Genomic DNA, 72,089 nt, shown 5'->3' with positions numbered 1-72,089 from the left:
CAGTATTTTTTTCAGGTCAGTTTTGGCTTACGGTGTAGAATAGCGTTGTCGTGTGTGTGTTGTATATATATATAGAAGAAGTTATTTTATAGCCAGCTACAGGGTAGTAGTTATATATATATATATATATATATATATATATGTGTGTGTGTGTGTGTGTGTGTGATTGAGACCATTTAACTCCGTTTAAACACCGTCTAAACGTTAAACAAAGGGTGACCGATCGTTTACCTTTTAGCAGTTAAGGATAACACTAAGTAAAAGCAGTGTAAAATCTACGGAACGAGGCTACCATATATACGTACGTGCATGCCAATAAAATCTAGAAGAGGCGAACAATGCGGTTAGCACCTAGCCGACGGTAGTAGAACTTGAGGTGCTATGCGTCCTGGTGGAGTCACGTTGTTACGTGGTACGGCGGCTCTAATCATATTGGAGTCGGAATCTTGGCGTGTCCACACTTTTTGGTGTACATACATATATACACGACGCGTGAAACACGTACAGCTAGCGCGAGCTGTGGATGCATATGCATGTGATGTGAGCTGCTGGTGCAGCGAGCAACTGTATGTACAGGTAGTACAATAATGAAGGAAAGCGATCGAGGGCTCAGGGTTAGCATCCGGTTGAGTGAGAACGATCGACTTACTAGGTCGTCGTACAGTACGTACGTAGCATCGTCGCGTAGCACCAGGCCGCGACCGGGCGTACGTGAATCATGCGTGATACACGAGATCGAGTAACCACCTCAGCTCGTGCCATGCTTGGTCACGGACTCACGGTGCGCACGCGTTGCATTCGTCGTCTCATCGTCTGTGCCCGAGCCGGACTGCCCGGCGCCCCGGCCCGTGTGCGCACGCGTTGCATGCGCGTGTGTACGATTTTTGGTCGGTCTCTACCGCCGGTGTTGGCTGCTGCGAGATCGAGTCCATGGCCTGCCCGATGTGCGCTGTCGGTTCTGGATGTGCGTGCGGCAAGACCTACGTACGGTCTACAACGCATGCATGCATGGCATGCGTTCAACTGGCCACACAAAGCTCCCAGTTTGTTTTCTCCGGCCTTGTGCATGCAGCTAGGTGTACCTAGCTACTCCTACTACCTCAAGGATCGCCCGTGAGCTCGTAGGAGCAGTACTGGAGTATGCATTTTTCGTGCCACAGATCGGGCTGTCGCGCGCGTGCCTCCCCGACCCGGCCAGCATTTGCCCAACCACGCTTCTCGAAAGCATTGTTGACCACTGGTAGAGAAATGAGCTGTATTTCCGGTTTTCAACCCCCTTTAATTCTAGTTTTGGAATTGGAAGCACAAATCCGGGACTAAAGGGTCCCTCCGTTAGTCCTAATTTCGCGTCCGGGACTAAATGTCCACCTTTAGTCCCGGTTGGTAATATCAATCGGGACTAAAAAGGCCTCCCGGCCTGGCCACGTGGGTCGTCCCTTTAGTTCCGGTTGATAATACCAACCGGGACTAAAGGTTTTTTTTTCTTTTCTTTTTTTGTTTCTATTTTCAATTGGTGATTCGTTTTGGTTTTCGAATACGCATTCTACGCTGCTAATAATATATGTATTCTACACGTTTATAATGTTTGAACATTTTATACAAACTAAAATATGAAACTAACGTATATATTACATGCATATATATATATATTGTACATAATTTTATGTACATATAATATGTATATATATGTATATATATATATATATATATATTACAAATAAAGCTTGCATTGTATATTCTATCATATCCTTGGGATAACAAATTCACTCCATCTGGTTTGGCTTCGATGTTTCGTTGACGTCATTGTAGAACTTGTCGGCGGGGTTGAGGACCTGGTCATTAAGAAATTCTGCTATGGTCTCTTGAATTGCTTTCAGTTGGTCACGTTGTATGACTTTTTCCTTCAACCATAGAGTCTTCAATAAAAGTTAAAGGAAAAGTATTAATATATATATGTGTGTTGGTCACGTGATTACTTATATATATGAGCAATAAAAGAAATTGTAAATATATGAATATATTTATATAACGTACTTTGACGTTCTCTTCAGGAGTTCTTTTTGAGTACGCTATGATGAACTCGCAAACATAGTATCCGCAGTAGTTGTTCCCCTCTTCTTGCCTCAGAATCCACTTTTACGAGAAAAAAGATCCGGTGAATTGAAAGCATGCATGGTGTTAATTGAATTATATATATATATATATATATATATATATATATATATATATAAATATAGCTGGTACTTACTTTGTGTGCGATTACATCCAGTGGCGCTTTGCAATATTTCATGTAGTGTTCCTCAATGAAAATTTTCCAAACACTGCGCCCAATAAAATAAAAAATTAATTTGGCCTTTAATAATTGTTACAGTTAAGAGATCGGGGTATATATAGTTGCTAGAGAGACCAAATTACCCTTGGGTAATATCTATCATGTCTTGGTACTCTGTTTGCTCTTTTCCTAACGAGTCTAAGATGCGCAACCGACTATTGGCCATATCGATGACCATCAATATCCAGTGATTGCTGCATATGTTTTTATACACAAATATGATCGATATTAACTAGAGTCAACATATGTATATGTGGGAGATATCTTAGCTAGTAAGCAAATAATTGAACAAATGTCCATATGATCGACATTAATTATTTAACACTCACTTGAAGTTGTAGGGGAATAGTATGTCCTTGTTTTGTTGGTTCACTAAGAATCTCATGAGATTTTTCTCGAGTCTAGCTTTCCATCCAAGCGGCGAGGGATCAGGGTGTTTGAATACGACATTTGGATCAACGAAACCAACATCGTTATCCTGTCTCTTTCTGAGTTCTGTCATCTCATATCTGCATATATAAAAATATAGTGTGAGGATATATAATTTATATATATATATACATGTAGCTTTATATATATACACTTTAATAGTAGAAAATAATCACACTTACAGACAATAGCAGCTAATGAGACTTTTATCGAGAGAGTCCAGGTAGCATAGTTGGTGTAATTCTCCAAACTCGACATATATAACGGCATCACCACGGAAGTAATGTTGGTTTCTAATTCTGATAGAAACAAAGTTCTCTCCCCGTTTACACGCCACCATGTACCACTTGTTTAGCAGGTACATTTGCGTACCCAGTTCACCTAAGGCCTCAGGGTTGTATAGACTCTTTCCATGTTCAAATTTCTTCCAAGGATCCACTTTTGGAGCAGATGGTCCTTCAGCGAGCACTTGGGTAAGGTCCAAACCTGTATCCTCGTAAAACCAAACCAGTTCCTCAAAATCGATGTCCAATAAGTCTAAGTTTGAACCATATTCATTATGAATGACAAGAGGGGGGACTGATTGTTGCGATTGTTGTCCGAGTTGTGCAACACCTTTTTCTGCTCTAGTCTTTTTCTGCGCTGCCTCAAATGACTTGGTGAGAGAGCGGTCGTAGTCCGATTTTGGCTGGGTCTTTTGAGATTCCCGCTTTTCTGGTCCACCTTCTTTCTAAGAAGATCTGGAGCTAGGTAGAAGTACGATTTCTCCGGGTTCTCCTTCGCTTGTCGTTGCTTTCTTACATTTTCAAAGAAACTTTTCACATCTTTTTGTACTTCAGCCTTTAATTCCTTTTCACTTTTATCGTAAGACAGTTTTCGGGGAATAAATGGATTAGAGGAGGCTTTCTTCTTTGCCGGTTGGTGGGCCAATGGCTTCGTTTGCGGGGCGGACCTCTTAGGAGTTAGAGACCTCCTTGGAGGCGTTGGAGACCTTCTCGAAGGTGGCGGCGGTGGAGACCTCCTTGGCGGTGGCGGCGTTGCATAATCATTGCCCAGAGCACTATGATGATCTGGAGATTGAATAATTGGACTTAGGTTGGTGGAGGCCCTACTGTGTGATTACAAAAAAGAATAATTATATAAGAAATTGTTATTATTAATCATGCATGTCAATAGAAAATTTGTGAAAAAATTATTTCGTTCACTTTTGTCCGCACCTATTGTCTGGCAGTTGAGGAGGCAGCGGTGGACTAGAGACCCCAGGAATAATGATGTAGCGCTTGCGCCATAGTATGAATGTCTTCTCTGCTTCTCCTAGAGTCTTCTCCCCATCACCTCCTGGAATGTCAAGAGGCAGATTACTAAAACCTTTGTTAACTCTATCCACTAAGACGCTAACATATCCAGGTGGTATTATTGCCCCATGGATTCTTGGTGTCTTGGTAGGATCTAGAGGAGAAAAAACACCGAGAGCCACCATGATTGTGGCATTCTCTTTTGGAATATGTAGCTCACATGATGTAAACGGTGCAGTGATGTCATCCACGGGGAAACGTAGCATTGCGTCATCTTGATTTGGCAACTTCGTGGAAGCGCAACTGCTTTTCAACTGATCAGGGGGGCTAATAATGTTGATTCCTAGATCTGATGCCTGCCTTTGGGCACTCATTGCTATTTGCACTTGCTTTCTGATTTCGTCATGCATTCTAGCTTGCATGTCTTTTTCACGCTCCTATGCTTGAAGCAATGCCTCCCATGACTCACGAACCAATTCCTCCAATCTACTGATCCACGCTGCATCCTCATCCTTCCTTCTCTACCGTCTTCTGTAGGTATCTCTGTCATCAGGGAAACCATGCTCCCAAGAAATGTTCTGTCCTAAACCTCTCGTTCGGCCACGGTGTTCAGTGGTTCCGAGGGCATACGTCAGTTCATCCTTCTCTCTATTGGACCTGAACGCACCAATAGCTTTAGCTTGTAGAGCATAAGATAATCTTTGTGTTGCTCTTTCGAGTTTTGTGCCATGAACCAGCTTCTCGGTCTCTAGGTCCAGTCTTCCCCCATGAACGAAAAACCAATTCTTCGCGCGTTTGGGCCAATTGAGTGATTCTAGTGTGATACCCTTGGCAAGAATGTCCGCTTCCATTTTCACCCACTTGGGAATGGTAGTCACGTAGCCACCTGATCCCATGCCATAGTGGTATACCTTCTATCGGGCATTTTCTTTGTTCCTTCTCACCCGTTCCTCACCCTCTTCTGATGTCTTGTACTGTACAAAATCATTCCAGTAGGGCCTCAACTTCGCGAGTGGGCCGCTGTATTGAAATTGGGTGTTAGGTTCTTCTTGACGTATTTCATGTATAGGGATTTCTTCCAAGTCTGGAATTGTGTGGCCATCTTCTTCATAGCCCACTTTTGAACTAGTTCCTTCAATTTATCATCGTTGATAGCATCATAATCATCCGCTTGCAACGTGAAATGTTGAAGGATATCATCCCAAATTAAATTCTTATCAAGATCAAAGACAAAACTAACATGAGGCTCATTGATCTTTTGCTTCCATTCACAGGCACTGATCGGAAGTCTGTCCCTTACAAGGCACCTATAGTGTTGCACGAATTTCCTTGCATGTGGACCAAGTGGTTCGCCTGTCTTGATATTGAATTCCGATATTATGTAGCGCCCCTCCAATGGCTTTTTTGGGCCTCGAATTTTTTTGCTTTTCGCCGTTGTGGTCGTCAATCTAGAGGGTTGCGTATAAAAAAAGAATAAATAAATATCATGTGTACACATAATAGATGATAGATGTTCAAATATATATATAAATATATATACCTCGCCAGTATTTTCTTGCACAATATTTTCTTGGTTATCTTCAAGAGCCAGGTATTGACTCCCGTCATCTACATCCTGCTAGTCACCATCGGCAAATTGAGTGCCGGTGTCGATAATATCCATCATTTCTTCATCCATGTTGTCTCTCGGGGCAGCCATCTAACTTTTACTCCACTAGATATATCTATAAAAAAATAAAAACTATATCTATAAAATGGACTCCTGCAGGACGTGCCACCTCGAGGATAGTAACATTTGTAGTTGACATTTGTAGGTCTGAAGTTATCAAATATTCATCAAATTCTAGCTCAAAAACATGTTTAAATAAGTAACCATCCGTACTAGTTGACCTTGCTTACGTGATCATCTTAGCGAGCATTTCTCCACCGGATGGCACCGTACTTGGCCACGGAAGAGCTCTATTTCTATGAGGAAGGGAACACGGTCTTCCACGACTGTTGCCGCTCTCCCTCGTAGAATCAAAGCTCCTCCTTGACGTCCGTTACCGCTCGGCAGAGAACATGCTACCCGAGATGAACACGGTCTACAAGTTCAACTAGTTCATCAATCCATGTTTCTGCACGGCCTAAAATCTTAGGACATCAATCCATCTTTAGTATGGATTATTTGAACCCACCTCTTACTAATAGGTGGTTGGATAATTGGCTTATGTATGAGCTATTAGGACCTATTAGTATCTCTTCACCAACTTCTCTGCTCTAGTAGAAGACCTCCAACCAGAGCCCCCAAATCCTTTTAATAGACACTGACAATTGAGGTCCACCTATCATCCCTACCAACTTATCTATGCAGGAGAGCATCGCGGCCGCTTGCGGGAAAGAAATAGCGTCACGGGGAAGAGGTCTTCATAGCCCGTAGCGTTGCGGGAAGAGTGTGTCGTGGCCGTGGAGAAGCAGGGCATCGCGGCTGCTTGCAAGGTAGAAGTAGCGCCGTGGGGAAGCGCTCATCGCGGCCACGGGGAAGAAATAGCGCCGTAGGGAAAAGGGTGTCCTGGCCGCGTGGGGAAGGAGCGTGTCGCGGCCATCGCGCTCGCCGGCCAGCCCCTTGCTCTGTTGTGTCAGATCAGAGGAGGAGATCCGGACGCACGATGAGAGAGGGCCATGGCAAGATCCACGTCGGGGCAGGCCACTGGATCTAGGGCGAAGGAGGTGGCGTTGCGATAGGAGGTGTTCGGTGGCCTCTTCCTCACTGGATCTGGGTGAGGCTCGGTGGAAACATCAGGGATTGAAGGGCGTGGAGAGGGAAGAGAGCGGGCGTGGGATCCAGAACAACGGCAAACTACTGGATGGGGGATAGGGTGGATGCCTGTAGGATTGAGGGACGAGGGGGCTGGTTCGCGGTGAAACATGCACTAACAATTTTGTGCTCGCTATGCTACTGACATACTCTAAGTTTGATGGCTCTTGATTGTTATCTTCTACACTCGACCTATTTGAATACCAAGAGCACACCAAACCGGGCATATTGCAAATTGGAACTTTCGTTCGATGGGCCCGAGCGCCAAGTCTCAAAAATCGCTGCTCTGCGTCATGCACGGCAAGACACGAGGGCACGGTGCGCGCTTGCGGCAAGGTGAAGGCATGAACCAAACACGCCCGAAGTCCTCCAGAGCTGTACTCCATGGCCGCCTCGTTCCCCTACTCCCTCGCCGTTGGTCTGAGCACACACATACACAAATAAAATCTACAAATAAGCACACACTCATACACACACCGTTGCTGACGAGGACAATGAGGGTGGAGGACGACGAGGATGGCCGGAGGTGATCTCTCGACGATGAGGATGCGACGGGGATGACGACGAGCACTCTGACAAAGGGGACGACGACAAGTGCTCCAGTGAAGGGGACGACGAGCGCAAGACAAGGTGTGTGAGCGTGTGGAACCGAGGAGAGGCGCGAGCCGGGCCACTGGCGGAGATGGCGAGAGATGGCGCATGGAGGCGGCTGGAGGCTATGGGGAGCGGCGACGGTGCGATGGCTCTCAGGCGAAGAATGAAGACGATGGATGGAAGAAGAAGACAAGGCAATATATATTAGGCCGATCTTTAGTCCTGGGTGAAGCCATGGCCCGGGCTAAAGGACCTTTAGTCCCGGGTGATGGTAAGAACCGGGACTAAAGCTCTAACCTTTTAGTCCCGGGTGCATCCATGACCCGGGACTAAAGGTATTTTTTTGGCGGGCCGTGAAAACGTAGGCCACCTTTAGTCCCGGGTGGTTGATCGACCCATGAGTAAAGGTGGGCTGCAGTTGTCTTCCTGCCGGTTCTAGAAGTTTTTTCTTTTTTATATATTTCTTTTATATAAATATGCAGACAGTTATTAATTGCCTAATAAATAAAATATCATCCAAAAAATTATAATAAAAATTCCTAGACTTGGTTTTGCATTATTATACACAACAAAAATTTGTAACCTATACTCTTTTGTTTTACTGTATAAATATTTAACATAGTGTAAATAATAATTACAATTTGCACCATGCAAAAATATACTACTTGATTAAAATCATTAAAACTATTACTTTTTGATAGGAAATAAGTTTTCACATCTTATTAACGTTGATTATTTGGTTTTTTCATCACACATTCTCCACAAGAAATCCACCGTCAAGTAGAAAATTCATTTAAACCATAGAAAATACGAAAATACGACAAAAAAATATGAAGTCACAATTATTACATAATAGGTCTAATACATCACTATATATATCAAGCGGGCACAGTAGTGAACTTCTTCTTAACGTATATCCCTTGGTTATGATCGAGCCATAACCATAGAGTGTCCTTATCATTTAGCTGGATGCTTGGGTCTTTGTTCACTATGAAGGGTGGAATTCGGTCATCATTTTCATAATCTTCTGATATGTCTGACTTGTCTTCAATTCTGACGATATTTCTTTTCCCTAAAAGAACTATGTGGCGCTTTGGCTCAATGATTGGGTCGTTGTTGTTTTTTCCTCTCTTCGGTTTTGTAGACATGTTCTTGACATAGAACACCTGATTCACATCCTTGGCAAGGACGAACGGTTCATCTTTGTACCCAATATTGTTGAGGTCCATAGTTGTCATTCCATACTGGTTGCCGACTGCTACCCCGCCTCTAGCCGCATTTACCCATTGGCACTTGAATAAAGGTACCTTAAAAGTAGGTGCATAGTTTAGTTCCCATATCTCCTCTATGCGGCCATAATATGTTTGCTTATTTCCATTAGGGTCGGTGGTATCTATGCAGACACCACTATTTTGGTTGGTGCTCCTTTTATCTTGGGCTACTATGTAAAATGTATTTCCATTTATCTCGTACCCTTTGTATGTGAGGATATGCCACGATGGCTGCCTAGCCAACAAATACAGTTGCTCATCAATACTCTCATCACCCTGACATTTTTTTCGCAACTAGTCACTGAAAGTTTCCATGTGCTGATGCGTAATCCAAGCTTCAGCCTTCCCTGAAAACTCGGATCTGAGCAACTCTTTATGTGTCTCGATATACGGATCCACCAAGGAGGAGTTTTGTAGAACTGTGTAGTGTGCTTTATTAAAATAATTGTCCTGTGTACCAATATATGTTTTCTTCCCTAGTGTCCCCTTTCCACTTAGTCTCCCCTCATGTCACGATTCAGGAACACCAATCGGGTCAAGGTCGGGAATAAAGTCAACACAAAACTCAATGACCTCCTCTGTTCCATAGCCCTTGGCGATGCTTCCTTCTGGCCAAGCACGGTTGTGAACATATTTCTGTAGGACTCCCATGAACCTCTCAAAGGGGAACATGTTGTGCAGGAACACAGGATCGAGAATGCTAATCTCCTTGACCAGGTGAACTAGGAGGTGTGTCATGATATTAAAGAAGGAAGGAGGGAACACCAACTCAAAGCTGACAAGACATTGAACCACATCATTCTATAGTTTAGCTAGATCCATTGGATCGATTGCCTTTTGAGAAATTGCATTGAGGAATGAACATAGCTTCACGGTGGCTAGACGTACATTTGGAGGTAGAATTCCTCTTAATGCAACTGGAAGCAATTGCGTCATGAGCACGTGGCAGTCATGGGACTTTAAGTTTAGAAATTTCTTCTCTAGCACATTGATTATACCCTTTATATTCAAGGAGAATCCAGATGGTACCTTGATACTTGCTAGGCATTCAAACATGCTTTCCTTCTCTTCTTTGCTAAGAGTGTAGCTGGCAGGACTTAAGTAATGGCGTCCATCATCTATCTTCTCTGGATGTAGGTTGTCTCGTTCTTTCAAACACCACAGGTCCTATCATGCTTCAAGTGTGTCCTTAGGCTTCCCATACACACCCATGAAGCCTAGCAGGTTCACACAAAGATTCTTCATCAGGTGCATCACGTCGATCGCGCTACGGACCTCTAGGACTTGCCAATAGGGTAGCTCCCAAAATATGGACTTCTTCTTCCACATGGGTGTGTGACCGTCGGTGTCATTCAGAACAGGTTTGCTGCCATATGCCTTTTCAAATACTACTTTGACATCCTTGACCATATTGAGTACATCCTCACCAGTTCGGTTGCCTGGCTTGGTCTGGTGGTCTGCGTTATCTTTAAAATGCTTGCCTTTCTTTCTTAGGGGGTGATTCGTAGGAAGAAATCGACGATGGCCAAGGTACACGACCTTTCAACATTTTTTCAAGAATATACCTTTAATGTCATCGAAACAGTGCATGCATGCATTATATCCCTTGTTTGATTGTCCTGAAAGATTACTTAGAGTAGGCCAATCATTGATTGTTATGAACAACAATGCTCGTAGGTCAAAGTGCTCCTGTTTGTGCTCATCCCACACATGTACACCTAGTCTATTCCACAAAAGTAGAAGTTCTTCAACTAGTGGCCTCAGGTACACATCAATGTCGTTGTTAGGTTGCCTTGGGCCTTGGATGAGCACTGGCATCATAATAAACTTATGCTTCATGCATAAGCAGGGAGGAAGGTTGTAGATACATAGAGTAACAGGCCAAGTGCTATGACTACTGCTTTGCTCCCCGAAAGGATTCATACCATCCGTACTTAAAGCAAACCTTATGTTTCTTGTGTCATTTGCAAACTCCGGGAATTCTCTATCGATTGCTCTCCACTGGGACCCATCAGCAGGGTGTCTCAACATATTGTCTACCTTACGGTCTTCTTTGTGCCATCGCAACAAATTTGTATAGTCTTTGTTTCTGAACAGACGTTTCAAGCGTGGTATTATAGGAGCATACCACATAATCTTGGCAGGGATTTTCTTCGTGGGACGTTCACCCTCAACATCACCAGGGTCATCTCGCCTGATCTTATACCACGATGCATGACATACCGTGCATGCATCTAACTTCTCATACTCCTCACCACGGTAGAGGATGCAGTCATTAGGACATGCATGTATCTTCTAGATTTCTAATCCCAAAGGGCAGACTACCTGTTTTGCTTCGTACGTAGTGACGGGCAATTCGTTATCCTTCGGAAGCATCTTCTTTTGGATTTTCAGTAACTCTCCAAATCCCTTGTCAGATACACCATTCTTTGCCTTCCATTGCAGTAATTCTAGTGTGGTACCCAACTTTTTCTGTCCTGCATCACAAGTTGGGTATAGAAATTTCTTGTGATCCTCTAGCATGTGCTCGAACTTGATCTTCTCCTTTTCACTTTTGCATTCTCTTTGTGCGTCACAAATGGCCTGACCAAGATCATCAGCGGGCTCATCTTCTGCCACTACCTCTTCTTCAGCTTCCCACATTGCAGTATCATTGAAGGCACCATATTCAGCAATAATGTCATCATCGTCCCATTGTTCTTCTTCACCTTCTTCTATTACAACCCCGGTTTCTCCGTGCTTCGTCCAACAAATATAGTTTGGCATGAAACCCGACTTCAACAAGTGTGAATGAAGACTCCTTGAGCTAGCATATTCCTTCAAATTCTTACATATGGCACATGGGCAGCACATGAAACCATCGCGTTTGTTTGCCTCGGCCACATGTAAGAAAGAATGCACGCCCTCAATGAACTCTTGGGAGCGGCGATCAGCATTGTACATCCAATGCTGGCTCATCTGCATTACATAACATACATACCATATTAAAACCTAGAATATAATTAGTTAATTATACAACATGCATGTCACCACACAAGGTATTAATTTATGAAAGTCTCACTACAATGTAGACAATCCCAACTACCAGTAAAAAACTAAAGCTAAAATGCACTTCAGCAGCATAAGGATTTTGCGACCAATCCTAACTAAAACAGACAGATCATGCGTTTGTTCAACATCTATAAGCTTCTTCCGCAGGATCACTGCCTCATCAGCCACCGTAGCCGCCTGTGCAAGAGAGTTTTGCATGTGTTCAACATACTCTTCCTCCCAGTACCAGCCTGAACATTCAGAGCCATCCCACTGAAATTAAAACAAAAAATTAGAACTTTAATCACAATCATCATGAAAATAAGTATAAATTAACCATAATCATCAAATGCGACAAAATAACTCACATTACAATCCGGACACTTGTAGAAGATACGGCCCTTGTTGGGACACTCCTTCCTCACCCGATACTCCATCACAATCTTCTCCTCACACTTGCCGCATGCAATGAGAGGGAGGTCCGGCCTCAGTCGCTTTTGAACCCGATGAGAGGCCGAGGACTCGGAAGCAGTTGCCATCTACTCTCTATACTCATTTTTAATATAATATAAATTTCTCATTTTATAAACAAATAAAATTAAAAAACTCTAAAATTCTCTATATCTCTAAACCATGAAGTTTGCTATGCATGCTAGAAATGAAAGCTGAATACTAGTTTTGAATAACTACTTTAACCTTCTTTCATCCAAATATGCAAACTTTAAAGTGATTTTGAGCTTAAATGGCTTACAAATAAAAAAATTCCATCATAAAAAACCACATATATCTAGTCCACAAAATGAGATATGCTACTGATGAAACATGAGAGTATAAAGTTGGTAACCTTTATAACCATAGAATCGATGGAGGAATCGAAGAAAATCTTATGATTACCGGCAATGAGGAAGAAGAGAGGCCAACGATGAAGCAAGAAAACACTGAGCTCGAAGTGGCTCGGGCTCGGGGAGGAAGAAGGGCTATATAGGAGGGGAACTATAGTCCCGATTAGAGATAGAAACTGGGACTAAAGATCCCTTTCTAGTCCCGGATGGAGCCTTCAGCCGGTAGACTTTTACTCCCGGTTAGAGGGATGAACCGGGAGTAAAAGTTAACCTTTAGTCCCGGTTGGTAGCTCCAACCAGGACTAAAGGTCCCCTGCAGCAAAAGCCTGCCGCAATAGCCGTTGAGCAGGGACCTTTAGTCCCGGTTGGAGCTACAAACCGGGACTAAAGGTCTGTCTACTCCTGGGCGCGAAAAATACCAGGACTAAAGCCAAATTTCGAGGTGGGATTAAAGGTCTTTTCTCTACTAGTGGACCCACATCAACCTGCTGTGCCTAGCAAACATATCTGTCGTGTCGTTCCACGTACGGTGCCCAACGCACCTCTAGGAATCCAAGGAACCGATACCAACACCAAAAGCTCGTGGCCATTTCTTCAAACCCCAAAAAAATACTCCTAGCTAGCTCTTGATCCGCGGTGCAAATTAAAAATGAATGTAATTGTGGGTTTAGCCATTTATTAGGAATTAGGATAAACCAAACTTTCTTAACTTGGTATTAAATTCCATTGTCTGTATAATGGTACAAGTGGCCTCCATGTCAGATAATGAAGGTTAGCTTTGAGGATCCCTGCCGGCTGCTCACTACTACAGAATAGGACTTCACTGACGGCCTCATCACTGCCGGAATTAGGAGAACCGGCAATGTTGATCCTTCATTGCCGGTTCTTGGCTTTGAAAACCAGAAATTGATTTGGGATGTGACAGAACCTACAGTGATGGCAACTATAACTGTCGGTTTGTGTCTCTAATCGGCAGTGGCTAGACGGCCACATATCACAGCCAGTTCAAGCCAAGAGTCGATAGTGATTGAGCTCTATCACTGTCGGTCCTAGCTAAGAACCGACGGTGATAAGCCTACAGCACAAAAAGGCTACAGTCGTCCTCTCCTTCCTCCTCTCGTCCATCCCGAGAACAGAGGCGCACGTTTGGGCCCTTCACTCCATTGTTGCGGCTGCTCTTCACTATGAAGCTAGCGCTTGGATTTTGAAGAATGGCTTGATCTTTTTGCTTTAAAGTTAGTAACAAACATCCACTCATTTGATTTTGTTGCTTAATTAGCTTCGTTTTGATGGCTACATTACTTCATTCTCATTTTAGTTCTTTCTCCATTATAGAGAGCGCTTTTTTAATTGAACATTTGTGCAAGGCTCAAATTGTGGTGAATCCATCATCCAAAAGGTTGGTGTCTATGAATACATTTAAATTTCTAGCTAATTATTTCATGGTGGTAAAGATCATCATTGTTAGTATGTGATGCTATAATTAGTTCTTATAAGTAGAGTAGATTCTTTTATAATTTGTTGAGAAAATTAATCTATGTGTCACATAACAACACATTGTTTGGAGCTACATTGTTGTTTATGATCATGTCTCCAATTTTAGACTTTTTTTAAAAATTAGTGTCTCCATTTTTATGTGGCATGGAGTAGAATAATTGTTCTTTATTATTGTGCAATAATTTTTATGGGGCTACGTTTTTCAATTTATAAAGGCATTGTTTGGAGCTACATTGTTGCTCATTATCATGTCTCCAATTTTAGTCATTTTTAAAATAAGTGTCTCTATTTTTATGTGGCATGGAGTAGAATAGTTGTTCTTCATTATTGTGCAATAATTTTTTTTACTACTATTTTCAATTTACAAAGCCAGGACTATCAATTTCAATTTTCTAATAATTAGTGTACAATAATATTTTCTAAAAATAGTACTTTCGAGCTACAATTGTTGTTCATGAAGCTTGGTTTCTTATTAATTCTTTATAATTACTGTCTCAATATTTTTTTGTGCAGAGATGGATCAAGAGTGGATGCATTTGTCCCGAACGGACAAGCGGTACATGCATGGCGTCAGTCAATTTATCACCGATGCCAAATCCTATGCTGGGAATGGGAAACCTGTCTTCTGTCCATGCAAAAATTGCAAGAATCAAAGGAACTTTTATCAAATTGAGTCTATACGATCGTACTTGATTAATAGGGGTTCATACCAAACTATACGATATGGACTATGCATGGCGAGGTTTGTGTGAATATTCCGTAGGAAAACGATGATGATGTGGCTAACGTAGCCATCCACGATGCTGACGAGGAACCCGGTGTCAACACGGAACCTATGGCCACTGTTAATAATGTGTTTAGGAATACGCTAGATGACAACATCGAGGATAACGATATCATTTTTCAGCTACTACATAATGTAGATACCAGATGTCTTAGTGAAAGATAGTTGAGAAAGCTAGAGAAAATGAGAGAAGATGGCAAAACACCATTGTATAAGAATTCTCCAGTGAGCAAACTGGAAGCCGACATCAAGCTGTTAGAGTTCAAATCGATAAATGGATTGAGCGATAAAGGCTTCGATCAGTTGTTAGGTATAATAAGGAAAATGCTCCCAGAAAGAAAAAATGAGTTGCCAGAAAAGACATATTTGGCCAAGCAAATAATCTGCCCCATTGGCCTCGAGGTTGAAAAATACACGCGTGTTCCAATAATTGCATATTATACTATAGAGAAAAATACAAAGACTTGGACAAGTGCCCCAAGTGTGAAGCTCCATGGTACAAGGAAGGGCCATCAGATGAGGGTACCAAGACCAGAGGAGGTCCCGTAAAGGTCGTTTGGTATTTCCCTATAGCTCCCCGGGTGCATAGGATGTTTGCATGTGCAAAGTCAGCCAAGCTGTTGCGCTAGCATGGCGAAGAGGGTATGATGAGGCACCCCGCCGATGGACATGACTGGAGGACTATCAATACTATATTCTATAAGGACATCGGTTGAGAGGTAAGGCACCTTTGGTTTGCTTTGAGCATACATGGGTTGAATCCTTTCAACCAGGTTAGAAGCAATCATAGCACCTGGCCAGTGACGCTCTGTATATACAACCTTCCACCTTGGGTCTATATAAAGCGGTCGTACATCCATATGCCACTACTGATCCAAGAGCCAAGACAACCTAGAAATGGCATCGATGTGTTTCTAGAACCAGTGATCAATGAACTTGTGGAGATGTTTGAAAAGGGTGGCCGGATGTTTAGGACGAGTACAAAAAGGAACATGTCACGATCAAGGGAGTACTTATCGCTACAGTCACCAACCTACCAGGTCGAGGTTCGTTGTCCGGAGAGAAGACAAAAGGCTATAGTGGATGTGTCGAGTGCTTGGACGACACCGATACGGTAAATCTGCCAAATAACTCAAAGATAGTTTATATGGGACACCGTAGATTCCTACCTAAGGATCACCCTTACCATAGGAACAGAAAATATTTCAATAGTATTATTGAGAAATGCTTAGCTCCAAAATATCGAGACGGGCATATTGAACTTCCGGTTGCGTCATGGACATTGAAGAAGAAAGAAAAGCGTGCGCTTATTTCTTTCTTCACTGAACTCAAAGTCCTGATAGGCTACTGTGCGAACCCGAAGAGGCTAGTGAACATGAGAGAACTCAAGTTCAACTATGTCCCTATGAAGGCCCATGACTGTCATGTTATTATGACTCAGCTGCTCCCTGTTGCCCTGCGTGGTATCCTCCCCCAAAGGTCCGCGCTCTAATCATAAAGCTATACTCGTTCTTCAATGCGATCTCAAAAAAGGTCATTGATGTGTCCACGCTAGAGCAGCTGCAGCGGGACATAGCTGAAACTCTCGTTAGGCTTGAGATGCATTTTCCGCCGACTTACTTTGATACCTCATTGTATCTGCTCATTCATCTTGTTGACCAAATTAGAGCCCTTGGCCCAATGTACCTGCATCAGATGTTCCCTTTCGAAAGATTGATGAAAGTTTTCAGGAGGTATGTTAGGAACAGATTCAGGCCAGAAGGGGGCATGGTTGAAGGATGGTCAACGGAGGAGACCATTAAGTTTTGCACATATTATCTGGACATCAAAAGGGTCGGAGCTCCAGAATCTAGTCACGAGGAAAGACTACATGGCAAAGGAACGGTCGGGGAGAAATCTGTTACAGTAGACGACCCTGTTTCTTTTAGACAGGCACAGTTCGCTGTTCTCCAGCAAGCCGAGGGTGTTATGTCATACATTGACGAGCATAGGCAATCGCTGCAAACTCTGTATCTGAGCAGGTCACAGACTTGGCTGGATAAAAAACATAAGGAGTAATTTATCAACTGGTTGCGATGCCGCTTGCTTGAAATAAAGTTGGGTAATCAACTGGATGCCTTAGACAAGGGACCTTCGAGTACATATCTTAAGTACCAAGGGTATGAGATCAATGAATTCACATTTTACACAAAAAAAAACAAGATGGAAAGAGCACATACCAAAATTATGGTGTTCGTTTTGATGCTTACGATGAAAATGGCAACGTGCAAGCAACATACTATGGTTTCATAGAGGAGATATGGGAGCTAGCCTACGGTCCGTTGAAGGTAGCTCTTTTTCGCTGTCAGTGGGTCCGGCTCGAGGAAATCAACACTGACAGCGAAGGGTTTACTACCGTTGATCTCACTACCTTGGGTATGTGATTGTAGCAACCATTTTGTCTTCATTTGTGTCAATCTTGCTAAAAATTTGATCGAGGTGTGGGACACGAAGAAAAAACCATTTCATCATTTGGATGCACTGGTGGCAGTGCTGAATTAGTAAGCGATCCTAATAACATATTATTTTCTAATCACACATACCGCTTTCTATTGTTTCTCCTTTTAATGTTGTACAGTATCCGAGGAAGACATATCGGTGGGACGCATGTCACATTCAATGTTGTCGAAATGGAGGGGAAGTACCTAAAACAGCCGGTGGGAAACAATGAATACGGGTTTTATGTAATGTGGGCAATGCTTCGCTACATCGGCGGAAAATCAGAAGAAGTAGATAAGTTGGTGTGTATAATCCCCATTTCAGTTATGTCTGTTAATAACTCAATAAAATGAGTTTCTGATTCCTCTTTGGATATCATCTTTTTTAAACGATAGCACAATAAATATAACCACGAAAGGTTGTTAGACATGGAGATAGTCGCACTGCAATCGGAGCTAGCAAAATTCATCTTAGCCGAGGTATTGAAAAATGGAGTATTTTCTATTGCACAATCCGTGAAGTATGGCCCAGAGCGGCTCGCTAGATTATTGTAAGAAGTCCGAGAAGCATGCTTCATCTTATCGAATATTTTTTTTATTTTGAGGGATCGAGATCTTGATAAGAATATTTGAACTGTAACCGTAACATTTGTAATGTTTAATATTGATGGACCTGTCATCTACGTAGCGTATATAAAGCGAAACTCGATTTCACAAAAAAATATAAATTAAAATAAATTATAAAACAATAAAATGTGAATGGGCCATCACTGCCGGTTAGCCACAGACCGGCAGCGTTGGCTTAGACATCACTTCCGGGTCTTGTCCCAAACCGGCAGTGCTGGTTACGACAACAATACCGGCTAAATACACAAACCGATAGTGATGTTTGAGGTTACACTACCGGGTGGTCTCATGAACCGGCAGTATTGGTGGAACTGAACTCTGTTGGGTTGTGTAAAGGACCGACAGTGAAGTTGCAGAACACTGCCAGTTTGTAGGAACCGACAGTGATAGCTAACCCTCATCACTACCGGTTTAGTTATGCCGGTTTAAAATTCGACAGTGATGGAGTGTTTTAAACCGACAACACTGTTCTGATCTGGGTAGTGGCTGGTCGGACGACAAGCTAGGCTCGCGCCGCCAGACATACATTATTGTGGGGAAATTCAAATCATTACTAGCGCAAGCCAGAGGTCACCGGAGGTCTTCGGTAGTCACTACATAATTGCAGTTTGATTCGAGCGGATGATACATAGTCGGTCCATTTGAGAGGGTTTGAGCGAGTGTGCTTAAATTGCACAAGAGTTGAGACTCTATTCCAACTGCTCTACCCACCAAAAGTGCTTAAGGAAGATTAGACAATTAGTGTTAGTACTTCGTGAAGTGTTTAGGCTAGTAGAGGCCGCTTTGTTAGCATTTGATCTAATTAAGTTTAGACCTAGCATTTAGTGAAGTTTACATATCTCTTGCTACCCGGTACTCGCGCACACATTGTTATACCCAAGGGGCTTATAATGTTGCGAGATCATGCCAACTATATTTATGGTATGGCTACTGTCGGTGTAGCGGAGGGAACGAGGCTCGCGGCAATTCGGCTGCATGCTCGATGCTGGAGATGATGAGAAACGGTCCGGGAGAGGCCACAGAGAGACCCACTTGCATGTGGGGGAAGTTCCGTGGGCTATCCATAAAGTTACCCGACTAGAAGCTTGGTCTTGCAATGTCATTGTTGCGGGGGGACTCCAACGAGGATTAGAAAAAAAAATGTGAGCTTCTTGATGCCTCCGGAAATACTGCCATCGAGAGTTTGGATTCTAACCCACATTTAAACTTCCGCATTTACTTGCATTCCTTTTGCATGGTAGGTCTAAAGGATTGACGCAGGAAATGGACCTTTCATTTCCTGTAGATTCCTATATAAGACTTAAGACCCGAATTCAACAACAGAAGAAACAAACATACATGCCCGAAGAAACCATTCTTCTGAAACAATCTATGCATAACTGAGGTTCAAAAATTCCACCTAGGAAACCCAGTCACATTAGTGGACTCTAGCTCTGTTCACTATGCTCTTTGGAGAATGGAGCTAACTGAAGGCAAGGAGGCTGTACAGCAATGCCCAGGAACCTGCAAAACCTGAATGACTGCATCGGAGATCTGACAACACATTATATTCTCCGTTGGTTGCACTGTCACAATTTGGACGCTGAACGGTAGAGCTCGATGTAGTCCAGGGCAGGCCGGTTCCATGACCAGTCCTGCTCCATGACTCTCTTGCAAAGGGAGTGGAACCAGCTCCGGGCGTCGAACCAAGCAGAGATCGCCCTGAAAATGGAACATGCATGCCAAAGGCACGATGAGCAAGAATTGCAGGGTTCAGTGAACCGGGCGGCTCTGTGAGACTGTGCTTACCTGTTGAGGGCATAGTCAACACCGTTACTATCAGCTCCGTCGAAGCTAAACCCGTTGGGCTCAAGGCCTCGAGCTCGGGCTCGTTCCTTGTCGTTGTCCACATCGAAGACAGTGTCAAAGAGCCCTGATGAGCAGCACGAGAGATCAGATCTTGTGTTGTGTTCACTTCAACCCACTCTATATGCAGATTGCAGAGGAGTACAGTTTGACGGCAAATGGAGAATGGTTGACACTCAACAGCTGCTGCGCGTATACGTACCTCCTGTTTTGCGGACAACAGGGATGGTTCCATACCGCATGGCGACGAGCTGAGTTAAGCCGCAAGGCTCAAATATAGATGGTACCAGAATGAAGTCAGAGCCAGCGTATATCTGCAACAGAAGAGGACCATGGAAAGAACTATATTAGCCGGTTTCAGAGATACTTCAATGAAAGATTGAGGGGGTTGATTAGGTGCTTTGTCAAGCTCACCAGATGCGAAAGAGGCTCATCGTAGGTCAAGGACAGCCTCACTTGCCCATGGTTTACACCGTGGAGCGTATTCGCCAAGTTGACAAAATCAGCTTGGATTCGAGGGTCTGGCGCCGAACCAAGCAAAACCACCTGGAAACCAAACATATATCATTCTTATTAGTTTCAAGATGACAGGAAGCCACAAATTAAGGAAAGAAAGAATGTTTGAAGTTTTATCGACCATGCAAGGGATCGAAGGACCTGTCCATTCCGTTCAAGTGTTCGATGAATCGCATGCTTGATGAGGTGGATTCCCTTTTGGGCTGTCAGGCGAGTGACGATTCCTACGATGGGCACATCTATTTGCTGTAACCCAAACTTCTGCTGCAATGCCTTCTTAGCAGCCCTCTTGCCTTCAATGACATTCTCAGAAGTGTAGTGGACCTGAAATTCATTGGAACGAACATTTAAACAGGAAACTATTTGCCACACCCACCATGTATAAGTAGCATTTTTGGACAACATTAACAGCGCCAAAGCAAGAAATCAAAGAGATGCAGATTAAGAAAACCATCACATGCACGCACATTACTTGAAATGACTGTTCAAACTTGAGAGTGTGCATATATATGACTTAAGGTCTTAAGTGCCCATCTAAGCAAAACTAGGTCATTTGAAAAAAAAAATGTATTATTATTGCAGCTCTTTGTTCCATTTTACTAAGTTCAAGTAGCGTGGAATAAATATATTACAATAAAAAAATATATATGAATAATAAAGTGTACCGGGATAAAGTTGTCACTGCACGGATCCCATATATCTGGATCAATTCCATTGAGAATTCCATAGAATTTTCCAAGATGAGGAACGATGGCACTATGACCTGACACCTCCCTTGAATATGTATTAGAGACCTGCAAAGAATGGATATATGTGAATAGATAAACATCAAAAGAACATGACTCTACAGTGTAACAATATGTATTTCAGTGACGCGAGTGTGTCAAACACAATATTGAATTATGCAAAGTTTATCACTCACAGTTGTGGCTTTATCACAATATCTCATTGCTTTGCCAATATAATGCACTCCAAATTCAAGATTGTGGATGGTGAATACCACCCGTGCATTTGCCAAACTAGATTGTGCATAGTTTTCCTTGTATAGCCAGGCAACAGGAGCACCTGACCAATCATGGCAATGTATTATGTTCTGTAAGGAGGATAAGATGTCAGCGGTTTCAATGAGAAGCTAACAGAAATAAGCAAATAAGGCAACTTCGCTGCAAATCAGAATACATTAAAATATTTTTAAAATGGAAGGCTAATAATAAAGATAACTAAAATAGTGAAGGAATGGAAAATAGAATGACTAATGTAATTTTTTTTATCGCAGAACGTGCTAAATAGTTGGGAAAGATCCTTAGTAGAGCTTATATCTCTTGCTAGTTCTCTCTTGTTTATTAAGTGACGAGCTCATTTTGCTAAGTGCCGTTTGGCTCTGTGTGTGCACGTGTGTGCGTGCGTGTTGTGTGTGAGTATTTGAACGATGATCTATAGGTATGCTAAATATCAAAAAGGGTCGAACAGCAAAGCCACTAGTAAATAAGGTACTCTCTCCATTCTAAATTGTAAATCGTTCCGCTTTTCTAGGTACATGGCTTTTGTTACACACTTATATATGCATTATGTGCTTGTATGCGAAAAAAGAAGCTACTCACCTTTCATCGACCAATGGCAAGACAAACTAGTTTAATCTTTCTAGTTTGGTTAATCTTTTTTGTTTCTTGAAGTTCTACACTGTAAACTTAAACTGTTTTAATATTTTTCTATTTAATATATTATCCAGTAGGGGCTTGCCCCTCCTGATTTCCTAAAAAAAGATATACAGCACGTCTAGATATGAAAGCTATGCATTTAGAAGAGCCAAAACGACTTACAAATTGGAATGCAGAGAGTAACAGTTCAAACAATATAACAGCTGCTGTTGTGAATACTAGTACTTACCGGAGAAGATCTACTCTGGAGGAGAAACTCTAGAGCAGAATGACAGAAGAAGCCAAATCGGCGGTCATCGTTCCTTCCATATACACATCCGACTCCAAACATCCTGAAAAGGTAAGTGCCAAATTATCTTTTGAAACCTCTTGCAAGAAAGTCCCAGCAGATATGTACCAAATGTGACAGATAGATCATTAAACTGATATACACATATGACGAAATTCAGAGTACTTATATTCTAGAAAAACTAAAAATAGGCTTGGAATAGTGATACTAAGGCTTTTATATTTAGAAAAACTAAACATAGGCTTGGAATAGTGATACTTAAATTCACAGTACTCAAACCAGTTTAACAATTCTATATTGCCACTTACAAACCAGTACAAGGTTCTAGGACTTCGAGCTTAGTGAAATAGTGATACTAAGGCTTTTATATCTGTAAACAATATGCTGATACATACCCATTTTGAGGTTCCAAGAAGTAAACACAAAGGCCTTCGACTAGTCCACGCCACACTTTTATTTCAGAACCACCCCAAGAAAAACTTTGATGGATGTGTAAATTCTTGACCTGCATTGTAACAGGCGCATATTAATTGATAAGAGAGGTAAAATTTATCATATACCCAATATCTGTCTTCTATGTCATTCTTATCAGATTACTCAGTAAGTTATGTTTGCCTCAATCATTCCATATAAATCAATGGTCCAAAAAGAATAACAACCAAGTAATTCTACTTGATGTACTTGTTAGATAATCTACTGCTTCCTTGTGTAAACACACAGCAAGGGAAAGCGACGCCGAAAAGGCTCTCTGCTGTGGTACTGTAGCCGTTGTAGAGGCAGACGCCGAACGGCTCACTTGCCAGATTGTAGCCACATGAAGGGACAGGCGTAGAAGTCAGTCCTACTGTGTTATCTAGTCACTGTTGCAGTAGGGCAGCTGTACTAGAATTAAATGGATAGAGTTGTCTATATAGTTTGCCACTACAACTCAATAAAGAGAATTCAATTTTGCCATCTCCTATACAGGGCTGCGACCAACGTTGGTGCTTGTACTATGTGTGTATGTTCTGTTCTCCCTCTTCTTCTACCTCGAGCCATAGTGTGTGTGGTCGGACAGCCTCGGTCGTGTTCGGCCGTGGTCGGCAAGACTGGTGAGTGGTCGACTCACCTGAACCGGTAATCATGTGGGCTAACAAGTGGTATAGGAGTCATACAAGCGTCGTCGCCGGACTAACTGCTGGCGATGACGAACGGTTCGGAAATGGGGGACAGCAGTGGCACTGCTGTGGCTGCCCAGCCACGACCGGAGGTCATTGTTCGCACAGTGCGGGAGGTCAGCGGCACTAGTCTGCCGACGCTGACTCGCACCATCTATGGAGAGTGGTCGGTGACCATGAAGGTCAAGCTCAGAGCCCGACGGCTCTGGAATGTTGCTGACAAGGCCACCGACAATGAGGAAGATGACTGTCGATGTTTGACCACCGATAGCCTACCACGGGGGTCCCCGGGACAGTATGTTCGGGCTTCAGTGTATGCAGAACTCGACGGTAAACGCAACAGACAGTCGATTTATCCTGGTTCGGGCCCTCGGTCTTAGATCGAGTAATAGCCCTACGTTCAGTCGGCGTTAGCCTTTTGCGTTGGATTGATCGTAAGGTGTTGTGTTGTAAAAGTCCTCTTCTCTAGGAACCCTGCCCTCCCTTATATAGTCAGGAGGTCAGAATCCTAGTCGGTTTACAATAAGAGTTTCTAGTAGGATTACAGAATAATATTACTACTAAGATTACATGGGAAGAATCATAATTGGACTAGATCTTCTCTTCCTTGCGGGGTATCCTGTGGGTCCCGCATCGACAAGCCCCCGAGCACTTCATGGTTGAAGTCTGGAAGCCTCATCTTGTTCCTCTTGTCGGGTAGGAACAAGGGTTGTCCGAGTGCTTTCTTGAGTAAAACCATGTAGCGCTTCTTTGGATCTTCGAGTGGTGTGTGCTTTTTTGAAAAAAGTTCATCCATCTGGGTGTAGCCCCCGAGCCTCTTGCTCTTTGGCACAAGGAGCTAGAGGATCTTGTCTTGATCTCTTTCTTCGTTGAAGGTCAAAAAGAACTCGGATATTGCTCGGTCCGGGTTCTTTTTGTCGTAAGGTCTTGAAGTGGTTTACCCTGAAGAAGTCTTTTGTTGTGACGTGCGCTTTTAAGAAAAAGTGCACTCACTGAGTGTAGCCCCCGAGCCTCTTGCTATTTGGAACAAAAAGTTGAAGGGTCTTGAATCTTTATGCTGTTTGAAAATTCCTGTTCTGAAGAAGTCTTCTGAGTGATGTGTGCTTTTTTGAAGAAAAAGTGCACTCACTGAGTGTAGCCCCCGAGCCTCTGACTATTTGGAACAAAAAGTTAGAGGGTCTTGAATTTGAGTTGTTCAAAGGACTGAAAACTTCCCCTGTTGCAGCCCCCAAGCGTTCTTCAAAAAGATCTCGGATATAGAATCTTGACATATTCTCTGGTAGTCTGCTGTTGTCAGATGTAGAGTCTGCTGCTTTCAGCTATAGAGTCTGCTGTTGTCAGGTGTAGCTGTATGGTGGTGGTTGAGTGTAAATGCCTTTTGTTCACGGGTTGTAAAGTGTTGGTATATTCTCCCGAATATACTTGTTGTTGAGTACTGTTCCTTTACGCCTGAGTTCCCTTTTATTATTGAGTTCTGTCTTTTCACTGTGTCCTTTATTAGGCTTGTTCCGTTGGTGCTCTTGGTCCATGTACACCGCTCCTTGGGTCTATAAATAGCTCCCTGGAGTGCTGTTTTGATTCATTGAGCATTCTGTTGCTTGTTCTGAAGTATCTGTAGTCATGAATATGATAGTTTGTGAAGTAGAACAGCCTCCAGGCGCATTTTGTAGTCCTTGTATATCTTGTCGTAGCTGGAGGAAGTATTGTAATAGGGATTAGAGGTAGACTAATTCCACAGCAGCAATGTATCAGGAAGTATGTGGTGGTAGTTGAAGTCTTGTGATGTGGGCTTCGTTCCTTCATCTGGCAGTTCTGGGTTGATCCTGGCCACTTGTCTTGAGACTGTCCGGTGTAGATCAACACCATATCCAGCATCACATCGGACTTGGGTAGACAGATGTCTGTCGGCCTTCTCTGCTTCATGTTGTCCCGCCGTTCTGCTGATTTCCACCTTAGATGCACTGCGTCCGTCCTTTGAAGAAAACAGTGTAGCCGAGTACGGTTTGTTCTACCGAGTAGCGATTTGGAACACGTAGTTGTTCCAGAGTCTAGTTGTTTCTGGGTTCCTTTTTGCTACCTGCCTGTCGTAGTTCCGAATTCGTTGGGTCCTGTAAGATGTGTAACCCTGTATCTTTTGAAGTCATTTGTAATAGAGAGAATCTTGTCTTATGAGTTGTCATTCTTTATTCTGCTGATGTTCTGGCTGTCCATGAGATTCCCGAGTTCTTTATGTTAGGACCGGGTTGTTATGTTCCTTGTGGGGTAACCTTCCGTTGCTTCATGGCTGATGAGTTCTTTTTGTAGCAATATGTTAACTCTGCCGTTTTGCTGGATGGATAAGTCCGAAATCTGCCCGTTAAACTGTACCGTTGTGTGAATTTGTGTCTTCCGTCATTTTAGCTGTGTCAGTAAATGGATCGTTGCGTTCTCACATCGTGTTTTAACGGGCCTGGTGGGCCGCGTTTTACTGCTGTAAAATCTATTTAAAGACCTTTTGTCTTCTTCTTCTTTACTGCTCCGCCTTTGCCTTGAAACCCTAGTTTTCAGAAATCCACCGCCGCCATTGTCGCCATCATCTGAGCGCCTCCGTCTTAGCCTCATCTTTCCCTAGTGTCTTTTTGCTTTCGCTAGTACATGGGTAGGAAGAAAACCATGAGCAAGTCCCAGCCAGCCTTCGTGGACGAGGAGTCATCACTTTCCGTGATCGAGAACCAAGAGTTCATGGCCATGAGGGCTGCCCAGAAGGCTTGGCCGGCTCTGACAACGACTGAAGACCAGCTTCGCAAGCTTGTTAGCGATGGTCTGATCCAGAGCAAGGACATTGCTAAATGGAGAGCTCCAGGCGAGCATCGGGTCCCTGCTCTAGGCCCTGGTGAGATTATTCTCTTCGTCTCCTTTATCCGTGCTGGACTTTGCCTTCCTGTTTCCGCCTTCCATCATCAATTTCTCGGTTATTTTGGGGTTAGTTTGAACCATCTTACTCCCAATGTCGTTCTTCATCTTTCTATTTTTGTTCATCTTTGTGAAACTTTCCTTGGAATTCCTCCTTCTCTTTCTCTCTTCCGTCACTTCTTTCGTCTGAAGCCTCAACCCCGCCGCGAAGACACCAATGTTCTTGGCGGCTGCGGGATTCAGTTTCGCCAGGGTCTTAAAAGCAAGTTCTTTAACTATGACCTGGTTGATTCTGTGAGGGATTGGCGTGCTGACTGGTTCTATGCCGCCAATTTGATTCCTTCTCTCGCCGTTCATTCTGGATCTGGTCCCTCGGTTAACGACCGGTGGGAAAAGAACTCCCTGACGTCGGACGAGCTCCAGGCGATCCAGCCGTTCCTTGAGCGGATAAGCACTCTGAAGCAGTAGGGCTTGACCGGCTTCGGAATCGTCTCGAGTTTTCTTCACCGTCGTGTTCAGCCTCTGAAGGAGCAAGAGAACTTTGGCTTTGAGTACTCTGGGGCTGAGGATCCTTCACGCATGGTCCCTGACTCCCTGCCCTTCAGTTGACCGACGAGGGGGTACTCGAGCGTCTTCAGAAGATGCTAAAAGGAGCAAGCGTTGTCCCGCTTACCGTTTCTGAGTTCTATGCAAAGAACCCACCTCCAGCTGTAAGTTGTTTTCTCTTTGTGCGGGTACTTTTTGTATTTCTTTTTGCTGTATCTATTTTCGCTTAATCTTCCTTGTCTTGTTGTCTTATTCTTTTCGTAGGAATTGGGGCGTAACTTCGTCGACCCGATTCCCCTTCACGACCTCCCTGCCATTGTGGGGGCTGGGGGTAGTCTTGCTGGGGCTTCTTTAACTAGTAAGTCGCAAACCGCCGTAATGCTTCCTGGTGTTTCTTCCGCAAACCCTGATGTATATGTAGAGTACATTCCTCGTTCAGTTCCTCGAGCTGCTCGTAGCGTCGGCAAGAGGGGGCGAGTGGCTGGTTCTTCTGGTGTGCCTGCTGCCAAGAAAGCTCGCCAGTCGAGTACTTGTCCAGGTACTCAAGTTATAGCTAGCATGCTCTTAGGTGAGCACATTAATACGCTCTGTCCTTCTGTTGCTTGTTTTCGTCTTTAACCGAGTACTTTTGTCCTTTTTCAGCTGGTGCTATGGTGGCCTTGGTCGAGACTGAGGAAGAAGAAAATGATGATGCACCCCTTGTCATGCGGCGGTGAGTTGTTTTCTTATTTTCCTGCTGTTGAATCCCTCCTTTTTGTTTTGACTTTGGTCTTGATCTTTTTGTAGTAAGCGGTCGTTGGGTACGAGTTCTTCTGGGGCTCCGGTACCGAGTTCCTCTGGGGCTCCAGTACCAGCTGCGCCGCTCCTATCGTAGGGTGGCGGTGATGTTTTTGCCACCATAGTTCCTCCTGCAAGGTCTTCTTTTGGTTTTTTGAAGAAGAAGATAGTTGAGTAAGTGACTCTTTGTTGTGCTTCTTTGCTTTTTGCTTTCCTTTTTCCTGACTTATTTTTATCGACGAGTTTCTTTATCATCTTGCAGTCCCTCGCCTTCTCTTACTCCTCCGCCGCCTTCTAGTCAGCCTTCTGGTGCGCCCCCGCGTACTGAGTCGAAGGACTCGAAGAGTACAGTCGATGAGGTGGCTATGAGGAAAGCTGGGCCCCCTGCTGCTGCTGACCCTATGGCTCCAGAGGTGACTATGGTCACGGCGGTGGGTACTTCTGAGGAGGTAGCCGGGGCTTCCCAGGATACAGCCCTGTCCTTGCCTTCTTTGCCTGCGCTGACTTCTCCCTCAGCTCCCCTTGGTACCAGTGCTTCGCGCTTGGATGACGATGTGTTGCATCAATTTGATGCTACTCATCGGTTGTCTGAGCTGACCGCAGCCTGGGGGAACTTGGCGTCCTCTGCGACTTCTTTTGGTGAAAAGCTCCAGGTTAGTTTTTCTGAGATTCTTTCTTTGGCTGTTCGTCTTTCTCTTGTCCTTACGACTTGTTTTTCTGTCTCTCTATTTGCTCAGTCTTTTTCTCGTGATCATACCGGCTTCTTTTTCTCGTCTGAAACCGAGAAAAAGTTGTCCTCTGAGGTGAGTACCTTGAAGGCAGAGCTTGACCTGTACCGGGCCGAGCTGGAGACTAAGCGCCAGACGCATCAGAAGGAGAAGGCTCTCCGCGCCCGGGTTGTTGAGGCAGAAAAACAGAGGGATGCTGCGGTGGAGTTCCTGAAAAATGACGAGTTCTTTTTGTTTCCTTTTGTATTCTGATTTTCTTTTCCGCTGACTTGTTTTTGTTGCCTGGTCTAGCTCTCCAAGTCAAAAAGCAGAAGCTCTCGGAGGGTATCGAGGAAATGAAGATCACCGCCCGCAATAGTCACAACAGGGCCGAGGAGGTAATTACTCGCGCTGAAGAAGAACTCGTGCTTGCCAAACTGATTAGGCGTGGAGCTGACAGAGATCTCAAAAGACTATTCAAGACTTGTCTGGTAAGTTGGCGACGGCCACTGAGAACTGGAACACTTTGTGGAAATCCTTCCGGTCAGTAGCCGACCTTCTTTGGACTCCAGCAGATGACGGTCAACCTTGGGCTCAGTTCATTCCCCGAGTTCCAACCCGTTTCCAGGAGTTTGTGAAGAGGTGCGCCCGCTTATGTACCAGGAATATTCTTGCCCAGGTCCGGGTTCTTTCTCCAGAGTTTCCCCTGTCCAAGATTGCTGACGAAGCCGAAAGTCGAGAATATGTTGATGCGGTTGAAAGGGCGGAGCCTGAGGTCGAAGACTTAGCCAGTAGGATTATTGATAACCTTAATATTGATATTTCTACTCCTGATGACAATGCTTGAATGTAATCGACCTTTGTACTCTGGCTTTTGTAACATAATACTTATACTTCTTCTTGAATGAAGATCCTTTATCTTTGTTGATGTCTTCTTTGTCTGGATGTCTAATCCTTGCTTATTCTTTAAATGTGTTGTCCAAGTGATCAGAATTTTCTCTGAGTAGTTATTTGTTCTGACTTTCATCTGCGTTGTATAAACCGCTCGGTGTATGTAGATCGTTGCATTTGACAAATTTTCTTGATTTGCCGAGTAAAACAACTCGGTGTAGATCATTGTCTTGACAGACTTTGTGTTCTTGTTAGTACTGAAAAGACTTAGGACCGGTGATCTTCATGGTGGAGCTCTGGGAGCCTCTTCTTGTTCCTTCGGGTCTTGCCGAGCAGGAACAAGCGTTGCCCGAGTACTTTCCTGAGCGAAACTGTGTAGCGCTTCTTGGATCTATCCAAGTGCAGCCCCTGAGCCTCTTGCTATTTAGAACAAGTAGCTGGAGGGTCTTGTCTTGAATTTGCTCTGATTTATGCTCAGGCTTAGTTTCAGTCGTTTTTGCTTTTTGGTTCGGGTGTTAGCTTGTTAGCTACCCTCATCGGCGGGCTCAAGCAACTTTTCAGCTATTTTGCTCTCGACCAGTATGCTCAGGCGTATTTTCAGCCATTTTGCTTTTGGTTCGGGTGTGTTAGCTTGTTAGCTACCCTCATCGGCGGGCTCAAGCATCCTTTCAACTATTTTGCTCTCGGCCGGTATACTCAGGCGTATTTTCAGCTATTTTGCTTTTGGGTGTTAGCTTATTAGCTACCCTCATCGGCGGGCTCAAGCATCTTTTCAGCTATTTTGCTCTCGGTCGGGATGCTCAGGCGTATTTTCAGCCATTTTGCTTTTTGTCTCGGATGTTAGCTTGTTAGCTACCCTCATCGGCAGACTCAAGCATCTTTTCAGCTATTTTGCTCTCGGCCGGTATGCTCAGGCGTATTTTCGGCCATTTTGCTTTTGGTTCGGGTGTTAGCTTGTTAGCTACCCTCATCGGCGGGCTCAAGCATCTTTTTAGCTATTTTGCACTCAGCCGGTATGCTCAGACGTATTTTTAGCCATTTTGCTTTTGGTTCGGGTGTTAGCTTGTTAGCTACCCTCATCGGCAGGCTCAAGCATCTTTTCAGCATTTTGCTCTCAGCCGGTATGCTCAGGCATGTTTCAGCCATTTTGCTTAGTGAAGACAACTTCGGAGAAAATCATAACAAGACATATGTTGTGTAGAAAGACCATCTTTATTGATCGTGAATCATTGATAAGCCATAATAATACATATGTTGTCGATGAGCATTATCTGTATTGATCATGAACGTTGATCCCTTGCTTCTTGAATATATATTCTTCCTTGAGTTGTTTTCACGCGTAGAATCTTCTTAGTTGGCTGATGTGCCATGTGTTGCTGACTTCTTTTTCATCCTCGGTTGTCAACTTGTATGTGCCTGGTCCAGTGACTGTTGTGACAATAAAAGAACCTTCCCATGGACTGAGTAGTTTATGGCGTCCATCAGTTTTTTTGTATTCTTCTTAGTACCAGATCTCCGATTTGGAGTGATCGAGGCTGGGTACTCTTATTGTAGTGGCGTCTTAGACCTTGAAGGTATCTAGCTGATTGAAGGGTAGCGTTTACTCTGACTTCTTCTAAACTGTCGAGTTCTAATCTTCTGGTGTGTTCTGCTTCCCCTTCGTCATACTATTCTATTCTTGGTGACGTCCAGATCAAGTCGGCAGGTAGTACGGCTTCTGACCCGTAAACTAGGAAAAAGGGTGAGTAACCGGTGGCCCTGCTTGTTTGAGTTCGTAGCCCCCATACCACTTTGGGTAGTTCTTCAATCCATTTGGATCTATAGTCTACTAGTTCTTCATACAGTCTTGGCTTATTTCTGTGGCAATAGTGGCTATTTCTTTTCTACCATTGCCGGCTTATGCTTTGGCTGCAATTTGGATTGCCTGAACGTCGCAGTCAAAAGCGCGCTTCAAATCACTTCGAAAAGAAAGGACACCGTTAGGTCCTGGCATCTTAAGCAACAGGTACGGATAATGCTATATTGCCATGAATTTTGCTAGTGCTGGGCGTCCGAGAATTGCGTGATATGATGAATCAAAGTATGCAACTTCAAACTTGATAAACTCTGTACAGTAGTTCGAGGGAGTCCCAAAAGTAACTGGTAGAGTAATTTGTCCAAGTGGCATGGCTGTCTTGCCGGGTACTATGCCATAAAAAGGTGTACTTGTTGGTGTAATCATCCCGGCGAGTTGTAGTCCCATCTTCCTTAGTGTTTCTGAAAAGATGATGTTGAGTCCATCTCCCCCGTCAATTAGTACTTTGGTGACAGTCATACTGGCAATGGTTGGATCTAAAACCAGTGGGTAATGGCCTGCGTTTCCTACGCTAGTCCATTGGTCCTCTCTTGAAAACTAGATCGGATACTGTGACCAATTGAGATATCTTAGGGTGGCCAGCTCTGCTGCCATGATGGTTCGTAGAGCTAACTTTTCTTGATGTTTGCTTCTGGAATCTGGGGCTCCAGCGAAGATCACTGTTACCGTCCCCCTGGATTTTTGGAATCCCTTGTCTTCGTGGTTGTTTTCTTCTTTTTTCTGACTGTCTTCTTTATTGTTCCCCTTACTATCTTTTCTTGTGTATCGTTCGTTGAAGGTGTAGCAATTTCCGATGGTGTGCTTTCCATTGGGGTGCAAGATGCAACGCATGTTCTCAATATCGTCATACCTTCTAGGTTTTGAAAACTTCTTTGATTTGTCAGTCATCGCTACTGTGTTGTCTGGTCCACGTTTTTTTTCCTGATGTCTGTTGTTTCGATGATTTTATTTGTCCGGGTTGTCTCGGTTGTTTTTATCTAGGAACCTTTCTCGTGTCTTCTCTTTTACAGTAATCATCTTTTCTACTGTTCGTCTAAATTCTTTATTGTTTCTCGGGTTTTCTTTGCAGAAGTCCTGAAATTGCCACCTAGCCATGATTCCGTGAGAGAAAGCTTCGATTACTTCTCGTTCGGTGATGTCATGTACTTGGGCACGTAATTCGCCAAATCGTCGATAGTAATCTCTGAGACTTTCTCCTCCTTTCTGCTTGAGTCCCTTTAGTTCTGCGTGGGTGATTGGGTGCGTAATTATACCCGCAAAATTTTCACAGAAAGCCCTTTGCAAGTCCTCCAAATTTCTGATTGACCCTGGATTTAATTTATCGAACCATTGGAGGTGCATGGTTTCTAGGGCCATGGAAAAGAACAAGGTCTTGATATCGTTGTCTCCTCCAGCCAGTTCAATTGATTGTGAGTAGATTCTAAGCCACTGCCTTGGTTCGGTCTTGCCATCGTATTTAGAGTGGCTGGACGGCTTAAACTTGTGAGGTAGTCGTATTGAAGCAAGTCTGCTTGCAAAACAGGGGAATCTATTGTGCATCCCAGCTTCTCTGTATTCTGATTCGGCACCTCCTTCTAGCCAGCTGTCATTTTGGTGAGAGTAGTTCTGCGGGGCTGTCCGAATGGGTACTTCGCTTATGATCTGCCTTGGTTGTTTGGCTCGGTAGTTTTGACTGTGGTCCCTTCTACTTTCTCTGTTGTGACTTCCGCTTGGTCCAAGTCTCTCGAATGCGGACTTCCTTTGATTTTGATCTTCCTACCTATGAGATGTTGACCTGGCGGGTAGTCTTGAACGGGTTCTTCCATCATGTGTCTTTAGGGCTACTGTCCGGAGAAGTTCCCGGAGCTATTCCTGCTGCTCACTGGGATGCGAGGTTGTTCCGAGTTCTTCAAGTGCTTCTCGGATCCTGTTATAGGGTGTGTTCGCCGCACGTCTTTCTTCGACTTCTTGTTCTGATTTTCTTCTATTGTACTCGGTCAGATCTGACTCATATTTGATCCAAGCTTCCTTGCGTTGCTTAGCACGTCGTTGGCGTCCTTGTTTCAATTTGTTTCTTCTTTCTCTGGCTTGTCTCTGATTCTCAGTCTCACCATCGTAGCCTTGGGCAAAGGGTGATATGTTGGACTCAGACTCATCCGATGACCTGACGTCGGGTGCTTCTGGAGGGATCAATGGCGATCGAGGACGGCGAACCATGAGTACTTCCCGTGCATGAACTGTTCTGTTATTGGCGTTGGTTTCCACACTGTTGGAGTTGCTGATGACTTCAATAGAGGCTTCAAGGTTGCAGATTGAGTCTCCATCTTGGTAGGGTAGAATTGTTGTTGTCGTCGTGCCGACCAGTCAGGTACTGCTATCCTTAGGAATAGAACCTGGCCAGTGGACAATGCAGTCTTGAGATGTTATAGTTAGCACGAGACCTTCCTGAGCTCCTCTTAGTGGCATTCTAAGCACCGGATCGAGGGATCCTTCGAGCTGTGCCTGGTAAGTCCTTGCCATGTTGTGGAATCCAAACGAAAAAAGATCCGACTTCTCGGAAAGATTCTGAGTGCACTTCGAGTTGTATTCTTGATATGCCGAGGCCGCGTTCTGGAACCCCATTGGAAAAGAACTCGGACTCTTGAAAGAACTCGGTCCATACTCCATCTCGGATGTGGAGCCTGAATTCGAGTCGGATGCGTAAAGCCGCGGAACCTGAGTTGAGTCGGACATCACGAGCTGTGCGAATCTTCTGGTGATTTGATCCGTCAGTCGCCGAAATAGGAAAGTTTTCATGGTGGACCGAATTTTCGGGAAGACAGCTTTCAAGCTTGCCATCGTCGCCTACCTCACAGATCCACGAACCGAAGATGAAGATTGATCCCATTGAGAAGATCATGTTCTCGAGGTCCATCGAGCTCTCGGATGCAAATTCGCCGAAAGCCCCTACCTGGCGTGCCAGCTGTCGATGTTTGACCACCGATAGCCTGCCACGGGGGTCTCCGGGGCAATATGTTCGGGCTTCAGCGTATGCAGAACTCGACGGTAAACGCAAGATACAGTCGATTTATCCTGGTTCGGGCCCTCGGTCTTAGATCGAGTAATAGCCCTACGTCCAGTCGGCGTTAGCCTTTTGCGTTGGATTGATCGTAAGGTGTTGTGTTGTAAAAGTCCTCTTCTCTAGGAACCATGCCCTTCCTTATATAGTTAGGAGGTCAGAATCCTAGTCGGTTTACAATGAGAGTTCCTAGTAGAGTTACAGAATAATACTACTAGTAAGATTACATGAGAAAAATCCTAGTTGGACTAGATCTTCTCTCTTCCTTGCGGGGTATCATGTGGGTCCCGCATTGACAATGTCATGTCAGCGTTGGAGGCTACCCTTGCTGTTATACCGGCGGAATACAGGGAGCCGTTGGGGGCAAAAAGCTCAGCAAAAAGCCCAGCTTCTAAAGCAGGAGTACGCTAACCTCAAGTTCAAGGATGGTGAAACGGTGGAGGACTTCTCCCTCCGCCTGCAGACGCTCATCAGCAGGCTGAAGAGCCACGGCGTCACCATCGACCAATAGGAGGCGGTCTGCAAGTACCTCCACTCCATGCCGACAAAGTACATCTAGATCGCTCTCTTCATAGAGACGATGCTGGACTTATCCACCCTCACCATTGAGGATGTGACAGGCCGTCTGCGGGCACTGGACGAGCACCTGGAGCAGGCAACAGCAACGAAGGATAGCGGCAAACTGCCGCTGATAGAGGAGTGGGCTACTCGAAGGAACTCTGGGGTAGCCACCTCCAGCCGCAGTGGCGATGGCAAGCGCCACGGCAAGGCTTCTTCGGAGAAGAAGTAGGTCGACCCCAATGTCTGTCAGCGCTACGGGAAGACGAGTCATTGGGCACGGGAGTGCCCAAATCACAAGCAGGAGAAAAAGGCTGAGGCTCATCTGGCGCAAGCTTATGATGATGATGAGGCCACTATCCTGATGGCGACGTTTTGTGCACTGCACGACGTCAAGGCTGAGGAGAAGAAAGAGGTGACGATGGTGGAAGGACCTGGGAAGGCCCTGAAGGCTGTCAACCTCGACGAACCATGCGCCCAAGTCCACCTCGGACGTGTGGGCACCGACCAGGAGCAGTGGTGGTATCTGGACTCTGGTGCCAGCAACCACATGATGGGCTCCAAGGCATCTTTCTCTGAGCTCGACGACGATGTTACCGGTACGGTGAAGTTTGGCGATGGCTCACGGGTGGCAATCCAAGTGCGCGGCACCATCATCTTCAGGTGCCAGAACGGGGAGCACCGTGCGCTAACGGATATATATTACATTCCGCAGCTGCGTTTCAGCATCATCAGCATTGGTCAGCTCGATGAGCGTGGTAGCGAGGTACTGATCAAGGACGGAGTCCTTAGGATCAGGGACCGGGAGCAGTGAATTCTTGCCAAGTTGAAGAGGTCCCTGAACCGGTTGTACCTGCTTGACCTGAAGGTAGAGCAGCCAGTGTGCCTGGCGGCAAGGCACACCGAGGAACCGTGGATGTGACATGCCCGGTTCGGACATCTCAGCTTCGACGCGCTTGGTTGGCTAGAGAAGATGGTCCGAGGGCTACCCCACATCAAGCACGGAGGTGAGCTGTGTGACAGCTGCCTGGCCAGGAAGCAGTGGAGGCTACCGTTCCCAAAGGCGGCCAAGTATCGCACGAAGGACGCTCTCGAGCTCGTCCACGGTGACCCCTGCGGGCCGATCACGCCAGCTACAAATGGTGGTCAGCGGTACTTCCTCCTGCTCATGGATGATTGCAGTCGCTACATGTGGCTGCAACTCCTGACGAGCAAGGATGAAGCGACGGCGGCGATCAAGAAGTTCAAGATGCGCGCGGAGGCCGAGAGCGGCAAGAAGCTCCGCGTGCTGAGGACTGATCGCGGTGGCGAATTTACTTCGGTGGAGTTCGCTGCGTACTGCGTGGATCAGGGTGTGGTGCGACACCACACCGCGTCGTACTCGCTACAACAGAATGGCATGATGGAGAGGCGGAACCAGACGGTTGTCGGCATGGCTCGATCCATGATGAAGGCCAAAGGCATACCGGCAAGGTTCTGGGGTGAAGCGGTGACCACTACGGTGTTTATCCTCAACCGCGCTCCGACCAAGGCCCTGACGGCCAAGATGCCGTTCGAAGCTTGGTATGAGCGCAAGCCGAGCGTGTCCTTCCTCCGGACATTCGGCTGCATCGGCCACGTCAGGAAGATGAAGCCGATCCTCACCAAGCTAGAGGATAGGAGCACACCGATGGTGTTCCTGGGCTATGCGGAGGGTACCAAGGTGTACCGGCTCTATGACCCACGCGAAAACAAGGTACTTGTCTCGTGCGACGTCGTGTTCGATGAGAAGGCGGCTTGGGACTGGAACAGTCCGAGCACGGGGGAAGCTGGCGGCTTCACCAGCACCTTCATCGTCGAGCACCTGGTCATCCACGGTGGTGGATACGCTGGGGAAGAGGTGTCGAGCAATCCAAGAGGGGTGCCGAGCACTCTAGCACAGAGTCGAGCACTCCTGGGGCAGTGCCGAGCACTTCGGGAGGAGTGCCGAGCACTCCTGGAGGGATGTCGAGCACGTCAGGAGTGATGCCGGGAGGTTCTGCAAGTGGTGGCAACCACTCCAGGACGGGTGCCGAGCACTCCCGTAGTGGAGCCAAGAGGTCTTGCAGTGGTGCCGATCACTTCTAGACTAAGGCAGAGCACTTCTATAGTGGTGCCGAGCACTATAGGAGTAGTGACGAGCTGTCCAGAAGTAGTGCCGAGCACTGCAACCAGGGTGCCGAGCACTCAAGGTGCTGTGCCGAGCACTCAGGCGGATCAAGGAACTCCATCAACATTGATCGAGTTCGCCTCACCTCCAAGTGACATCACTGAGTTCGTGGATGCCTTCCACGAAGGTGAGGAGGTGCGGTTCCACAGGCTGGACAACATCGTCGGTGGCACAGGGCCCTTAGGCCTGGCTGGTCGGCTGCTCAATGATCAAGAGCTGCTGCTCGTCAGCGTAGAGGAACCACGCACGTTCGCGCTGGCCGAGCGCGACGGAAACTGGCGACGGGCGCTGCTGGAGGAGATGAAGGCGATCGAGGAAAATGAGACTTGGGAGCTATAGGATGCCGTCCGATCAGCCTGAAGTGGATGTACAAGGTCAAGCAGAATGAGTCCGGTGCCATTATCAAGCACAAGGCGCACCTCGTCGCCCGAGGCTTTGTTCAGCGCGAGGGCATAGACTTCGAGGAAGTCTTTGAGCCAGTAGCATGCATGGAGTCTGTCCGTTGCTACTAGCCTTGGCAGCAGCAAAGGACTGGCGCGTCCATCACTTGGACGTTAAATCGGCCTTCCTCAACGGCGAGCTGGCGGAGACGGTCTTCGTCAGGCAACCTCCAAGTTTCGCCGTCAAAGGAGAGGAGCACAGGGTGCTCTGACTGTGCAAGGCGCTATACGGGCTACGGCAGGCCCCACGAGCATGGAACACCAAGCTTGACGCCGCGCTGGGCGAGCTTGGGTTTTAGCGGTGCGCAACCGAGCACGCGCTCTACACGCGACGACGGGGGAAGGAGGAGCTCGTCGTCGGCGTGTATGTGGACGACTTGATCGTCACAGGTGCACGCACGGAGGACATCAACAGCTTCAAGCGTGAGATGGCGGCTCATTTTCGAATAAGCGATCTCGGCGCACTCTCCTACTACCTTGGCATCGAGGTGAGATAAGAGAAGGAGGAACTCACACTCGGTTAGAGAGCGTATGCCTCGAAGCCCATGCATGACTAAGATGAAGGAGCGGCTGAAGCTAACAAAGGCCAGCACCACGGCGAAGGTGGATGCAACACTCTACCAGAGCATCGTCGGTGGTCTGCGCTACCTAGTCCACACGAGGCCGGACATTGCATTCACCGTAGGCAACGTCAGTCGCTTCATGGAGGATCCCAGAGAGGATCACTAGGCTGCAGTGAAGCGGCTACTACACTACATCAAGGGGACGGTGGATCAGGGGATCATCTTTCCCAAGACCGACGGGAGTAGGCTGCAGCTCACTGTGTTCAGCGATGCAGATATGGCGGGGGACATCGACGGACGACGGAGCACCTCTGGAGTGCTCGTCTTCCTTAGGTCGGCTCCAATTTCATGGCTGTCGCTGAAACAGAAGGTGGTGGCGTTATCTATGTGCGAGGCAGAGTACGTAGCGGCGGCCATAGCGGCGTGCCAAGTTGTGTGGCTGCGCCGGCTGCTGGGCGAGCTGACCGGCGTGGAAGCTCACCCACCAGCACTGATGGTGGGCAACCAGCCCGCCATCGTCCTCGCGAAGAATCCGGCTCTGCATGACCGGAGCAAACACATCGACGTGAAGTTCCACTTCCTCAAGGACTGTGTCCATGGAGGGCAGATCGTCATCGAGTTCGTCAAAACTGGTCGGCAACTCGCGGACGTCCTCACCAAGCCGGTCGGACGTCTTCGACTCACGGAGCTGAAGAAGATGATCGGCATGGAGGGGGTACAAGGGATAGCAGTAGGAATACGGGAAGAATTGCTAGATAATTTGCTGCTTCCTTGTGTGAACGCACAGCAAGGGAAGGCGGCGCCGAAAAGGCTCCCTGCTGTGGTACTGTAGCCGCTGTAGAGGCAGGCGCCGAACGGCTCACCTGTCGGACTATAGCCACATGCAGGGACAGGCGCAGAAGTCAGTCCTGCTGTGTTATCTAATCACTGTTGCAGCAGGGCGGCTATAATAGGACTAGATGGATAGAGTTGTATATATAGTTTGCCACTGTAACTCAACAAAGAGAGTTCAGTTTTGCCATCTCCTATACAGGGCTCCGGCCAACGTTGGTGTGTGTGTATGCTCTGTTCTCCCTCTTCTTCTACCTCGAGCCATAGTGTGTGTGGTCGGACAGCCTCGGTCGTGCTCGGCCGTGCTCGGCAAGACTGGTGAGTGGTCGGCTCACCTGAGCCGGTGATCCTGTGGGCTAACAGTACTAAGCTACAAATCAACAATTCCAAGGCATTCCTCATACTTAACATAAGCTATCCATGTACACGAGGAATAAGTGACTGAACTATGAGGAAGCACATACATAATAGAGTAGAATAGTAAACCAAGTTGCCCCTAACGTGGAGATGTCAACTTCAGTTCTTGCTACAAAACACTTCACCTGTCACAGCAGAGAAGCAGCAAGGGATGTTGTAGGGCACTTTTAACTTACATTGCTTAGATTCAAGCAATCGTGCTTTGGAAGAATAACCTCCACATTGTGTCCTAAATCTTGCACAGCACGTGAAAGACTAGTAACAACATCACCAAGACCTCCAACCTGTGATAGCATTGGTCCGACAGAATACTATTAGTGTTATGCAACAATAAAAGAGAAACGGTGATGTAAGTTGTCACTCTTGTGCTAATAGTATGAATTTAACTCAGAAATATGAATAACCTTTGCGATTGGTGCCATCTCAACAGCAATGTGGACAATGTGCATAGGTGGTTCTTTTGCAATTGAACCAGACACAGGAATATGATAGTCTAACCCATTCCTGTTATCATAAATTCCACCTTCTTCTGACTCCGAGAAAACAAAGTCCATCATATAGGCATCTTGCGGAACGTAAACTGGAGAAGGAGCACTCTACTTGAGAACTAAGAACAAATAAAGGGAATAGAAATGTTTTTATGCATCTCTGTGCTAAATCTAATTATTACAAGGGAACTCAAGGAGAAGTAATATCTCACTAAATGAATATAAAAAACAATGTTCCAAAAATATTATATAAAAAAACAGACAGGATTCAACATGAATTTGATCTAATATGGATGAAAAGGTGACACATTTTATCAAGGTTTGACTAACTATCCTAGGGAAATGCAGCAGTTTAAACTCTTTCTGGCTGCAACAATAAGATTCTAAAGCAAAATAGGGCTATACCTTCAATGCTTTGTAGTAGCTACATTCTCTCAATTACAACCTTTATAAAAACTTCAATAAGAAACTTATAGCATATCTCTTATGACATTAAATTAGCTAGATCCTCTAAAATAATTTACTTGTGCCATTTTTTTGTTTTCAGTTTCGTGAGTAAAGATTATACCATGTCTATATATGGATTAGACATCACACTACAATACAATTATAAGTTCTTGAGCTACTTGATGACCAGTGCTCTAGCAGCTCTTGACTATATTAATTGCATAAAAATGAACCACTGGAAAAGGTATTAATACTAAGAACAATAACATAGGAATTTCGAACCTGTTGTTTTTAAGTGTGAACCATTTTCTGCTTGTACCATCTTCTGAGGTGGCAACACCCCACCTGGATACATCCAGCGGTTAAAGGAACATCGAAACCAAACCTCTGGCTTTCCAGTTAGCACTGTATTAGAAGGATTATAAAGCACGTCAACAGTAGTTCCAGCACGTATTTCAAGTGGTTCTGTGTAAACAATGTGTTTCTGAGAAACCAGGAACATTCTCATAGTCTTTTCCTTCATCTCAGCTTTCATTTTTGCATTTCTCTCAGCCTGCTCAATCGAAAGGAAGCAAAAGTCAACTAAAAGAATCCCCACCATATCTGTCAATAAAATTTCGAGAATTTGGTATATCGTATAGAAAGAAGTGCTCCATTTTTTTGTAACATAAAGCAGGACAAATGATACTCTGAAGGTATGCTGTTACTTAGTTGGGCCAACAAAAGTTAGTGGTTAAACTAGTTGGCAATTAACTTGCAAGGCTGAAGTGATGAATGATTCAAATGGTCAGTTTAGCTCTGTTGTCTTAACAGACTAGTTAATATGGACAAACTTTTTAAAATCACATGTTTAACGGTGAAAAAATCAAGCAGAGATGAATCTTTTTAACTACTCAAAATGACTGCTTATGGGCAAGTTCGATCATTTATGATGTTGTAACTTCATTTTAGATTTACAATTGGTCAAGCTAAAGGTTCGAACAAAAACACCAGAACCGCAAAGGGCCTATTGCAACTGACCTTCCTTTTAATAGCCTCCTCCCTTTCCCTCCTCTCTTGTTGAAGCCTTGTGTAGATCCTTTGTTCTTCTTCCATCCAATATTCTTCCTCAGTCAAGTTATTCGGAAGGGTAGCATGAAAATCATGTCCTCCATTGTTGTCATAATTCCTTGCATTCCCTGGCGGCCCATCAGCGAAAACCCAGTCCAACACATATGTCCTTTCAGGTAAGACAACTATACATAAAAGGCCAGGTGTTATCTTTGTAGTTATGGAGTAAATAACAAACTTAAAGACTCCAAGATAGGCCATCCATGTCATAATATGTCTACTTTAAGAAACCAACATCAGTTAGTAGTCCTTTTTTTTCTCTTCATTGGACTATCAAAATGCAGATTGCTATGTTATATTTAAGGAGTACCATGCTAACAGTAGAGTTTGTTAAGATGTTATGAGATACAATTTGCAGAAAAGTGTTAGATGACATACCATCTACAAACCACCAATCACAATCTTTGTCATTATGATGAACAAGTCTTTCAGCAAAAGAAAGTCCATCAATCCAGTTGTTATAGCCACCATGCATCCATATCTCAGTACTGTGAACTAGAGGTCTTGAGTTTATATTATAATACAATCTGACAGTAGTCCCTTGTCCAGTCACGATGGGCTCAATGTACCACAAATTATCAACAGAAGCTCTGGCTAAACCCAATACATTTTGCAATTTATTCTTCTTCGTTTCTACCTCAACCTTGGCTTGTGCCCTGTCAGCTTTATCTGCGGCCCTTTCTTCCTCCCTTCGCCGCTGCTCGTCGGTCTGTCTCCTCCTTTCAGCTTCCTCATTCGCAAGTTTCTCAAGTTCTCGCTGCTTTTCTTCAGCCAAGAAATCCTCAAATAAATTTTCATCCATGGTGCTTTGTATTTGTATCACAAAATCATTATTGTCATTATTTTCATATAACATGCGTCCATTAAAGAACACAAAGTCCATTCTGTATGCCTGCTTGGGAATGTATAGTTTGCAGCACCACCAGCCCCCTCCCAGCTCGCTCTTGTGCAATTTTTCAGTGAAAAACCTCCACTTCCACCCATTAAATGCTCCTTTGATGAGTACGTCAGGCTCATTGGCCACCGCTGATAGATCACGATTGAAATAGAGATCAATTATTGAATCAGCTTTCAATACCTCTGGATAAGTAAACAACTTGTTTCCCAGCGAACAATTTTTTTCAGCAAGCTCTTGAAGCATCCTCTGTAGTGCTTGTGGATCCACATTATCGTCAGGTGACTCCTGGATATCTTGTTCAGTGGACATAGATGTCTCATCGACTTCATACTGTTCTTCATCCTCAATTATCCCCACTTCATTTTCATCCCATGAACTCTCTTCTTCAGAAAGCAGATGTAAAATTTTGGCCTTGTCAATCCCTATCTCAACCTTAGCCATTGGAATGTCTTCCTCAGTAACAATCATCTGTTCTTCATCCATGCATGTGCTTTTCTGCTCTTCAATCATCACAAGATCTTCATCATTAATTTTCTCAAAAATTGTTCTCTCATCTGCTTCTTTAGTGAAGCCTTCCTTATGTTTCTGTGACAAGTTGTCAGCATCGAACTTTGCCTGAAGTGTATCCCCTTCAGTCTTTTGAGATGTCTCCTTAGCTTCCACTCCCTTCATAAGCAATCCATCATGAATCCCAACAGTAGCCAGTTGGTTTGTTTGAGACTCCTTAGAGATACCAACGATTGATAGATCTTGTTTAGGGAAACCAACTATGGATTGTTTTCGTTCATCGATATGAACAATTGATTGTTGCTGTTTGGGCAAGCCAACAATAGACTGATTTGGTTTAGTGTAACCGACAATGGATTGGATTTTCTCAGGCACACTAACAATAGACTCATCTTGTTTAAGAGAACCAACGATAGACTGATCTAGTTTATCGTAACTGATGATGGATTGGACTTTTTCAGGCACACCAATAATTGATTCAGCTTGTCTATAAGAATCAACAGTAGATTGATTTGGTTTGCTGTAACTAACAATGGATTGGGTTTGCTCAGGCACACTAACAACAGATCTGCCTTGTTTGTGAGAACCAACAATAGATTGATCTATTTCACTGTAACTGATGATGGATTGGACTTTCTCAGGCGCAACAATAATCGATTCATGTTGTCTATAAGAACCAACAATAGATTGATTTGGTTTTATATAGCCAGCAACGGATTGGATTTGCTCAGGTGCACCGACAATTGATTCATCTTGTCTATGAGAACCAGCAATAGATTGATCAGTGCACTGGATTTGCTGAGGCACACCAACAATTGATTTATCTTGTCCATGTGAACCAACAATGGACTGGTCTTGTTCATGCAATCCAATGATTGATCGATCTTGTTTATAGGAACCAACAAATTCTTGTTTTTGCTCCAAGAATTTTGGGGAACCAACAATGTCATTGTTTCGCTCAGGGAACTGAACAATATATATACCTTGTTCAGGGAATCCGTCAGTCAATTGCTTCTGTTCATCAAAAGCGGTAGAGTTTTCCTCTTGCTTATGGTAATCTACCACTGGTTGGCCTTCTTCGCATGAACCAACAATTAACCCTTCTTCCTCAACAATGCTTAAAACTATTTTTTCTTGTTCCTGGTACCTGACAATTGGCAAGGGCTCAGGCTTCAAATTTCTACGTGTTTCATTAAGGGCGATGCCATCCATGGATGTTGAAGGCTGTTCACCCAACTCATCCACACCCCCATACGTTCCACCACTTGAAGCATTGCCTGGTGAATCCACATCAAAATTCTCCTGTAAAGCCTCTTCTTCATCTATCAAATCCATTTCCTCCATTGTTACACCATTCAAGGCAAGTCCCAAGATATCCACATCAACCATATCCTCTTCAACCTCAACTTCATCTACCACTTCTTCCACTGCAGCATTATCTGGTGCAGTTCCTGACGAATCTACCACAAATACGTCTTCTTTAGCCTTATGTTCATCCACTGGATCCACTACCCAAACTTCAGCATTGCGCAATACAATTCCTGAGAAATCTACCTCAAACTTATCCTCCTCAACCTCAGCTTCATCCACTGTTTCCATTTCCCCTAATGATGTATTAATCAATACATTTCCTGGCAATTCCTCCTCATACATGTGCTGCAAATCCACTGCAATTTCTGCATCTCTATTACTTGTCAACTCTGCTGCATCAGAACCTGACAGCCCATTGTATGTATCAATAGTTTCTTCATGGTGTCTGCCATCATGGTGTTCACTCTTCTTGGAGCTTGACTCAACAAGGAGTCTTGGAGCATAATTGCTAAAAGCAGCTACTTTTACGTTAGGAGACATCCTTGATTTCCTATTAGGACAACCTGCATATTGCAACATTAGAAAGCATGAGATCAGTACAACAGCAAGCAGACCAAATAAGCATTCAACAGAACTGTTCCACGGACCTGGACTTGCTACAATGCATTGAATGATCCTTCTTCTCACAAATCTGGTAGTCCTCAACAAAGACTGAAAATACCAATAGAACGGAAAAAGATAAGTTTTGCAGCTTATGGTGATGAATATAGAGGCTTTTACCTGTGTGCCATTAAAAAAGTTTGTAATTACACACAAGCCATTAAAAAAGTTGAGCTCACACGAGTGCCATCGTTCTGAACTTCTTTGCTCTCCAAGCCATTCCGTCTGTGTTCTGTTTGTTTTTCACCGTTTGGCAGCCCTTACATGTGGGCCGGTCAGTATAAACGTCCAAAGTACCCTTCACTCGTCCTATCCTCTTGCTTCTTTCTTTCTTTGCCTAGTGGGGCCAAGATGTCACTGACCCGGATCCACCTTCCTTCTCGCCATGCGCCAGCCTCGCGCCACGCTCGCGGCGGCCGTGGCGGAGCTGCCCTCCACGCGCACCGGTGGCGGCTGCGGCAGAGCCCCCCATGCGCGCATGAGCCCGCAGCGGACGGGCGGAGCTCGCCCACGCCCGCGGCGGGCAGGGCAGAGCTGCCCCCCGCACGCGCCCGCGGCGGCCGGGGAGGAGCTTGACACTCCCGCGCCGCGCCGTCACGGTCTTGCGGATGCCACCAAGGCCGGGCTCGCGCTGCCCTACGCGCCCTACTGGTGGGGTCTCACCGTCGGCGGCATGCTCGCCGCAGTGGAGGAGGGCGCGGGGAGGCGGCATCCATGGTGCGCGGGCGATCTCCACCAGGCGCGCGAGACGGCGGTTGTGGCGAGCTCTACCGGGGCCCGTGCAAGACGACGGCCGCCTCGAGCACAGCTGACAGCTGCGCCTATGGAGGGCCATCCACATAGTCGAGCACGATGCGATGCTCGGCAGTGGACGCGTTGGTGCAAGGTAGCGTGAAGCAGTGAACATGCGCTTAGGCAACGGTGTTGGCAAGGGCGCGATGTCGCCGGGGTCAGCAGCGTGGGCAGCAGCGCGATGCCTTCTCGTGCATGCCTACCAGTACGGCCGTACCTGATGGAGGAGGGGAGCTGCGACGACATGGCCTGTGACAGCGAGCAAGTGGTCACCATCTCCAGGTATGAGGACGTGGCGGCCAACGACGAGCAGGCGTTGCTCAAGGCCGGGCGCACCATCCCATCAACGCCACCATCGAGGCGTCCGGGAGGCACTTCTCTACCGTCGCTGAGGTCAGCTCGGCCTCCGCAGACTGCCGCGACGAGAGGTCGTCGTGTTCGTGCTCACCATGTCGCGCGATCCCCAGTTGAGGGGACGCTAGCCGGGGCTTATCGCTCTGGGCGTCGGCGTCTCCGTAAACCTCGGCCTTGGCATCCTGCACCGCTGAGGCTCGCCTCCACGCCAAGCCGGGAGCCAACCCAACCGTCTGTGACCTCGTCAAACTGGCGTTCAAGCCTATGGCCACACCACCTCGAGCACTCGGGACGACAACGAGGGCGGAGAACCCGGCCGCAACGCAGAGCTCCCTCGGCCCTTCGTGTGCACAGGAAATAGAAGAGAGAGAAAGAGAAAGTTTGGGTGGTTGACAAACGGACTCCTAGGGTAAAATGGTCATTTCACCTATCGGTTTGATACCGTTAGATAGAAAAGCGGACGGAATGGCTTGAAGAGCAAATAAGTTCAGAACGATGGCACTCGTGGGAGCTCAACTTTTTTAATGGTTTGTGCGTAATTGCAAACTTTTTTAATGGCACACGTGTAAAAGCCTCATGAATATACTACATACGAATTTCCCCCAAATCACAATATGATTAATCTCAAAAGTTCAGTACTGGATTGCCTATGGTGATGAATACTACATACGAATTTCCCCCAAATTACTATCTGATTATTTGTGCCGCTGCACATGTTTACAATCAACAAAAGGCTAGAGCACCGAAACTTCCTAAATTTTCACTTCGCAGTTTATGCATCCTCCAATGGAGCAGTCTTTCGTGAATCAAACTATCCTCGCCATCCTAGATGTCCAAAGGAAGAGACATTTTTTATCATACGGGCCAGAACAAATGACGGAGGAAGCACACAAAAAAAATCCGTTTATAACACACTTCCAAGAAATTCAGAACAAAGGAAAAGGCTTTGAGGAAAATATACATGTAAATCACGTCGCCTATAGACAGCTTCCATTTAGGGTGGGCAAAAGGAGCGAAATTCATCGAATGGAGACGGTCATCAAACACCCCCATCACGCCGAATCCGCCTTGATCCCCAAAACGGAAGATTATCGAAACCAGCCAGGAAGGCAACTCATCACAGATCGAGGATCAAGCCGAATAGTAACGCGGTCCTCGATAAATGACATCACAGAGATCGAACCAATCTATGGTAGAATCAAGAACTTGGGATTAAGCGCCGCGCATACCTGAGTGGCCCCTCCGCCCGCGACGGTTGGCCGGACAACGAGCACCGGTCGGCTCCGAAGGCAGAGAGGGCTCTGCGACCGTAGGGCCATCTCCATTTCTAGAAAGGAAAAAATAACTCCTAAACCTCACAAGAACCACTTCCCAGCAACGCACCTCACTTGCTTCTCATTCTCTCTCTGAAGTCTGAACTAGAATTAATTTACAAGGCGCAAATGAATAGCACAGCACCTCTCTGGAAATGCCCTCCCTCTCGCCATTTAAACAGAACAAAATTTGTTCTTTCCTTCACGCCTTGTTTTAACTGTGAAGTGTGTTGGTCCTGTATAAAAGCTGGACGTGTCACCTTGTGGGTCCAATGTTTTGTTTGTCCAACTGTGGGTCCCCTAGTTCATGAGATGTTCACAGTTGGGCTGGGTGATGTGTCATGAGTACCAATGTTGCTTATGTCTGTTCTATAATGTTCCGCGTGTGTTGCGTGGATTTTTTATATTTCACTTTATTATGTCTTGGTCTATTTTTGCGTGGGCGCTTGCCCTCGGTTGAGAGAAAAGTGTTCATGTGTGGCTTGTCGATCTTGACACGCCAAGTTAAGTAGGCAATATTGTCGGCATCGAAAACCATGACTCTAGCACAAAATTATATTACTTATGAGGTAAGATGTGTTGCTTTATTGTGTAGGTTGAGATGTCTCGCAATGTTGAGCGGTATGTTGTGTGAAAATTCATGCTTTCTTTTCATAGCTTCCAAGTATTTGAATTGGTTCCATGTTTACCATGTTAGGTCTTGATGGCATGGCCTAGAAAACTCAATAGTCGTCACTCGTCACGTTGTTGATGCCTCTTGAAACTGTTGAGCCCCTTGTTAAACGGTAGTACATGCTCAACCCGTAATTTGTATAGGGTGATGTGCCCTGAATTTGAGTGCTTGAATTGGACTCCCCATGGGAATTGTGCTACTATACAACCACTCCAAAACATTGAGTGGGGAACATTATGTCCCATCTTTGTTATTTGCTGCTAAATTAATATATGAAAGACCCTTACAAAAAAAATGTTTGACTGGTTAATTTAGGATTTTCCTAGTTTGATTATCTGATAATATGAACTCATGCTCTTATATTGGAAGGGAGTAGCGAGATGAGCTACGAAGGGCGTGTTTGGATGGCTTCCAAACCACGGCGAAGGCCGCCGCGCCGCACATGCGGCTCGCCGTGGGAGCCAAACGCCGCCGCCGTAGTTTACCGCTGTTTTGGTGCACGTCGCAGATGGTATTGCAAAACGTGTGCCACCGCATGCCAATTGTTGGGCGTCCGTTTTGTCAGCCGCACTTGTGGCGTGGCCACAGCTGTGGCGGCAGCCAAACACACGCGAAGTAAATAAGCTACATGGTTTTGGTCATGTGGAGGGTTTCGGCATTCTTAAATTTTATTCCGTCCTTCATTCACCACTGTCTAGACATGTCTTACGTCAGCAGCAACTCCACGGTTATCTGAGTGAAGAATTTTCTAGCATTCATTTCCAAAAATATCACGTTAGAAAAATGCAATAAAACATAGATAAAACAATTGTCTTTAATGTATAGCTTCATTTTAGTGTTTTATGTATTATGCATATTTAATTTGTATTATACAAATGAAACCCAAATGCCCACTGATACTAGCCTAAGAGTACGTAGCTTAAGGCCTATTTATTTGAGCTGTAGCTTTTGAGATTTTGGCTCAAAAGCTGGCTTTCTGGTTTTCGCGTTCTGGTTGTTAGTTTTTGTTATTGGTTTTTCAATAAATTTTTAGTTTTCTACACACCTAAAGCTAGGAAAACTTATTTCTGTCTCGCACACCAAAAGCTAGAAAAGCATTTCTCAACATGCTTTTAGCTTTTAGTTTATTCCCTCGTAAGCTAACTTTCTAGTTTTTCAATAGCGAGCTAAATATTTGGGCTGTTTGTTTCTGCTTCTAGCTTCTAGCTGGCAGAAGCCATAAAAAGCGTGAAACAAAAAGACCCTTAAGTTGATTGTTCAAATGGATTTGCCCAAAAAAAACTTTGTTCCAGTATCGGATTATTAGAGTCAAAAGTAATTAGTTACCTACATGCCATTTTTTTAGCGCAAACTCTTAGCATTTTAAAAGATGATGTTTTTTTTTTCCGTAGGAGGGCTTGGTTTTGGCCTTTCGGTGAGCTCTGTCTGTCGCCGTGCCGCGGCATGCCCCTCCACGAAGAACGATGAGACGTGTGAGGACTGAGGAGTATTCAGAATCTATTTGCCCCAGATTGAGTTGGGCAGCCCACTACATCCAGAGCAACGCACGGGCCACAACTCCGGACTTACGAGAGCAGCATGCATGATCCATGAGCAATGGGCAACCGGGCCAGGCTCTTCCTACCTACCTTGGCCATTCACTTGAGCACGGAGCACGCGACCCAACACGGCCACTGGCCCAAGAAAGTAGAAATGGCTTCTAACCTTGGAACTGGAACTTCCAAAGGATCTTGAAACGGCAGTTATTATATATTAAAAAAAAATCTTGAAACGGTAACCAAGATATCACGATCATGTTCACAATCCATAATCCATACGGTATCTGTTGTCGTCGGATTGTTTTTCGCTAAATCTATGGGACACTCGAGTGTTTCTCGGCCTTCTCTCACTCGATTTCCTAGCCGTCGATGTGAGCCTGTGAACGGCAGTCGTGGACCAGGCTGGCGCCGGTGGATGGAGAGGGAAGGGGGCGTGGGGACCGCCAGTTGCATGCCTCCACTGCATGGGAGAGAACGGGTGTGGGGACCGTGCAGAGCCCATGCCGAGGGCTGGAGCTTGCCTGTGTCTCCGCACACGTGGAGATCACCGGTAGGGATGAAAACGGTCGGGAACGGTTGGGAAAATGTCTTAACCATTCCTGCTCCTGTATTTTTTGGCCGGAAACGGGAACGGGAACGGAAAGGCCGGACGGGAAAACGAATCAAGTATTACGGGATATCGGGAACGGAATATTTCGAACGGGAACGTGTCGATTACGATCGGGAAGCGGTAACACAAAACGGAAACATCGATATATGTAACCACTTGAAACAGTGAGCTCGATGCAACAATAGCAACCATGCATAATCCATATGCAAACAATAGCAAACAGTTAGCTCGTCAGAATATTTATGCAAAGAAAACTACAGAACTACCAAAAAAAAAGAAAATGGAAAAGAAAAATGAACAAAGGCCAAACCTTGCTGCTCCTGTGCTCCATGCGTGAATTCCTGGGCCAAGCAATGATCTGTGGCCTTCTCCTGCATGCTGCCCATTCCCGCTTTGTGGCCTTCTCCTGGGCCAAGCAACGATCTGTGGCCTTCTCCTAGGCCAAACCATCAGCTCACTGTTCCCGATGGTATCACCAGGGATGAAAGCGGGAACGGGAAATTCCCGTACCGATCGACACCGAATACCGAAATTCCCGACCGGATATCATTTTCTCGGGATAAAACGGGTTCGGGAAGAAATCCGGGAAAATTCGGTGAATCTGGGATCGAAATCGGTTAGAGTGATTTCCTGACCGAATTAGCGGATCCCGTATTTGCTCAGGAAAATTCCCGCGGGAAATTCCCGTTTTTAAGGCCTGCAAACAGCCCAACGTTCCATCGTTCCATGCTTGGCCCAGTGATACCGTCGGGAACAGTGAGCTGATGGTTTGGCCCAGGAGAAGGCCACAGATCGTTGCTTGGCCCAGGAGAAGGCCACAAAGCAGGAATGGGCAGCATGCAGGAGAAGGCCACAGATCGTTGCTTGGCCCAGGAATTCACGCATGGAGCACAGGAGCAGCAAGGTTTGGCCTTTGTTCATTTTTCTTTTCCATTTTCTTTTTTTTGGTAGTTCTGTAGTTTTCTTTGCATAAATATTCTGACGAGCTAACTGTTTGCTATTGTTTGCATATGGATTATGCATGGTTGCTATTGTTGCATCGAGCTCACTGTTTCAAGTGGTTACATATATCGATGTTTCCGTTTTGTGTTACCGCTTCCCGATCGTAATCGACACGTTCCCGTTCGAAATATTCCGTTCCCGATATCCCGTAATACCGGATTCATTTTCCCGTCCGGCCTTTCCGTTCCCAGCCAAAAAATACAGGAGCGGAAATGGTTAAGACATTTTCCCGACCGTTCCCGACCATTTTCATCCCTAGGTATCACTGGGCCAAGCATGGAACGATGGAACGTTGGGCTGTTTGCAGGCCTTAAAAACGGGAATTTCCCACGGGAATTTTCCTGAGCAAATACGGGATCCGCTAATTCGGTCAGGAAATCACTCTAACCAATTTCGATCCCGGATTCGCCGAATTTTCCCGGATTTCTTCCCGAACCCATTTTATCCCGAGAAAATGATATCCGGTCGGGAATTTCGGTATTCGGTGTCGGTCGGTACGGGAATTTCCCGTTCCCGCTTTCATCCCTGATCACCGGTGCCCTCCCTTCACTAGCTGGGCCCTCACGGACTTTTGGGTCCACATACCTACACGGAGCCGTCTGTCCGTTCTTTTCTCCTTCTCCGCTCAAAGCTGGTCGCCTAGCGTGCAAGCTTCAGCCGGACCTCGTGCACCGGTGCATGCACGCGCACGCATGGAATCTTGCATTTCAAATGGAATCCTGCATTTCAAATCTAGTTCAAAAAAGAATGTAATTATATAGTTAGAGATTACATTTTTCAATGGACCTACCAATTAAAAATATCCCTATATGACTAAAAACTACTCATACCATCCATGAGAAGAACATTCCAGGAGACAACCGTTTCTAAAATGACAGAGAAGAAGTAAATGCGTAATTTTACACCTACACTAATCTTGTCTCAAAAAGTGAGATTTACATCCTTTCAGGGACGGAGAGAGTACGTACTTGAAGAGTCACATCAGCTTGCCCCTACTCATGTGCGTATATTTATTTCTTTAGTATGGAGTACCGATAGATTACATCTCATTAGACAATATTTTACTATTTCTATTTAAGTGTAAGTTATATGTTTAATTAGTGTAAATTGATTTATTTGTAAATAAGAATAGTCAAAATTACTTGAAGAGTTATCTGATCTTTTTTTGCTTTTTTATTTTTATATGTTTTATTTGGTTCTCCTTTGAAATTTTTCAATCTGCCTTTCATAGAGATAATTTGGCTATTTTTTTTTTGTTTTGCTTGTTTAATATTTTTATATTGCTTGGATAATTTTTTTGGTTCATCTGATCTAGATCCAAAAGTCATGGAATCGAGTGATGCCTGAAACCCTAAGTAGATCCAAAAGCCCCTTCCCTCCTCCCTTAGTAGATCCCTCAAAACCCTATGTCATACCTTTAGGATCAGAGCCAGCTATCAAGAGAAGACTAGTCCTCCATAGGATCTAGTCTTATAAATAGAAATAGTGAGATGGAGAGTGAGGGAAGAGTTTGGAGGAGGTACTGGCCTGTCGGTGCCTTCTCTATGGCTTGCACCATGGCGGATCCAAGTTCTACTTGAGCTTGCTTTTCGAGATTTCTCTGGTAACCAACTTCTAATTCAAGTAAGCATTGTGTTTATATTGTTCATTAGATTTGTGACTCTTTTGAGTGCTTTATTTCTGCTCTAGAGAGAGTAAAGTATTAATCATGAGTGTAAGTGTGGTGCTTAGACTTAGGTTAATCATGGATGCACCCTGCATTTCAGATCTGTGGTAAACGCGTGTGTGACATCAGTACTATATAGTCTCGTTGAGTACTATATAGTATCGTTGATCCTTTGTAGTTCACCTCCTGTTTGTAGGCCAAGTAGGACCTGGTTACGAAGGAAAGCATCCTCTGTTGGTGTCTTTCCCTAGTAATGTCCTCAATTGAATAGTAAAAGACATATCATACCCAAGTTAGAATCAGAGAACCTCAGTTATCCTCTCTACACTACTGTTTATCCTAACATTTACCCCTTGTTAAGTTAGACCATAGTTAGTCTCACACGTTTCCCTATGGATACGATACTTGAAATACTTCTGGATAAAATCTACAGTGGTATCCGTGTGCTTGCAGATTTATCTATGTGCATTAATAAACACCAACAAGTTTCCTGGCGCCATTATCGGGAAAACAATTGCTGAATGAACTATGAACCTAGCTTAACTTTTTATTTTTTATTATTTCTTTTGTTTTACTTTTTCTTTTAACTATGGATTCCACTCCTATCTAACAATACGCTGCACCTACGAGCACGCACCTAGAGCCACCAAAATCTGTAGAGCCTATCCTAACACCTGGCTATGAGTTGCGCCCATGTTTAATAAAACTGATTTGGGATCAATCCTTCTTGGGAGAAGGCAATGAAAACCTATACTCACACCTACAAGAGTTTGAACAGACATGTGTATGCTTGCGTATCGCTGGCATGTCTGACAAGACCTTAAGATGGAAGTTATTTCCGTTATCTTTGACGGAAAGAGCTAAACATTGGTATAGTCAAATCGTATAAAGTATGCAAGGAGATTGGAAAACGTTATTGTCGGTGCAAAAAGTGACCAACAAGTAAATATTTGTAGTTTTGTTGTGCGTTGTGATCGGATGTGGCCTAGCACTCAATGACATAGGATTTATACTGGTTTAGGCAACGTGCCCTACGTCCAGTTTTAGTCGGTCGATGACTTTATTCCTAAGCCCAGGTGCTCAAAGTTTGCTGTGGGGTTACAAACGAGTAGGAATAAGAAGGGGGTGTTAGAGGCCCGGTCGAACTCTGATCAGAGTGGTCGAGAGCCACGGATGCTATAACATAGGCTACGTATTAGAGCGTATGCTCTGAGTAGCTATCGGGTTCTAGAGCTATTAAGCTATTCGAGCCCTCAGGTCGTCGAGTCCTCGAGTTGTCCAGCCCTTTCTTTTTTCTTAAGCCCGCTTTTAGGAGAGAGCTCATTCCCTTTTATAGTTTGAAGGGGATGGCCTTACAAGTCAGAAAGAGAGAGAGTGTATATGTGTGCTACCTAGTCTTGTTGCCCACGTTGTCGGGTATGAGATGGTCATCGGCGCCCACAATATTGTTTATGTTCAGACACATCTGGCAGGCTCTACCGTGTTCGCCTGGTATGGTAAACATCAGCGCCTACATACTATTTATGCTCTAACACATCTGGAAGGTTGTATAGTGCCCGTCTGGCATGGCCTGGTGGCGCTGTCGTACAGGTGCGTAGGGCATGGCATGGTATAGTTCTTGGTGTTGCGGTTGACTTGAGCGCCTTACCTTATCTACTTCCGCCTAATTCCTGGGCCCTCACTGAGTGGGCATCCTCGATCAGTCGTTTCTAGTCGGTCCTAACCGTGTTGGTCAGAAAAGAGAAGCAAGCAGAGGTCTGGCATATCCTTGGTCAGAGAAGGAGGTCAGAGCCAAACTGCGGTCCCACCTTGGCTAGGCCTTTCGGTCGGGGACCAAATCATTGTCTCGGCCTATCATTATGTATCTTGGTTGGCCTAGGTGCACATTGTTGTTGCACCGCTTGCTGGGTCAGGTTTTACAGGGAAGCGGGTCCATTGAGGACCCCGAGTTTATGAATCCGACAGGAGCCCCAGAGCCCCTTTGAGACTTCTGTGAAGTCATAAAGGGGTTGTTTACACTCTTTTCATGAGTGCACCCGGTGGGTGTAAGGTTATGGGCCGCCATCAGACGAGACGGAGCACAAACCTGAGGCATCGGGCGAGATGAAGCCTACAGCACGGCCTTGGGATTGGGTGAGACGGAGCATGAATCCAAGTGTCAGGCGTGGCCGAGGGGTCAGGCAAGATAGAGCGTGAACCTAGGGGTTAGGCGCGATGGAGCGTGAACCCAAGGGTCAGGCGTGGTCGAGGGGTCAGGCAAGACGGAGCACGAACCTAGGGGTTAGGCACAACGGAGCGTGGGGTCGGGCTCGATGGAGTGTGAGGTCGGGCTCGACGGAGTGCGGGGTCGGGCTCGACGGAGCGTGAACCCAAGGGTCGGGCGCGACGAAGGTGAGCGTAGTCCCCGAGCCTACAGCCAACTAGAGAGTTTGCTAGAGGCTGAGCACCTTGGTACTCTTGTGTTCTTTCCGGTTGGGGTGTTTGCCTGTGTCTGTTCCAACCTCAACCCACACGATCGGTCGGGTTCCTAAGTAGGGACCTAGCAGCTTGGGCCCTCGGGCCCTAATGGGCTCGGTAGGTGTTGGCCGAGTTTTATGCGCCACCCCATCCACGGTTTTTGCAATTAGAGAGGTTGAGCTAACGACACTTGCCTCGATAGCTCGAGTGTTGCGCTCGGCGAGCTCGCTAACGGGTATGTCTGAGTGGAATCCATTTCCATCGTTCATGATGAGGTCGGGATAGCCATCATGTGGCATTCCACTGCTCCTTAACCCACCTCCTGATAGATGCTTGAGTCGTTCAGGAGAGTGACTCAGGTGGCCCGCTGGCCTCCCCTCGATGGAGATTTTATGGGTTTGGCTCGAGGTTAAGATCGAATGAGAAGGTCGAGATGACTCTGTCCGCTTTTGAGCAGATCAGGCGAGGGCCACTGGGGCTCATCTGTATTTTCTCCCCTAGCTCTATTTGACATGAGGCGGCCTTGAGCCCTTCGTAGGCTAGCCTTCGAGCCCCGATCAGTCATTATTCATATTGAATAAGATGACTAGCGCTTCATGATGCAACGCGAAGCATTGTGATGCAACAATTGCATATGCAATGCTTCAATGTATGGGATGAATGTATGAATGCATGCATGAGAATGGATGAATGAATGGTCATGCACTGGAAAAGTAGAATGGGGGTTGGTAAAGTTACCTCGATGGCTCAAGTGACGGGTCTGTGGAGCTCCTATCGGATATGTCCAAATGGGATCCATGTCCATCATTTGTGACGGGTCGACATAACCCACATGGGGCATCCCACTGCTCCTTACCTATCCCTCGGTAGCCGCCTGAGTCGTCCGATCGACTCAGGTGACCCGTTGGCCTCTCCTCGATGGAGATGCCATTGGTAGGCCCTCCCAAACCCTGCCTGGGAAGGCAGAGGGTCATTTGCGTGTGGTCACACCTTATTTTCTATGCTCGAGTTGTGGTAGTGGTGGGCCTCACCCAGGCCACGTCTCGTTTAGCTAGGTGACATTTTGTTGGGCAGACCGCGTCCCGTTAGCTAGGGCCACATCCCGTCGCATGCCTTTCTACATTAAATAGGGGTAAGGGACAAGATTTTCCTCCTATTCTTTCGCCTTTCTTCAACTAATGCGGTTCCTCTTTCCTCCTATTCACCAAGTTTGTTCATGTGCCATGGCGGTTTCTAGGAGAGAGGAGGGTAGAGAGAGGGAGAGGAAAACTCATAGATTCGATCACAAATCCGAGGTGCGATGTCGAACTGGTGGCCTTCCAACATGGACGAGGAGGTGCTGGACGCCTTCACCGAGAAAGGGCTGCTCCCATCGAAGGAGGTGGCACATTGGAGGGCTCCTATGCCGGGGAAGGTTCTTTCGCAACCCTGAGCCGATGAGGTTGTCTCCTTCCTTGCCTTCCACGAGCGTGGGCTCGGGTATCCCACACACTGGTTCTTGCATGGGCTCCTCAACGAGTGGGGCCTGGAGTTGTGGCACCTCAACTTGACTGGGGTACTACACATTGTTGGCTTCATCACTGTCTACGAGGCCTTCCTCGGGATGGAGCCACACATGGACCTCTTCCGGTGGATTTTTAGTGGGCGAGCCCTATCCGAGGGGAAGCCACCTAGAATCACACTGGTTGGAGGATTTGCCCTACAGAAGAGGCCGAAGCCGTTGGTCCCCTACCCCATGTACTCCCCTGTGACTCCAACTAGGGGTGGCACGGTGAGTGGTTTTAGATTAGGAACCCGGTGGAGACGCCATTCCTAACATTCACCGGGGAGAGGCCAGAGAGGAGGAAAAACTGGTCATGGGGTGCTGCCAGTCGGTAGAACAAGTTGGAAATTATCAAGATGAAGCTTTGGAGGCTCATGCAGCATGGCCTCGATGGGGTGCGGGTCTTCCATACCTTCTTCCACCGTCGGATCGCCCCGTTGGTGGAGAAAACGTAGCCGATGTGGGAATACTCTAGCCCGATGGATCCTGACCGCGCGTCACCAGAGGAGTTGCCAAAGGATGAAGTCTAGAGTCATCTCGATCAAGTGCTATAGTTGAGGGATGAAGACTGCCTTGAAGGGATGCCTGGTCCCCTTCATGCCACAAAGCTATCCAATTTTGTGTGCTTTTTTCCTGTGACCTTTTCCTTCTTGTTTTGATGTTGAAAGCTCTAGTTTGGTTTTGGTGAATTGATGAAACCTAAGTGCTAACCTAGTTTATCAAAGTGATCATGAGATAGGTAGTACATTCCAAGTGGTAAAGCAAATGAAGATCATGACATGATTATGGCAATTCCATGATGATGATCAAGTGCTTGGACTTGGAAAAGAAGAAAGAAAAAGAAAAGGCTCAAGACAAATGTATAAGTGGTAGGAGCCATTTTGTTTCGGTGATCAAGACACTTAGCGAGTGTGATCACATTTAGGTTCGATAGCCGTACTATTAAGAGGGGTGAAACTCGTATTGAAATACGATTATCAAAGTGTCACTAGATGCTCTAACTCATTGCATATGCATTTAGGATCTAGTGGAGTGCTAACACCCTTGAAAATGTTTATGAAAATATGCTAACACACACGCACAATGGTGATACACATTGTGTTTAGCACTTGGGAGCAAGGGTAGGAAACTTCTCCAGCGCCCTGTACAGAAAAGATAGGGTTTCATAGAGTGCACTGGACGCTGGTCTCAACTGGACCGGAGCATCCGGTCAGTGGAAGTAGTGAAGACGCTGGCATCAGTCTTCAACTAGATGTTGGGTCACTTTGTGACCAGACACTGGCAGTGTCTGTTTGGTCCTGCTGATGTGGCAGCGCACAGAGGAGACAGTGAGTGACCGGGCGCTGGGTGAGTCCAGTCGGGCATGACCAGACGTGTCCGATCGCGAGTAGAGGCTTACTGGAAGTGACCAGACACTGGGGTCCTATGTCCGGTTGTGATCCAACTAATGCGTCTGGTCGTAGCTGGAACCTTACTAGAAGTGACCAGACGCTGAGGTCTTGCATCCGATTATGGCACTATGCAGCGTCAGGTCATCACTTGACCGTTGGGATCGGGCGCTCAGTATTTGAAAAGAGGGATGACGTGGTAGCCATCCATTGACTGGACGCTGGCAGGGTGCGTCCGGTCGATCTGATCGGAGCGTCCGGTCACCCCGAGCAGTGCCTAGTGAAGGGGTATAATGGCTCTATTTCATGGGGGCTTCTATTTAAGCCCCATTGCTGGCTCAAGCTCACTCTCTTGGCCATTTGTGTTGACATAGCAACCTTGTGAGCTTAGCCAAAGCCCTCCACTCATCTCCATCATTGATTCAATATCTTTGTGAGATTGGGAGTGAATCCAAGTGCATTGCTTGAGTGTTTGTATCTAGAGGCACTTGGTGTTCGTGTTTCGCTGTGGGATTAGCTTGTTACTCTTGGTGGTTGTTGCCACCTAGACGGCTTGGAGCAGTGAGGATCATCGAGTAGAGGTTGGTGATTGTCTCTGGCTCTGATCGTGGTGCTTGTGAGGGGTTCTTGACCTTTCCTCAGCAGAGAGCCAAAAGGTACTCTAATAAATTACTCGTAGCTTGTGTGATCCTCATCTTATGTTGGTTGTGTGGCACCCTATTGAGGGTTTGACGTGTGATGCCAATTAGCATATGAACCCCCAAGTGAGTGAATCGCCACAACGAGGAGTAGCTTGCCGGCAAGCAAGTGAACCTCGGTAAAAGTCACTTTGTCATCATTTGATTCCAAGGTGATTGGTATTCATCCTTGTGATTGATTAGTTCATTCCTCGACTTGGTGGTATATCCATCTTGCTCTATCTCTTTACATTACCACAAACTAGTTGTCAAGCTCTTTAGTGTAGCTAGTCGTGAGAGCTTGTTAGTTTGGTTAGTGTGGCTCTTTAGTTAGCCTTTGAGAGCACATTAACTTAGTGTAGCAACATAGCCATTGTGTGGATAGAGACTATAGAAACTAGACTTATGGTAGGTGGCTTTTATTTTTAGTAGGCTAGCGCAACACTCGCTTCGCCTTATATTTGTCTAACTAGTTTGTTAAATGTTGTTGTAGAAATTTTTAATAGGCTATTCACCCCCCCCCATCTAGCCATTAGGACCTTTCAGATGTTTTGATTGATTTCGAGTTGCCCGTTTCAAAGGGACTCGCGGGCTATAAATCCTAGCCGCATCTTCTAAGAGGGCCAAAAGGCGTGGCTTGGCAAGCTACTTAGAGGGAGGCCGCACTTGCCAAGAAAAAGAAGAAATCCAAGAAGGACCGAAGGAGGTTCGATAAGGAGGAGATCAATCGGTGGGTCCAAGGGGGCAAGAGTTGGAGTGACATGGAGGCAGAGCTCAAGTTGGAGGAGCCCATGGAGATGGGTGACGACCCAAGTGCCTTGGAGGATGAAGTAGATAGGGTGCTACTGTGACCTCGGTGGAGCACCCGTGAGCTCACGGCCACATCCATTGGTGGCAGGCATGATACAGAGATGTGCGGTGACATTCCTGAGTCAAGGAAGTGCACCACGAGCGAAGAAACTACCCTCAAACAAGAGGCGAAGCGAGCACAATGACCATGCCCTTCGGAGGCATCGTTGGCTTCACGCCCCCTGCTCTAAGTGTGGCAGAGCACGCTGGTCAGTCAGAGGGGCATGATCGTTCCCCTGTGTCTTCGGGGTTGACACATGTGTGTGACCCCCAATAGGGAGATGCCCCTCCAGTTGCTCTAGTGGTTTCACCATGAGTTGGCGGTCACGGTCGTCCATGAGCCGATCGGGGACCGGCCAGGTTGGCTCCTCCCTCGGTTGATGCGAGGGGGCATAGGTCATGACCCTCGAGCGATCCTCATCCGGTTGGCTTGTCATCAGTAGGTCAGGGCTTTAGGGTTCTGCTGCTCTCATCTGGTTATGTAACCATGTTCCCTTTTGTTCTCATAGTTGAGTTTTTGAGTGTCGCTAACCTGCGCTTGTTTCACAGTGGCCAGGGGCTGGCAGGACTAGGGATCTCCTCATCTCCCATGCGAGAAGAGTGGAGACCTAGCCTGTAGCGGGTCATGACGAGTAGTGGGAGAAGTGGGTTGGTGGCGGTGCGACCTTCCTTAATGGGGTTGCGTTCTCCCAGCCTGTCGTGAGCACGGCGATAGTGGTGGCGGCGGTGATGGTGGCGATCCACGTGGTGACTGTGGAGGTTAGGTCAAAGGTGACCCTTGCAGTCCCTCCCCCAATGGTTGTGGAGGAGGAGAGGCGGGAAACTGGGCTCCCTGTCTCACCCAGTGGAGGAGCGCATGGTTCGCCCACCTAGTCAGAGCTAGAGGGGTCCAGAGGAACCACAGCTAGGCCAGAGGTAGAGTAGCCACTGGCAAGCCATGGAGTCCTTGCAGTGGATATCCCCTTCTCTAGTGAGGAAGACACTGGGGTAGAGCCGCCAGCCATCCTATCATCCTAGGAGTTGGTGATGATCCGGTCGTCATAGGATACTGTGATGGTAGGATCTTCTAGCGGGTCAGGGGTGACCTGCGAGCTGGTGTGGCTTTGCCCCAGTGAACTAGGAAAGGCCTAGTTCATCCTTCATGATGAGGAGGAGGTGAAGCTCTAGCACCTGCTTAGAGAGAGAGGACTGTCGATGGAGTCTGATCTCATCCTTACCAAGGCGAGGCTCAAGGAGGCCTTGGAGAGGGTTGAGCTTGTCCATCAGTCCATGATAGTTAACCTACCATGCATTGTAGGGGTAAGTTTTCTATGTTCTTGGTGTTGTCTTTGATTCTTAGGTTTTTAAATGGTTGTCTCAGCATGCCTATTTCTTGTCTTAAAGGACCTAGAGATGATGCTGAGCAAGAAGTGGTCGCGCTCTGGGGGTAGATGCTCGGGGCAGAGGAGTCGAATGCTCGACTGCTCGAGAGGGTGACCCAACAAGAGGAAGGGCTCTCCATTCTTGAAAGCGCCCACCTTGGTACATATCTGTTCCACCCTCGGTTGATGCCTTGATTTTTCCTTTTGTTTGCTTCTGAATTTGTCGTATGTTCCTAGAATTAGGTGGAAAGATTGTCTCTCTGGAGCAAGAGCTAGAGACGGTCAAAGCGACAGTCAGTTGGGGCGTGGAGGCGCTAGCCTAGTCCCTTGAGGAGCAATGCACTCTCGAGGGAGAGCTTGACCAGATTCGCAACATCGCTTAAGTGGTCATCTCTGAGGTGTTCGGGTCAGGACCAAGCACCAGTACATCCACCGTCCAGCTGGTGGAGGTCCCGAATGAAGTTTGGGCGCTCATCTCCGATGGTATGTGTGGGGATATACCCCCGGGTACCACAAGATGGTACATGGGCCGCACCATCCGAGGTGGCCCGGCCCGTAAGATCGAGGCATGCACAACAAGATTACAAGTTGTACTAGATATTATAATAGTACCAAATAGGATACTTTACTTATAACCCTCCTCCTCCAGACTATATAAGGAGAGGCAGGGGTCCCCCTCAGGGGGGACAAGAGATCTCACCCCAGATCAATACAAATAATAGAGCACAGGACGTAGGGTTTTACGCCACACTGGCAGCCTGAACCTGTATAAATCTTGTGTCTTGTGCCTCTATAACCATCTGGTTCCTGATTACACGCACTGTCTACCGATAATCTACCACCACAGGCACCCCCTTGGTGGACTGCCGACCATATTTCATCGACAGTGGTGCGCTAGGTAGGGGTCCCCTTTTAGGGGTTGTGCGTGCTAATCTTCCAGCGAATCAGATGGGATCCTCTTTATCAACACCACCCGTGGTGACTTCAACTACCGTAGTGATCTGTCCCAGTCAAGATCGATCCTGGCATTCAGCCTCCGCCGAGCTCCGACCACCAGACCACGTCCCGAGCGGCTATGTCGAGCTCCGACCACCAGACCACCAGACCACGTCCCGAGCGGCTCCACCGAGCTCCGACCACCAGACCACCAGATCACGTCCCGAGCGGCTCCGCCGAGCTCTGACCACTAGACCACCAGACCACATCCCAAGCGGCTCCGCCGAGCTCTGACCACCAGATCACGTCCCGAGCAGCTCCGCCGAGCTCCGACCACCAGACCACGTCCCGAGCGGCTCTGCCGAGCTCCGACCACCAGACCATGTCCCGAGCAGCTCCGCCAAGCTCCGACCACCTCGACCACCAGACCACGTCGCAATGATGATCGCCACAAAGAACAACGCTATGACAACCGTGACCACCATCACGATAGGTCAGAAAGCTCGAGGACCGGACAACTTCATCACCGCCAATTAGATTTCTATCCAAAGATAAGTACACTTCTAATATTTATATTTAATATAATTTTCATTACGACGTTTCTCCACAACGTCCTTGTCATGATTAATCTTCAAATAACATTTGTCCATGTATACAATCTTAAATATAACATACAGGTATACTTAATGCAAATCCTTGACCAGTCGTGTTGACGCTCGATGTCTCCAGAAAAGGCCCTATCTCCGGCTCCTCCCTACACGTGCACGAGCGTCTGCCCTCTGTGTTATGGGTGGTCGGTAGCAGCTCCTTAGCGACGCTTTGTTCATCCTACACGTGCACGGGCTCTGCGTCCCGCGTTATGGTTAATAGGCTAGCTAGGGCTGGAGACTCAGCTGCATACTAACTGGTTGGACAATTTATATTAAGTATAAACACAAACTTCACATTAACACTGATGTCTACAAAGCACCAACTGCTTTATCACATCATGCTCATGACTGCTGAGCGTTATTTCTTCATCGCTGATTTTTTCTCCATAAATTATTATTTTGTACATTATGTACTACCATTCTACATATTTATATTGCAGGAATTTCGAGCTATGTTCGAGGACTTCGTCGCTCGCTTCTCGACCTACGCTCAGGGACTGCCTCGATCACTCTCCGACCATGGTTTAGGGACTTCGTCGCTCGCTCCTTGACCTACGCTCGGGGACTGCCTCGATCACTCTCCGACCACGGCTCGGGGACTTCGTCGCTCGCTTCTCGACCTATGCTCGGGGACTGCCTCGATCACTCTCCGACCACAGCTCGGGGACTTTGTCGCTCGCTTCTCGACCTGTGCTCGGGGACTGCCTCGATCACTCTCCGACCACAGCTTGGGGACTTCATCGCTCGCTCCTCGACCTATGCTCGGGGACTGCCTCGACCACTCTCCGACCACAGCTTGGGAACTTTGCATCTCAACTACATGCGACTGGTGACTCGCATACAGTTGGGATATTCTTTCTCGTTTAGACCTTGCTACAAGGCTCATACCTTGCCTTCCAGCAAGCTCAGGGACTACATCGGTATGATGCACCTGCTGGTGCATCTCGTATCGCCTGTACGATGATTGGATTCTCAACTTAACTGGGAATTCTTTTTAGACCCTGGCACCACATGCCTACGTCACCTACTACCAGGCTCGGGGACTAAGTGGGCACACTTCACCTTGCGGTGAATGTGCTTGTTTTTTGACCACTACGCCTCTGATGATCAAAGATGCTACGCTTCAAGACGCACTTATATTTCTTTTCAGAAATACAAGTGGGCACACTTCCCAGGACGGAAATCTTTTTCTTTCTTTTTAAGAGCACCATACATTCTTCGGACAACCTACTTCTCCGGCGACAACAGTGGTCGGAGATGTCAAGAACTCAAGCCTCACTGTTCGAAGAAGGTTAAAATGGTGTGTCACATTAGAATACATGGCGCTCAGGGACTAGCTGTGGGGGATATACCCCCGGGTACCATAAGATGGTACATGGGCCGCACCATCCGAGGTGGCCCGGCCCGTAAGATCGAGGCGTGCACAGCAAGATTACAAGTTGTACTAGATATTGTGATAGTACCAAATAGGATACTTTACTTGTAACCCTCCTCCTCTAGACTATATAAGGAGAGGCAGGGGTCCCCCTCAGGGGGGACAAGAGATCTCACCCCAGATCAATACAAATAACAGAGCATAGGATGTAGGGTTTTACGCCACACTGGCGGCCTAAACCTGTATAAATCTTGTGTCTTGTGCCTCTGTAACCATCTGGTTCCTGATTACACGCACCGTCTACCGATAATCTACCACCACGGGCACCCCCTCGATGGACTGCCAACCATATTTTGTCGACAGTATGTTCTATGGGATGTCGGGGGTGCTGACCTTGGTGGTGACCCATCACCCAAATCTGGACTTTGTGACCATCTGCAAAGGATATGCCGAGGGTGGAGCGTAGATGAAATCCATGTGCTAGGGGAGAGTTTGGTGCCACATGCACAGATGGTCGCTGAGCAGGTCACCACGCAGTGGGTGATGGAGGCTCACTGTTCGACCATGGCCAAAGACATGTCGAGAAGATGTCATGCAACCTCTGGAGGGTGCAGAGACCACGTTAGAGGCGAGCATTGTCCTACCCCCAACAGAGCCGAACATCATCTTGATCAGAAGCGAGTTGCCTTCATCCTCATCAATTGTACTGTCAGCCAATGTCGGTGGGGGCCATAATAGAGTTAGAGTAAAAAATAGTCAGTTCATGTAAAAGATGAGTTCATGGGGGAGCCCCCGTGTGAACAGTTTTACATTCGTGAATATTTTATGTTCGTTTTATGATGAAATCAGTCGTAAGGGGAAGCTTGTCTCATCTGCCCTTTTATTTATCCTTGCGTAATTTTGTCTTTTGTCCTTTCCCTTTCGCACCTACCCATTGACCCATAGGCTGCAACCTTAAGAACCTGGGCGTGGCCCGCGAGGCTCAGCTGCTCAAAACCATAGCTCATGGTGGGGTGTGATCGGTTGGGAGGTTAAAGCGCAAGTTACGTAGGATAATCAAAGGAACAGAATGCCCTTTCGTTTGGGTGAAAAGTATTACTACATGATAGTAAAAAAGGAGGGTGGTATCACACCCCCGTGGAGCCCTCAAGCAACCCAGGTTGAGAGTGCTTGGGTTGGGGTGCTGTAGGAGCAAACGTTGAATGGAAATAAGTGGAAAGACTGAGCTTTAGGGAAAAACGATGTAACTATTCGATGTTCCATGTGTTGGTGAGAATGTTGCCGTTGACGTCCTTTAGCCGATAGGCGCCTGGTCGGTTCACCTCGACCACCATGTACGGTCCTTCCTATGGAGGGGAGAGCTTATGTTTTTCCTTGGTTGACTAGTTCCTCCTGAGTACGAGATCACCAACCTTGAGGATCCTCCCCTGATATTTCTTTCATGGTACCTATGGAGAGTTTGCTGGTAACAAGCGGAGAGAATGATGGTCGTCTCACAAGCCTCCTCGAGCAGGTTAACCACATCCTACTGAGCCTCCGCAACTCAGTCTTAGTCGAAGGCCTTTACTCTTGGGGCACCGTGATTGAGGTCGGAGGGCAACACTGCTTCAACTCCGTAGGCTAGGAAGAAAGGGGTGAACCCCATGGATCGGTTTGGGGTCATTCTCAGGCTCCAAAGGATCACTAGGACCTCTACAACCCATCGCTCGGCATACTTTTTGAGTCGGTCGAAGATGCAGGGCTTGAGTCCTTGGAGGACCATGCCATTGGCCCACTCGACCTGACCATTAGTACGCGGGTGTCCTACCAAGGCCCAATCGATCATGATATCATATCCATCATAGAAGTCTAGGAACTTCATCCCGGTGAAGTTTGTTCCATGGTCAGTGATGATACAGTTTGGAACACCAAACTGATAGATGATGTCGAGGAAGAACTTGACCACCTCTTCTGAGCAGATATTGGTGATGGGCTTCACCTCTATCCACTTGGTGAACTTGTCCACTGCCACGAGTAGGTGAGTGAAGCCACCTAGGGCCTTTTTGAGGGGTCCGACCATATCAAGGCCCTAGACCATGAATGGACAGGTGATGGGGATGGTCTGAAGTTCCTGCGCCGGCAGATGAGTCTACCGAGCATAGAACTAGCATCCTTCACACCTGCAGACCACCTCCTCTATGTCTCGTAGTGCAGTGGGCTAGTAAAAACCTTGGCGAAAGGCATTCCCAACAAGTGACCTTGGGGCCACGTGATGTCCATAGATTCCGGCATGGACTTCGAGGAGGAGTTGTTTCCCCTGGTTGGTTGGGATGCACTTCATGAGTACTCCCAATGGAATTCGCTTGTAAAGTTTGTTACTAATGGTAACGAACGTCTTGGCGTGTCAAGCGATTCATCGTGCTTCAGTCTTTTCTGGTGGGAGAACCTCCTCAAGGAGGTAGGCGAGCAGCGGTACTCTCTAGTCAACCATATTGAGTGCCATCATGGCAAAGTCGGTGGGTGACATTGCCATGGAGGCACTAATGTTCGAGCCCCCGAGCACTTGGTCGAGGTCGGGACACATCAGGGGGTCGGAGCCCCTGGGTACTAGATTTGTGTTGGAATGGGTCTGGGTTAGATCCTCTAGAATGAGGGCAGATGGCTCATGGAGATCATTGATGAAGACCCTATCTAGAGACGGAACCTGCCTGATGGCCAATTTTGCAAGGAAGTCAGCGGCATCATTGTCCTTTTGGGGGACATGATGTAGTTTCTCCCTCAAAATTTGTCATCGTGCTTGCGCACCTCCTAGTAGTATGCCGCCATGAGAGGGCTCTTGCAAGAGGACTCCTTCATGACCTGGTCAACGACCAACTCTGAGTTGCCATGGACATACAGCCATGTGGTGCCAAGTTTAACAGTGATGCGTAGTCCGTTGATGAGGGCTTCGTACTTCACGGCATTGTTTGAGGCTAAAAAATGCAAACAAATCATGTAGCGGAGCTTGCTCCCATCTGGGGAGATCAGAACCACTCCAACCCCCGACCCAGAAGCCATAACTGACCCATCAAAGTACATCGTCTAGTACTCATGGGTGACGTCCGGGGTTGGGAGCTAGACTTCCGTCCATTTGGCGATGAAGTCGATGAGAGCCAAAGACTTAATAGCGGTGTGGAGGATATATCTGATGTCATGGCCCTTGAGCTCGAGAGCCCATTTAGAGATTCATCTCATGACATCTCGGTTGTGAATGATGTCTCCTAGTGGGTATGAAGTGATGACGATGACCTCATGATCGGTGAAGTAGTGTAGGAGCTTTTGGGCTGCCATCAAAGCAAAGCAGGTGTCAAATCGACATAGGCATTGCTTGGTAGGCTTTGAGCCTAGGGTGATGTGTAGTGCATACTTAGCGATCTCCCTTGGTATGCCCAGCATGTCAAAAGGTTTCCACACAAAGACATTGCAGTTGGCACGTAGGAAGTCAGTGAGCTCGCTTTCCTATTTGGCTAGGAGCTTGGTCCTGACCTGAACCATCTTGGTCGGGTTGGTGGGGTCGATCTCTAGTGCCTTGGTTTCCTCGGTCGGATGGAAGGCACTTGAGGAGGTCAGCTCATTGCGGTCGAGGACTGTTGGAGTCACTGAATTCCCGAGCTCCAGGAGCTCGACAGAGTTGATGACAGCTATGGCGAGTTTGTAATGCTCATGGTCGCACACGTAGGCATGCAAAAAGGTGCTACCCACGGTGATGACGCTGTTTGGTCCCAACATCTTCAGCTTGAGGTAGGTGTAGTTAGGGATCACCATGAACTTGGCGTAGCATGGCCGCCCAAAATGGCATGGTAGGACCCCAGAAAGTCCACTACCTTGAAGATCAGAACCTCCGAGCAGAAGTTGGCGCGATTACCAAACATGATGGGCAGGTCGATCTACTCGAGTGGGTATGCCTGCACCCCTAGGATTACACCATGGAAGGGAGAGCTCACTGAGCGGAGCTCCGATTGGGGGATACACATGGCATCGAGGGTGTCAACGTAGAGAATGTTGAGGCCGCTACCTCCGTCCATCAGTACCTTGGTGAGGTGCTTCTTATGGATGATGGGGTCGACGATGAGTGGGTAGTGACCCGGTCAGGCGACATGGGAAATATGGTCTCTCTGATCAAAAGTGATCGAGGAGTCTGACCAGCTAAGGAAAGAGGGGATGGCCGACTTAGCGGCGCATGCCTTTCTATAGCATACCTTGTGCTGGTGCTTGGAGTGGATGGCGTCGAATCCCCTAAAGATCATAAGGCATTCCTTGGGGTTAGGGAAGCCATCTTCATCATTGCCCACCATGCCTCCTTTCTTGGCTGCCTCTTCCTTGCCTTTCCCTTCCTTTGGCTTGATGGCCTATAGCAGAAAGCGCATGAGGAGCTTGCAGTCCTTGTAGAAGTGCTTGATAGGGTAGGCATGGTTGGTGCATGGACTCTCCATGAGCTTGTTGAAGTGGTCGGGCTGACCCTGCTAGGGCTGCTTGCCCATGTGGTCGACCACAGTGACCAAAGCTGGATTGGTCGGTCGGCGCTGATCCTTCTTGTTCTTCTTGCCCTTTTGTGTGGAGGGGCCCTCGCCTTGGTCCTCACGCTTAGCCTTGCCCCTATCTCAACCGTTGCTGAAGACTGTCCCGGCCGCCTCCTCACTAGAGGCATGATTTGTGGTGATGTCAAGCAGGTCACGGGTGGTACGAGGCTTCAAACAGCTAAGCTTGTGGATCAAGGACTTGCAGGTTGTCCCGGAGAGGAACGCACTAATGACATTTGTGTCGATAACATCAGGAAGGGAGTTACACCGCTTTTAGAACCTATGGATGTAATCCCATAGGGACTCGTTGGACTCCTACTGGCAACTCTTGAGGTCCCAAGAATTCCCAGGATGGACATATGTCCTCTAAAAATTTCTGACAAAGACCCTCTTAAGATCCGCCTAGTCGTGGATGTTGTCGGGTGGAAGGAATTCGAGCCATGCTCGAACATGCTCCCCCACCCAAATGGGGAGGTACTAGATGATGAAGTAGTCATCATCCACTCCTCTGGCTCGATAGGTGAGCTAGAAGTCTTTGAGCCATATACCAGGGTTTGTCTCCCTGGTGTATCTGGCAATGTTGGTGGGCGGTCGGAAGCGCTGTGGGAACGATGCTTTCTATATGCGATGACCAAAGGCCCATGGCCCTAGGCCATTCGGGCTAGGGCTCTAGTCATTTGGTCGGCCACCATGCCTAGGGTGCATGTCCCCATACTCCTTGATGGTTAGGCTAGGGCCCGCGCTGCCTGCTCTCACCGCCACTCGATGGACGTCATCATCGTGCCGGGCGTGGCGCCGATTGTTGATGATGCTACGAGCATCACGGTTTGGCCCGAGCCTTTCACGCATAGGTGGTTGTTATGGAGCAAGCACCAGGTTGGCCTACGGTGCAACCACGGCTTCCTACCCCACGCCCGGCAACAGCAGTAGTGAGTGGATGGAGCGATTCGACTGGTGCAGCCCTAGTCCTCTGGCTGGGCAAGAGGCCATGAGCCGGTGTCGGGACACAGAGCTCTCCGCCTATTGAACAGTGCCAGTCTCCACTAGTGCCTGGAGGTTCTAGTGGATTGCCTGTTCCTAGGGGTCGGTAGGCTCGGGGAGGCCACGTAGAAGCATCGTCGCAGCAGCGATGTCCTGGCCTACCTGAGTGAAATAAGGGGGTTGTCCCCTCCATCTAGTATGTTATGCTAGACCTGACAGGCATGACCCCGAGCGCCGCTCGTTGGGTTACTCGCTTGTGGCGCAGCATGCTACGTCGAGCGCACCAGCACAGGTGGCAGCTGGCTCTACCACCTTTGTCGTAACTCCACCGTGCTCCTACGCACGTGCGAGGGCCTTCGCATAGGGTCTAGAGGGGTGTGAGTCTATAGAGACTCCACTACCACCAGTGGCTGTCCTAGGGCATCCGCCATAGCACACTCGTGGGACAGAGGGTGGCTAGGTGCCACGACATCATAGATGCTGGAGCCATCGCTTTCGACGTCGTCATCGATGAGGTCGTGAAAGGAGGCGAGAGCATAGCGTGCCATCCCCATGAACTCAGACGTGAGAAGGGGTGACATTAGCATCCTTTGGAGCCCTAGTGCACATGTGTCCACAGGGGACACAAAGTCATAGGGGAACCAGTCACATAGCGTTTGTGGTAGGGACAACGGGGTCCCTTCGGAGAGTCGGCAGAAGGTGTTAAATAGTGAGTAAAGAACAATATGTAGATCACTCACCATGTGGTTTGAGCCCAGCATGGGCTCAAGGCGAAGCACGAGTGTCTCAACATTGAGGTCGTTGAGTGGCCCGGGGCCGATGGGGGGCACTCCTCCTCCAGCAGACGCCGGGACAAGTACCTCCTCGTAGAGGCAGAGTACGCTGAGCTGGTCAGCGATGAAGTCCAGGCTTTCGAAGAGGAAAGTCTAAAGCAACTCGAAGACAGGAGGAACCCACATCCCAACAGGTGGGAGCATGGGAAACTCCAGCGAGCTAAAGCGAATTATATCGCTCAAGCCCGTCATGCTAAAGATGGTGGAATGGTGGGCCATCTGATTACCAAAAGCATGAACGCACGGTGTCCTCTCCATGGACGGTGCCAACTGTCGGTGCAAAAAGTGACCAACAAGTAAATATTTGTAGTTTTGCCATGCGTTGTGATCGGATGTGGCCTAGCACTCAATGACACAAAATTTATACTAGTTCAGGCAACATGCCCTATGTCCAGGTTCAGTCGATCGGTGACTTTATTCCTGAGCCCAGGTGCTCGAAGTTTGTTGTGGGGTTACAAACGAGTAGGCATGAGAAGGGGGGTGTTAGAGGCCCGGTCGGACTCTGATCGGAGTGGCCGAGAGTCATGGATGCTCTAACGTACACTATGTATTAGAGTGTATGCTTTGAGTATCTATCGAGTTCTAGAGCTATTGAGCTATTTGAGCCCTCAGGTCATCGAGTCCTTGAGTTGTCTAGCCCTTTCTTTTTTCTTGAGCCCACTTTTAGGAGAGAGCTCATCCCCTTTTATAGTTTGAAGGGGATGGCCTTACAAGTTAGAAAGAGAGAGTGTGTATACGTGTGTTACCTAGTCTTGTTGCCCATGATGTTGGGTATGAGACTGTCATCGGCGCCCACAATACTGTTTATGTTCGAACACATCTGGCAGGCCCTACCGTGTTCACCTGGTATGGCAAACGTTAGTGCCTACAATACTGTTTGTGCTCTAACATGTCTGGAAGGTTGTATAGTGCCCATCTGGCATGGCCTAGTGGCACCGTCCTGCAGGTGCACAGGGCATGGTAGGGTACGGTCCTCGGTATTGCGGTTGACTTAAGCGCCTTACCTTATCTGCTTCTGCCTAATTCCTAGGCCCTCACTAAGCGGGCATCCCCAGTCAGTCGTTCCTAGTCGGTCCCAACCGTGTCGGTCAGAAAAGAGCAGCGAGCAGAGGTCTGGCGAATCCTCGGTCGTAGAAGGAGGTCGGAGCTAGGCTACGGTCCCACCTTGGCTAGGCCTTCTGGTTAGGGACCAAATCATTGTCCTAGTCTATCATTATATATCTAGGCTGGCCTAGGCATGCGTCGTTGTTGCGCCTCCTGCTGGGCCAGGTTTTATAGGGCAAGCGGGTCCATTGGTGACCCTAGGTTTATGAACCCGATAGTTATGCTCTAAATTTTGTTTATGTTTCTTTCCTATCTCTAAAATAGTTAGCCTTCGGAAAGAGGTTCTAAATTTTAGACAACTAGAAGAAGAATCTCTTGGCACATCATGGGATCGTATTAATGACCTCATTACCATTGACCCAGACCTTGCTATTTCAGACCCTGATGCTCCTTCAACATTTTTATATGGGTCTTAGCAAGGATTCCATGCAATCCCTTGATCAAGCCTCTAGAGGAGCTTTCCTTCATTTGTCTGCTAGTGAAGTAAGGTCTATGCTCGATAGAATTAGTGGAAAGACTCCCTGCACTAGCATTCATAATGAACTCCCCGAGGAAGAGAAGGAATCACCTCCCTGAATAAGAAGTTGTGATAGCCAAATCTCAATCACTCCAATCCCAAGATTTAGCTATCAATCCTGAACTATCAATACCCCAAAATCCTCTAAGGAAAGAAAAAATTCAACCTTTTGAAATTTCTTGTGAGGATGATCTTTTTTATGCTGATTTTGGGAAAAACTTAAACTTCCAGTTCCACAAGAGACCTTCGAGCGAATATAATTCAAATCCTCCTAAGAAGAGATCTCTTAGAAAGCATCCTTATTCCCATATAGGACATTGGGAAGAACTCAAGGGTGGCATGTTAAGTGATGCCATAGAAGGAGAGCCG

At 46.7% G+C, this 72,089-nt stretch overlaps 1 protein-coding gene and 1 pseudogene across 3 annotated transcripts; both read right to left on the bottom strand.

Annotated features, from left to right (window-relative positions):
- Positions 1-4,563: 4,563 nt before the first annotated feature.
- On the bottom strand, positions 4,564-10,584 carry LOC136499622 (uncharacterized; annotated as a pseudogene).
- An 8,573-nt stretch (positions 10,585-19,157) lies between these two features.
- Positions 19,158-47,216, bottom strand: LOC136500704 (starch synthase 3, chloroplastic/amyloplastic-like). Of its 3 annotated transcripts, XM_066496119.1 has the most exons (16): positions 46,939-47,216; positions 44,551-44,614; positions 41,566-44,466; positions 41,098-41,312; positions 40,360-40,630; positions 39,547-39,722; positions 39,319-39,426; positions 22,679-22,788; positions 22,224-22,326; positions 21,259-21,429; positions 21,002-21,130; positions 20,478-20,660; positions 20,235-20,366; positions 20,023-20,134; positions 19,764-19,887; positions 19,158-19,676 (listed from the first exon to the last, which is right to left on the bottom strand). In XM_066496119.1, exons 1-16 carry the CDS (start codon positions 47,032-47,034, stop codon positions 19,544-19,546), a joined length of 5,028 nt encoding a protein of 1,675 aa, XP_066352216.1. In that variant the 5' UTR covers positions 47,035-47,216; the 3' UTR covers positions 19,158-19,543. The 3 variants fall into 3 exon arrangements, 2 of the variants coding, with proteins under 2 accessions (XP_066352216.1, XP_066352217.1); XM_066496120.1 differs by lacking the exon at positions 44,551-44,614; XR_010770087.1 differs by lacking the exons at positions 19,158-19,676; positions 19,764-19,887 and having other exon boundaries at positions 20,025-20,134; positions 20,458-20,660.
- Positions 47,217-72,089: the final 24,873 nt, after the last annotated feature.

This window comes from Miscanthus floridulus, chromosome 13 (assembly GCF_019320115.1).
Source record: "Miscanthus floridulus cultivar M001 chromosome 13, ASM1932011v1, whole genome shotgun sequence".
Lineage (NCBI taxonomy): Eukaryota > Viridiplantae > Streptophyta > Magnoliopsida > Poales > Poaceae > Miscanthus > Miscanthus floridulus.
This window is presented reverse-complemented; position numbering and strand designations above follow the sequence as displayed.

Coding starts and splice junctions, on each gene's coding strand:
- LOC136500704 (XM_066496119.1), bottom strand. CDS start 47,034: ATGGAGATGGCCCTACGGTCGCAGAGCCCTCTCTGCCTTCGGAGCCGA. Junction 22,327..22,678: donor TTCTTGGAACCTCAAAATGG/GTATGTATCAGC, acceptor TTACCTTTTCAG/GATGTTTGGAGTCGGATGTG. Junction 19,888..20,022: donor TGTTGTCCGCAAAACAGGAG/GTACGTATACGC, acceptor GCTGCTCATCAG/GGCTCTTTGACACTGTCTTC.